Raw genomic sequence first — 71,013 nt, forward strand, 5'->3', positions numbered from 1 at the left:
TTTTCTTGGGATTGAGGTTGTGTCTACACCTCAAGGTATATGGTTATTACAAAAATAGTATGCTCATGATATGTTGCTGAAATATGGCATGATAGAGTGTAAAGCCATGGAAACACCATTGAATCAGAATGTCAAACTTGCAGTTGATGTTGGGACTGAGATCGAGAATGTCACTATGTACAAACAAATGGTGGGTAGCCTGATTTACCTTACTATTACCCATCTTGACTTGAGTTATGCAGTGGGGTTGATTAGCCAGTTTATGCAAAAACCTCGTAAGCCACAGTTAGATGCAGTCATGAGGATTATGCAGTATGTGAAGGGTACTGTTGATTACGGGTTGTTTTATGAGCATGGAAAATCATTCGACTTGATAGGTTATACGGATGCTGATTGGGTTGGTTGTCTCTATGATAGGAGGTCAACCAGTGGTTATGCTTTCAGTTTGGGCAGTAGTATGATCTCTTGGAGTAGTAATAAGAAACTGATCGTTGCTTTATCTAGTACAGAGGTAGAATATAGGGGTGCAGCCTTAGCAGCATGCAAAGCAGTTTGGCTTGTGAAACTACTACATGACTTGGGTATACAGTTGGACAGCAGTCACATTGCATTGTGACCATCTCAGTAGTGTGATGTTGGTTAGCAACCCCGTCTATCATGCTAGATCCAAACACATAGAAGTTCATTACCATTTTATCAGGGAGATGGTACTTGCTAGAAAGATTGATCTACTCCATGTGAAGACAGAAGACTAGGTAGTAGATATCTTTACCAAATCACTTGGTAAAGAGAAGTTTGTGTGTTTCAGGGAGCTACTTGGAGTACAACAGTTAGCTTGAGCTTGAGGGGGAGTGTTGAGAATCAAGCTCGTGATTAGTATCACCAACATGACCGACCTTATCTAGACAATTGTTGTCTTAGTTATCACTCTACATGTGTGTTGTAATAACTGAGTCAGTCAGACTCAACTACAGTTAGTAGTACAATCGGAGTGACCTAGCGTGTTTATCAGTTATGTGTGATTAGACTTTAGTAAACATTATGGAAGAATGAGAAGAAGAGAACAAGAGAGTTCACTACTCTCTATTACAGCTCCATGTCTTTGTCTCTCTCTCCCTCTGAATCTTGAACTTTCATATGTAGTAGCTATCTCTACTAGCATACAAAGGACCAATTTTGAAATAGGATACACTTACCTTGTTGTAGTGATTGGTTATGCTTTGTGATGAGAAAGTGTTTACATTTCAACTATTATTGAGCTCATTCTATCCTAAATGAAGAGGTGATTACCTACTACAGAATATGACTAAAAGTGTTTGGCTTGAGCCACTTACTATCAACCTATCAATGAGAACTTGTTTACAAGCAGCTTGCACGAGTACTTGGAGCTCCATGTGCCATTCCAGCTACACCACATGGTATGGGACAATATGCAATATAGCATGTGTATCATGGAGGCCTATCTCATGAACCTCATAACTATGTACAAGCATAGGACTTCCCTCAGCTTAGATACAATACCACCCTAAATAACGGCTACAAGCTGCAAATTTTTACCACACAATAGTCATGGAATGCATGTAATTTGTTGTTTGGATGACATAACCTATTAAAAGTCCAGTTAGAAGCAACTTGTTCCATATATTTAGCCAAGACATAAGCCACTACAAGGTACAACGTGGACTAGCATTGGCTTTGTGGTCTTGCCCTTTGAATATTGTCTTTTGAGGTATTGCTAGTAACTAACGTAATATCCAAATTGTTCTACCTAGTTTTTAATGGCAATTTTTGTTGTTGAATGGTTAGCACAACCTAGGAATACATCAATTGGATATAAAATCCTGGAATAACTAAGAGGCTTGACTCTACATCTATAGAGCATCCTTTCAAAATCTTTGTAGGATGTTTTTCCCCTAGCTACTATAGCTATATTGCTCGAGATCCCCCATCTCTCTCCCTCTCTCCCAACCTTTTTTTCACTGCTCAAGTTTGCAATTAACGTTCTAGTTGCTAAGTATAGCAAGAGGCCTTGTACTTTCACTACTTGTGGCTTCTTTCAACACTCTTAAACTACTTGGTAGATACAACTAAACTCTCACCATTATTATAGGATGGGAATAAACGCAAGCTATGACTATCTTTCGAGCAACATGGTGCACAGATCGGATGCTATACGCTCGCGTAGTGAATGCCGGAAGGTCCCCAAGAACAAAAGAACTCTACTTTTTGCACAAAACTCAAGGTAAAAAGCATGCACGACATGAACAAGAGACCAATTGGGTGCAATCTCCCCCCATGCCTTGTGTGAGCGCTCCACAAAGCATGTATTTTATGTATTAATCATCTTCAAGCTCAAATAATAGCCCAAATTACAAAATAGCAAGCTTTTAGCTTTTGAGTTTGCTATAGCACAAAATAGAAATAAAGCTAATGGGCGGTGCCCAAAGAGTCAATCATACCCAATACAATGTCCAAGTACAAATAGCATAATCGTGCGCCCATGCACATACAAAATAATAAATAAATATCCAACGCCTCAATAAATAGGCGCAACAAAATATAGGCGCCATGCCTAAGGTATGCGCCCATCAAAATATAAATGATAAATCGAATACTCGCTATCCTCCAATGCTTTCCTCCGCCACTGCTGCTATCTCTACACATCAACTGAAGCATTCACAATCGTTAGTAAAATAATACAATTAAACTGACAAAAGTGAATACCTAGCAGTCTTCAGCTACATAAATAAATCAACTGGTTAGAAATCAATAATAACCTTAATTTATTACGAGTGCGCACTATAAACTCATAAACGTTTATTAATTTAATATGCATTTTGCGGAATCACCTGCTATGGAATCACCCATGTACACACTAAATTAATGAAACACCCGAAAAGGATAGGCGTCCCCATCAACTTCTCACACAAAGAATTTACTTTGTGTATGAGCCCCGGTCAACAAAGTTTACGGAATCTACTGTAAGACCTCACGGAATCCACCATGGCACGGAATCCACCGTGAAATATGCCTCCTGGCATTATATCCCCAGGGTGGGATAGCAATTAACCTCAATTGCTATTAGCTCAATGTGGAGCTAACAGAGTGGGGAAAGCATTTAAGTCTCTAGCATGCATCCATTGGGCTTCCTCTACAGGATGGTTCTTAAATTTGACTAGATATCTAGAATATCTTCGGCTAGTTCTAGTGGTCATAAAGTCAATGTCTATGATAGCTTCAGGTTCAAGTATTTCAGTCTCTTCCTCTAACAAAGGTGGGTTTTCATAAACAGGGTGTACAGGTAATTGGCCTCTAAAGGGTCGTAATAAACTAATGTGTAATGTGTTGTGAATTTTCCAGTGAGGTGGTAATTCTAACTTGAATGCATTGTCATTAATTTTGTGAATGATCTTAAATGGTCCATAGAATCTAGGGGCTAAATTGACAACTGGGTGTCTATCTACACTTTGTAATCTATGTTTTTCTATTCTCAACCAAACATAGTCATCAACTTTGAAATTCATTGCTTGTCTTTTCTTATTGGCTTGTTTGGTATATGATTGCTAGGCTTTGGCAATCATGTTTTTAACCTCATCAAAAATAGTAGCGTGCATACTAGCAATATCATCAGCACTCTGAATTCTATTTGATAAAGATGCAACAGGTGTAGACAATCCATAACCATAAATTACTTCAAACGGTGCTTTCTTTGTAGATGTGTGTGGTGTATTGTTATATGCAAACTGTAATAAATGTAAATGTGTATCCCATGTCTGTGGTTTAGAAATAGTGTAAGCTTGTAAAAGATCTAGAATAGTACTATTAGTGGCTTATGTTTGTCCATTAGTTTCAGGATGAAATGCAGATGAGAAATCAATATTTGTTCCTAGGTTAGCAAACAAAGTAATCCAAAAGTTGTTACAAAATCTAGAATCACAATCAGAAATAATAACTTTTGGTAATCCATGGTTAGTGAAAATAGTTTTCAAAAACAATTGTGCTGCCTATGATGCTGTTAAAGTTTTCTTACATGGAATGAAATATGCTTGTTTACTAAACCTATCTACTACAGTCCAAATCATATCATGGTTAGCTTTAGTATTAGGTAAACCAGTAATAAAATCCATAGAAATTTGTTCCCATGGTCTCGATGGAATAGATAAAGGCATAAGTAATCCATACTGTTTACCATGATGTCTCTTAACTCTTTGACAAATCAAACATTCAGAAACAAAGTTAGATACATCAGTGTCCATATGTGGCCAATAAAAATCTTCAGTTAAAGTAGATATGATACCTCTATGACCTTGATATGGAGGACAATGAATCTCATTTAAAACAAAAGATCTGAATGGAACTGTAACACATAATCTCTTTTCATAAAACATGAATCCATCATTATAAGACAGTGAATCAATAGGAATCCAGTTATTTTCAACTAATTTATTCCAATCAGCATGAAAAGTAATGTCTTGATGATAAGTATCTTTTATAGGAGTTAAAGAATCAAATGATATAACAGAAATATTATGAATGGCAAGTCTTCTACTTAATGCATCAGCCACTACATTTTCTTTACCGGGTTGATATTGAATGATAGGATGAAAACTCTAAATAAAGGCTGCCCATTTGATATGTCGGTTAGATATTTGAGGTTGGCTAAGTAAATGTCTAATACTTTGTTGATCGGTCTTAATCATAAATTCAGAGCCCATTAAGTAGTGTTTCCATTGTCTTAAAGCTTGTACTACAGCTAATAATTCTTTATCATATGTGGAATATTTAAGTTCGGAGGGTTTCAGTTTACCATTAGAATAGGCTATGGGATGATTGTCCTGCATAAGTACGGCTCCTATTCCAGATCCACTAGCATCAATCATTACTAAAAAGAATGATCTATTAAAATTAGGTAGTTGTAATACAGGAGCATGGGTTAATGCATGTTTCAATAATTCAAAGGATTTCTGTTGATTATCGGTCCAATGATAAACAATACCTTTCTTTAAAAGTTTGGTCAAAGGCAAAGCAAGTAATGAAAAATTACGCACAAACTTCCTGTAGAAACTAGCAAGACCTAGGAAATATCGTAACTCATGCACATTTTTAGGTATAGGCTAATTCAATATTGCTTCTATTTTCTTAGGGTCAACCTTAATACCATCTGATGATACAATATGACCTAAATATTCAATTTCTATTTTAAAGAACTCACTCTTTTCTGGATTGGCATACTGTTGATTATCTTTTAATAACTGGAAAACCAATGACAAATGTTCATAATGTTCTTTCTCATTTTGACTAAACACCAAAATATCATCAAAGAAGACAATAACACAATGCTGATATTTAAAAAATATACGATTCATCATTCTACTAAATGTAGCAGGTGCATTAGTCAATCTGAAAGGCATCACTAAAAATTCATAATGACCAAATTGTGTCCTAAATGCAGTCTTGAATATGTCAGACTTATCTAATCTTACCTAATGATAACCAGATTTAAGGTCTATTTTACTAAATATGGTAGAACCTTACAGTTTATCCATAAGGTCATCGACTCTAGGAATTGGATACCTATTCTTTACTGTGATTTTATTTAAAGCACGATAGTCAATGCACATACGATAGGTATTATTTTTCTTCTTTACTAACAGAACAGGTGCACCAAATGGAGAACTACTAGGTCTAATCAATCCTCTATTTAGTAATTCCTCAACTTGATTTTGAATTTCTTTTTGCTCTATCTGGTTATGCCTATATGGTGCTTTACAAGGTGGTTGTGTACCAGGAATTAAATCTATTTTATGGTCTTCAGGATGTGAAGAAGGTAAACCAGGTGGTAGATCTTCTGCAAAACAGTCTTTAAAGTGTGCAAGAAATTCTTTATGCCTAGGGTGCATATGATTTTCTTTAACTTGCAGTTCATTCACCCAAATGAGATAAGATTTACTACTTTTGCATGATGCACATTTAGCTCAAGTATGAGAAAGCAGTGGAAAAGCATTAGATGTATGCATACCATACAATGTAATATGTTTTCCTTGAAATTGAATATTAATTGAATGCGTGGAATAATTTATATCAGGGTTATGCTGATGTCGCCAAGGCATACCTAAAATAATATCACTGGAATGTAATGGTACAACTAGAGAATTTCTTCTTTCAGTGTATTCACCAATTTGAATTTCTAAGTCATGCACTTCCTGTGTTCCATTATACCTAATGCCTAAGAATGTTGCTTTAATGCGATAATGCGTAGGAACAGTTTGTAACTTCAATTCTTTCACTAGCTTTGCAAAAATAAAATCATGAGTACTACCATCATCATGCAAAATAATATTTTCCTTTCCATGCACTAAACATTTCATTGTCAATAAAGAATGTGGAGTTGGCAAACCTGGTAAAGTATCCGAAGGAGTGGTAATGTCGTCTTCATCTTCCGTGAGATCAGGCATTTCTTCATGTTCGTCATCTTCCATTGCTCCAGGGTAGTTGATATGGACAGGTGGCTTCTTCGAATGGCAATTTGCTGCTAGATGTCCAGGTTGGTGGCATTTATAACACACTATAGGTTTGGCTTTGGTTACATTGTTTGCAATGGCGGGAAGTTGAGGAATATTAGGATTTGGCTATGGAATAGGCTTGGGGTTTTGGTTGGTATTGGATAGTAAAGCAGGTGGTTTTGCCCAAGATTTACGGAAAGATGATGAAGGAAAATGACCTTGATTAAATCTTCTAAAATTTGAGTTGAATTGCTTAGATCCATAGTTACCATTGGCTTGGAATTACTGTGGACGCTTGTCTCTCGCAGCTTATCTTCAGTGTCATGAGCTAAAGAAATTGCGTCTTCAAGAGTTGTAGGCTTGAACATATTAACTTCAGCGTAGTAATGCCCAAGTAATCCAGACATATACTTGCACTTGTGTGTCGCTTCAGGTACGTCTTCAAGCATGCGTAACTGGAGTAATGCATTCCAAAAGCGTTCGGTGTACTGAGGAATAGGCTCACGATCCCGTTGCTGAAGAAGGTCCCATTGCTTTATGGTTTTTTCATGAAATTGTGGAGGAAGGAAATTCTGCATAAACTTCTTTTTGAAATTCTCCCAGGTAGTGGAACAATCTATACTTTTACGAACCACGGTCCACCAAAGAGATGCTCTATCCACTAAATGATTAGTGATACACTTGATTTTATCTTTTTCTGCATATGTCTCCTCATGAAAATAATCATCAAACTGACTGACGAATGCAATAACAGTTTTTCCCTCTCGAGTGCCATTGAAAGTACGGAATTTGAAATTTCTTTTACTTATCTTTGTTTCCTTTGCGGATAGATTGAGCTTCGAGAGTCGCATCGATGGTACGTCAAATAAGATCTTCAGATTGAGGTTCCTCTTTGTCAGTAGTCGATCTTTGTAAATTAGCTAATTGAACTTGTAATGCTTGCCTAGCTCATCGTACTTCATCCAACTGCATCATAATTAAATCCAGCTTTTGCTCCATCGTAGGTTCAGGAAGATCGCCTTCAGCCATTAAATCATCCATATGTGATTCCGTCATCCTGCAAAACTCAAAAGACCTCACACTCTCAAAATCAAATTAGCGGGATGAGTGTAGCTCAAGTTCGGGTGTACAAGGCTTATATATTTTTGTGTGTGGCTTTCACAATCTTCATCTTTGGCTATTGCAGGATTTGTAATCTTTGAAAAATCTCTGTTTTATCCTTCTGCATGTGTTGAAAATGGTTCAGCAAAACTGCGGATGTGAATAGTACCTTCCAATGAACAACTTTGCAGTTCGGAGTTTCTGCGCAGGAACAACCCTTCTATGAGTTTTGAACAGAAGTCACAGTTTTGACTTCAGATGACTTGTCTAACTTGCAGAGTTGCAGACTTATGTGACTTGCAGAGTACCAGGACTTGCAGAACTTGGTTGATTTATCAGACTTGCAGAACTTGAACTTTGTAGACTTGCAGAATTGATGAGACTTGTGTAATTGGAGCTTAAGTGATTAAGCTTTAGGCTTGTAGGAAGTAAAACGGCAAATTTTAGGGGGGGGGCATATTTTTCAGTCTGGCGAAAATCTCGTGGCTATATTCTGATATGTCGAATCGAAATTGAGAAGCTTTTAAGCTTCTCTAAGCTTTATAAGCTTTAATTTTTAAGCTTTTAAGTCTATGGAAATTGAGACTTATCTCTATAACTCCACGACTTGTATGTGAGGATGTAGGAGTGGTCCTCCATCTGCAGGCCGGTCCTTCGCGATCTGAGGATGGAAACAGAGGTTCTTGATCGCCAGGAATCCACCCGTATCGACCTTTCGCGACGAGATTGACCGTAGAGCTCAATTGTTCCAGGAGCTCCGCCTTCGCACAAGATGGGTAGCGATTGGAAGCTCTTGATCTCAGCTTCGCTCTGATACCACTAGTGCGCAGATTGGATGCTGTATGCTCTCGTAGTGAATGCCGAAAGGTTCCCAAGAACAAAAGAACTCTACTTTTTGCACAAAACTCAAGGTAAAAAGCATGCACGACATGAACAAGAGACCAGTTGGGTGCAATCTCCCCCCCATGCCTTGTGTGAGCGCTCCACAAAGCATGTATTTTATGTATTAATCATCTTCAAGCTCAAATAATAGCCCAAATTACAAAATAGCAAGCTTTTAGCTTTTGGGTTTGCTTTAGCACAAAATAGAAATAAAGCTAATGGGTGGTGCCCAAAGAGTCAATCATACCCAATACAATGTCCAAGTACAAATAACATAATCGTGTGCCCAAGCGCATACAAAATAATAAATAAATATCCAACGCCTCAATAAATAGGCGCGACAAAATATAGGCGCCATGCCTAAGGTATGCGCCCATCAAAATATAAATGATAAATCGAATACTCGCTATCCTCCAATGCTTTCCTCCGCCACTGCTGCTATCTCTACACATCAACTGAAGCATTCACAATTGTTAGTAAAATAATACAATTAAACCGACAAAAGTGAATATCTAGCAGTCTTCAGCTACATAAATAAATCAACTGGTTAGAAATCAATAATAACCTTAATTTATTACGAGTGTGCACTCTAAACTCATAAACGTTTATTAATTTAATATGCATTTTGCGGAATCACCCGCTATGGAATCACCCATGTACACACTAAATTAATGAAACGCCCGAAAAGGATAGGTGTCCCCATCAACTTCTCGCACAAAGAATCCACTTTGTGTATGAGCCCTGGTCAACAAAGTTTACGGAATCCACCGTAAAACCTCACGGAATCCACCGTGAAATATGCCTCCTGGCATCACAACATGAATAATGTATCTAGTATTTGTTTTGATATTGTGAAAGGGGTGGAAACTAGATTGCTTCAATGACTTGCAATACACGTTTGCTTGCATTAGTCCTCATTAATCATCTACCTTACCAGTTTTGTAGGTGCTAGAAGGAACCTCTCTTTACCTTTGCAATTATCAAATTCCTTATTTTGTGGTTATGTAGACCTTGCATCACTTTGGTCCTTCAATTTTTGGGCCTTGAGCTTACCTATGTAATTTTCAGTATTGATCAAATAACTAATTTTTAATAGACTCACTTAAAATAGTTGAACTTATATTGGATTGCTTCAATAAGTATTTTGGCAAGCATATTCTCTACTTAGTTTTCACACACACACACACACACACACACACACACACACACACACACAAGCCTACAACAATAATAACCTAGTGGTGGGCAACACATATGAAATAATATAGAAAGTTTGTAATAATATGTTAATGATATAATAATACTATTTTTATAATACATACTACAATATGTATTATATGATATATTACAATATACATATCAAAAGTTAACATGATATGTATGTAACAAGAAATTATGCATAATATATATTTAAATATTAATATATCATAACACATACTATTGATATAAAATTTAATACTTTGTACTAGATATATAATAATGTAATATAAATATATAATACATATAGTATATAATATAATATTTTAATAATATCATGCTCATCACTTTGTAATATGTATATAATAATATATCATATATTATACATATACTAATATATAATCAAATTAGACTTATATATATAATATGATAAAATGAGTTGGTAGCATGATTATATATATTATTAATGTAATAATCAATATTGCATTAAATTTATTTATAATACATCATTTATTATATATTATGAAATTTATAATATAAATTTTAGTATTGATATATGTTATATAATCATTTTGATTATTACTTTTTATCATGAAGATTAAAATGCTTTTGTTCTTAAGTGATGTTTATGATCTAAATGATTTTATTCTTAAGTCATGTTTAAAGCAAAAAAAAGATGTTATAAAATTAATAATAAACTTTAAGTGCTAATTTTTTATAAATTCTACCTTTTAATTATAAAATTACATATCATAATGAATATTATAATAAGATGCCACCTTACAAAAAGTTTATTAACAAAATAAAAATATTAACTTCATACTTTATAAATTATTCATTTTAAATGCTATTTTGTTATCTACTTTAGATTACAATATGATGTAAATAAGTTATCATTTCCAATCTATAATATATTAAAATAAACCATAGCATTACAATATTAATGAATGTCATTGATATTATATTAAATACTCACTTTATAAAAAAATTAATATCAATCAATTGTTATGAACTTCATGTTTGTTGAATCATAGATTTTAAATGTTATTCTATTATGTTCTCTAAACTATAATTTAATATAGTCAAATTTGTGTACACGTTTTTTGTTTCTGCATACACATGTATATGTATGTGTATGTGTCCATTTGGTGGGTCTCATAAACTCATCATTTTTCTTTCCTCTCTCTTTTTTCTCTTTGGTCTCTCCTTTCTATTTTGCTACCTTGCCCCCCCCCCCCCCTCACACACACACACACACACACACACACACACACACACACGCATGCACATGTGTATATATGTGTGTCAACATTTTTATATATGTATGCATGTATTTAGTATGCACGTTTCAATTTTTGTGGTCTCATAAGTGTATATATGTGTGTCAACATATGTACATATGTATGTGTGTATTTAATATGTGTGTTTCCATTTTTATCTCATTACAATGCTCTCATTACTCAGTTCACCGTAATAAACAATGTGTGTGTATATTCTCTTAAAAGAAAACAATGTGTAAAAATATTTGCTTTAAAATAAGTTACTTTAGATTAAAAAGTAATTTACTTAATGGAATGTAAAAAGTTATTGCATTTGCATACCTACGCTTCATTAAACCCACGCATGATTTAAAAACATTAAGTCATAACTTTAAATAGAATAAAGGCCACACATTTTTAAACTAGCCCTAAATATGCTTCAATAATGAGGATGATTGTCATTTTTAACAAGGTGTTATGTACCTATTTATAAGTGAAAATACTTGAGAAACTCTCCCAAGTCAAGCTTATTAAAACTATGTTTGTAGTATAAAACAACAACAAGAACTAGCCTCTAGTGGATAGTCACTTGATAGTTAATTGCACTTGAGTGATGACATTGCTAGGATGGGTGACCTTTTGGGAAGTTTTTTCAACAAGTGAGTGGTTGCTTTTCATGCATAGCTAGTGATGTCAATGAAGCCTTCATAGCCCATTGCCAAATAGGTCAAGACTAAGATGCCATGGTCTATGCCCTGGTTGCTACCTTAATTGGTGCGCAGATCGGACGCAGGTAGCTCACGTAGTGAATTCCCAAAGGTCCCCAAGAACAAAGTACTCTACTTTTTAGCACAAAAACCAATGTAAAAGCAAGCACGACATGAGACAAGAGACAAATTGGGTTCAATCTCCCCCATGCCTTGTGTGAGCGCTTCACAAAGCATGTATTTAATGTATATTTCCAATCTTTATGCTCAAAAATAGCCCAATTACAAAAATATGACAAGCTTTTAGCTTTTGAGTTTGCTTTCTACCAAAAAATAGGAAAATAAAGCTAATGGACGGTGCCCATAGTGTCTGGCACGCCCGATCTCAATGTCCAAATAAAAATAACATATCCAGGCGCATAAGCGCATACAAAATAATAATAAATAATCGATGTCTCTATAGACATAATCAAAATATAGGCGTGGCGCCTATCAAAATATAGTCCAAAGATCGAAAATCCGCTAGACTCCAATGCTTTCCTCCGCCACTGCTGCTATCTCTACACATCAACTGAAGCATTCACAATCGTTAGTAAAATAACACAATTAAACCGACAAAAGTGAATACCTAGCAGTCTTCAGCTATATAAATAAATCAACTGGTTAGAAATAAATCCTAACCTTAATTTATTACGAGTGCGCACTCTAAACTCATAAACGTTTATTAATTTAATATGCATTTTGCAGAATCACCCGCTATGGAATCACCCATGTACACACTAAATTAATGAAACGCCCGAAAAGGACAGGCGTCCACATCAACTTCTCGCACAAAGAATCCTCTTTGCGTATGGGCCCCGGTCATCTAAGTTTACGGAATCCACCGTAAAACCTCACGGAATCCACCGTGGAATATGCCTCCTGGCATCATTAATTGTTGCATTATTTGCAAGCCTCAGAGAGATGCCACAATGTGGTGCCCTTACTAGTCCATGATCTCTTTTTTGAATCCCAAAAACTCAAACAATATTTTTCTTTTTTTGAGAGAAAAGAGTGTCATGTTCCAAAAATGAATCCCCCTCTTCCTAGTATCATCATTGATGTCGACTAAAACGCTAAAAGCGAGCTCTCTACCCCTCTCTCCCTCGACTACTATATGAACAATGGTAGAGGTGTTACAAAAGGACACAACTTCTACAAAAGACTCCACTCTACTAGTTGCGATGAAGCTACTCTCTCTATCTCTCTCTTCTACAATCAGCCTAGTTAAAAGTGCTCTTTCATCTCTTCTCCATACGATACAGAAGCTCTATTGGATTTCACCAAGTCTATTTCAGGGTTCCCAAAAAGACAAAGATGCTACAAGGACTTCCATGCATGTTGAAGTGATTACCATTATTGATGAAGCTCAACCTGAAATTGAAGCACGCCTCAAAGTCGTTTCACAACCTATTCAACCCAAAGAATTGGTCATCACATGATAACCTAAAGTTGTAGTCATATCCCTTAACAACAATGGTTGCCCCATAGAAGATAATAAGGTGTGGTGAAGGGAAAAAGAGTTATTTATAAATCTTTACATTTTATCTCAAAATATTATAAATTCTTTAATTAACTTATGTTGCCACTCATATGTACTTCATGTAATTAAACAAAGAGACTTGGGATGTTTAAAAAGTATGCAACATGAGTCTTTTGCTTCATAAACTATATATGGCTAGGATTACTTAAATTTACTATTAGAAATGCTAAAACATATTAGAAAAAATATGAAAACTAATGAAGGGATAGACTCTTTTCATCACATATGTTAAAAAGTGTATTAAAAATAATATTTATAAGGTTATATATGTTTTTGTGTTTGAGAATGATAAATTTTTTATAAAAGTAAGATAAAGATTGATTTATAAAATAAAAGGATTTTTATTAATAAATTGAATTGAAACTTAAATTTTAAATAAAAATAAGAATATTTTTAATTTTAACATAAGTTTTTTTAAAATTTAGATATTCTTTTATTTAATTTTCAATAATAAAAGATAAAATATTATACATCAATCATTTAAACCACTCAAATTTTGACATCATTGGTTACTCGAGGGTCAACTACATTGATGCATTTGCCAGGGGGGCCATCATGGATGGCAAGGATAAAAACAAAAGAGTTTTTTGCATAAGGAGACAACACAAACTATCACTAACTCCTTTGTTGTTGTGCATGGACACAATTTTCGATCAACTACTTGATGACTCCTTTGCGTCTATTGGAGAAGGCATTACATACTTATATTTTTTTTCTCCTCTTAAGTTTCCTATCTCTTATATTTTTCACCTCATATGTGTGTGTATTGCATATGCATGTGTAGATATATATGCACATGCATATATATGTGTATATATACATTTTTTTGTGGATGTATATGTTTGCATATGTGTATATGCATATAAGTAAGTGCATGTTTTATAAGTTTGTATCCATTCTCTCTGCTATTCTTTACTTTCTCTCTTATGTCTTTCATAGTTCTCTCTCTTTCTTTCTCATCTATTTTTCCAATCTCACACCCTCCCACCCTCTCTCTCCCCCCAATTTTTTCTTTCGCTCATATATGTATGTGTCTAGGGACATACATGGATGTGTGCATACATCTATGTATTTATCTGCACGTATGTGTGTGTATGCACATATATGTGGGCATATATCTTATATATGTGTTTTTATAGTATATGTATATTTGTGGGTGTTGTTAAAATTGTACATATCACATTTATAAAATATAATCTTCTCTCTTTAAAAGAAAATTCATATTTGTTTTATAGTGTATAGCGTATTTGTGAGTGTTTTTAGAGTATATATAAATTGCATGAACATATTCAATTGCTAAAATACATAATCTCATCTCATATTCAATTAGAACACACACACACACACACACACACACACACACACACACACACACACACACACACACACACACACACACACACACACACACACACATTGTATGTGTGTGCACGCATGTGTACATTATGTGGCCAAATGGATGAAGCTTAGTTGGTTAAGTTGAATGCATGGTGACTAAAAGGTCTTTAGTTCAACTTTTACAATCTGCATGTTCATCTAGTCTAGTATAGGTACAAAAAGAGGGAGATTTGAACATCAATGAGTGGGTTAATTTAAAAAAAAGTGGCACAGGGTAGCCACTAGATTATTGTGTAAACAAAAGAGAGTACTACAAAGAACTTTTCAAAGACTCATCTTTCTCCTTCTCATCACTATATCTCTCTTCAAAAGAAACCCCCAATTTATTTCTTCAATACCAAACCTCTCTTTCTCTCTCTCTCTCTCTCTCTCTCTCTCTCTCTCTCTCTCGCTTTCCCCTTTTCATTATCATATCACCTTTTAAAAGAAATCCCTCTTGAAAACCAAACCTCTTCTCCTTGTACTACATAGACTGGGTAACCTTCTGATTGGTTTGAGATCCAGATGGCAAAGCTCTAAACAATATTTAGAAAAGATACAAATATCGACTAGCGTGTAAAACTTTCGAAGGATAGCAAATGGTACTTATAGTAGGAACAAAATATACGAGCGTTAGGAAAATTAGAATGCACTTCCTTTCATTAGGGCTTGGGAAATTTCTGTTTGCTTTGGGATGCCAAAGGCAAAGCTCTAAATAATAAATAGATCGAAAGAATACAAACGTCAACTAGCGTCTTAAAATTTCCGAGGAGATGAAACTTGCATTATTAGGAACGGAACATTACTAGTGTAGGAAAATTGAACTCCGTTCCTTTTCGTCTTCTTAACCTGTAGGTGCACAGCTATGGCGACCCTGTGAATGGCGGGTCTCTTGTCGCGTACAGCTAGCGGTCCTCCCCCTCGGGTGATGAAGCCCTCTCAAGAGCTTCTGGATGATCTGTGCAGGTAAGCTCCCTCTTCCTCTCTGTTGTTAATGATGATGACACGGGCCGTAGAAAGAAGAGCTAAGAGGTCGTCAGTTGCAATTTGATGGCCAAAACTGCAGCCGCTTTGTGTTGAATGCGCCTGACGAGGAGTTGGAGTCTTTCGAGAGGATTCTGTTTCTTATCGAGCAAGCTCACTGGTTTTATGAGGACAATGCAAGAGAGCAGAATCCGTGTTTGAAATCTTTGAATCTTAGAGAATTCACATCTTTGAGTATCCTTTTATCCTTTGAACATTAAGTTACAGTATCTATGAATTCACGTTGTAGAGACTCAATGCGGTATTGACAGTGCCTGTTAATATGTGTCTATGATAATGTTGATACGTGTCTGTGATCTCCGTAATAGTGTTTGGGATTTTACATAATGTTAATATGTAAGCGTCCGCTAATATGTCTCTGCGATCTCCATAATGCTAATATGTGCCTGTGATCTCCATAATCTGAATACATGTCTGTGATCTCTGCAACAGTGTTTGTGAATTTACATTTTGTCACTTGGCATACGCACATGTGCATATACTAGGATGTACATGCACATGCTTTGTACTTCTGCAGAAGCATGTTGTGTAAGGGCAGTGGAAAGTTATTCTAGTGTCTGTAGTTGGCAATGTTGCACTTAATCTGAGAAAGTGTTTCAGAGCTGCGCTGCGCTGCGGCCATACATTGCAAATATAGATGGGATCTACAAGGACTTTACTTCATATAAAGTCCGTGTCCCTGTGACAGGTGCTATTATTCTTGATGGTTCATATGAAAAGGTTGGTGTTTCCCTTTGTGTTTTCTTTAGCATTTGCATTGGTTCAAAAGCCTTGCGTGTGTAGAGAAAGAATCCAGCTAAGTTAAGTGTATACAGAAAGAATTCCAGCTAAGTCAGGTCAGTCAATGGAAGATGTCAACGAGTTTTTTAATTTGTCTGGTCAGATTTATTAGTCAAAGGAAAGAAGAAATGAGAATTTGCAGATGCAGTATGGCATAGAGAATGAATGAGTTAGTAGTAAAAATCATCAACTTGCATGGCTCCAAGATCCTCAAGAGCTGAAGTTTAGAGGCAAATTCAAACTGTTCAGTCTAGAAAAGGGTGGTTAATTGGAGCTGTGAGAGTGTGCAATGGAAGAGGAACACAAACACAGAGAGAAAAGGAGAAGAGAGAAGACAGCAGGAGAGAAAGAGAAATCTGCACTGAATCTAGAAAGAATGCCGAATACAATAGTGGTAGTGGACTGATCAGTCCATGCATGCAGCCCAAAGATTCAGTGAGGGCACCAGATCAGGCTGGAAAATGATGACAGACCAGAGACAGAGACAGTTATGGAGACAGAGTGTGCAGCCAGCAGCCCTTGCAAATGCTGAAGAAGAATGGTCAAGTTAGAGTGTGCACCTGCAAGAGGAAGAAGAGAATTATTTTCCCCAAGTGGAGGGCTGGCTATATATACCTAAAAGTCCCTAAAAACTAGCTGATCAGCAGCCTGGGGCCTCAAAAATGCAGTCGGTGAATTAAAAACTGGCAGACTAGCCCTAGATAATGCACAAAATGCTGCCACCCTGTGCAAAATATAATGCATGGCTCCAAATGCACACATATTGATTGTTGGCCACTGTGAAGGCTGAGAACTACCAGCATGCATGCCTCCTCTATCAAAACACATGGTAGAGATGTCAGAGTTCCTAATGTCCTCGTTTGATTCGGACTGAGGCTCATAGATAGGAGATGATAGCGTATGACAAACAGGGCTACTAATAGGAGCATCTCGGCAATGATCAACTGGAATTGCACTATTGTTCCATGCTTGCTTGAGACCCTTACCATCAAGTTTGTATTTCTACATACATTACATTCATCGTGGGCAACCTAAGATGACATTAGTTCAGAGCGCTGGATATTGTGGCTCCCAACTTGTCTTAGGAGCCATAATGTTTGTGTAGAACAACCATAAAATGAAGGGCCTAGATTTGTATGTTGGAAGACTTGGCAAGCTTAGGAGAGCTTTACAAAGAGAAGATTGAGTAAGCTATTTAAAAGTCTATGCTATCTTCAAATCACAAACCCATTTTCATACTCTTTTGTACTCGTTTCCTAGCCTACTAGCCTCATGGCTTATTGAAAATTCCAAGTCTCTTAGAGTAAGATCATGAAAGGAAAGGGTGGGGCTGTCTTTGCATTTCTATCCATTTTTTTTTTGTGTGAAATAAGGCTTGCCCTTCTTCGTGAAGAAAGCTTGATTGGGACCAGCAAAATCTTCATTCATGATTGATCAATAATGTTTCATCGCTTGGGACTTGCTAGTCCCTTTCCTTGAAGAAGCTTGCTTGGGAGTTGCAAAAATGTGTATCATGATTGATCAAGAGTATTAGACATAGTTGTTGTCAGAGATCATAGCCTGTCCAGCTGCAGCAGTCGGACCAGCAGCACTGCTGCACAGTCGGACTGTGCAGTCGGACTGCCACGTGGCAGTCCGACTGCCTGCAGCCACTTTTACCAGGCTGCGCCCCAGTTTTGAGCCCCATTCCAGGCAGTTTTTCGCCTATTTATTGCTGACGTTTTTCAGCAGTCCCCCGATCATTCTCTGTCGCAGATTACAGACCGGTGCCGTGCAGATCTCTGTCTCTGTTCGCAGATTTCAGACAGCAGACAGTGCAGACTGCAGCAGACTTCGAGGTGGACAGCAGGTCGCATCGTCGAGGTGGAGACACGCAGTCCAGCGCACTGCGCCCGTGTATATCTTTGTATTCAGCATTCTTTATACAGCAGATCTTCAGTGTACACTGTCTCTTTCTCTCCCTTCTCTCTCTGCGTTCTCTCTCTCTCAGTCCTACGCTTCCGCACCGCTGCACTCTGACATGGTATCAGAGCAGTGTTTGAGGGCTGACTGAGCGCAGAATCAACCTGAAGAGGAGTTTCCATCGCGACACAAATTTGCGTTTTTTTTGCGTTTAAGGGCAGACAGGAGGGCTGCGCCTTGGAACAAGGCTGAAACGAGTGTGGGCGCACAGGAAAGGAGTACAGGTGGTGGATTTGCTGCTGTTTACTGCTGTTTGACGCGGAGAAAGTTTGAGTTTTCAACCTAAAAGTGCAGGTTTTGCTTTTTCATCGCCTCCGGCGGGTGAAGAAGCTTCGGGACGCAGAAGAGCCTTAGCAGGCTGAGTTTACCCAGTCAGAGGGGGCTGCTTTTGCGTTTGAGAAGGCATTGCAGGTGAAGATGTCTATAGAGATGGACTTGGAGTTCCAGGCGATTATGGACCGGAAGGTGCCTGTCCTACCGGCTCTTCCTATAGATCAGAAGCTCGACGACGACAACTACCGCATTTGGCGCGTTATGATGTTGGCCATTCTGGAGTCCTATGATTTGGCGGAGTTGGTACAGGAAGATATTGACCGGCCTTCGGTAAGAGATGAGTCCAAACTCTCTTCCGATGCTCGTGCGGAGTTGGCCAGGGCCCAGTCTCATTGGGACAAACTGAATGCCAGGATTCGATCCTTTCTCTTTCTATCATGCACTACAGCCGTGATCGCTCACATCGAGCACTTGACGGTGGCTCGTGAGATATGGCTGGAGCTTGATCAAATATACAATCGGATGACCCTGATGAAGAGGGTTTCTTTGGAGGTACAGATGCGGACCTTGTCCGTCAATAAGTCTTCTTCGCTAAGGGAACACATTAACAAGCTAAGGCAGTTACAGATGTAGGTTCAGAATGCGGGGAAGCCGATCTCCTCCGAAGACATGGCGATTACACTCTTGTCCCAGTTGCCGTCACGATTCGGTACATTTTACTCTGCCCTTATTGCTTCAGGGCGAGAGTCTACTCTTCGGTGGGAGGAGTTGGTTCCTATGGTCTTGGACCAAGAGGAACAGTTAAAGGGACAGAATGCTTCCAAGACGGAGGCGTTGACAGGTCAAGCCTCTCAGAAGAAGGGGAAGGACCAAAAGAAGAAGAAGGGGGATAACAAGTCCAAGAAGGACAAGGAGAAGGACAAGGACAAAGACTCCACATGTCATATTTGTGGAAAGACTGGCCATTGGAAGAAGGATTGCCCTGACAAAGACTCGAAGGACACCAAGAAGAAGGAAACCAAGGATTCTGGAGCGGTGGCTGCACCCTCATCAGCTGCATTTCTACATCTAGTTGTCATTGAGGACGCTTCACCGAATGCTTCTGATGCTGCGATGGCGGCTTCCCAATCTCGAGAGTGGATTATTGATAGTAGTGCTCACGGCACATGACTCCTTCATCAGATGGTGTTGCCCAGCTGCGACCTTCGCGTGGGCAGGTTCTCATTGGAGACAGCTCTTCAGTTTCTATTGCAGGTCGGGGTAAGATGCAGCTTATTCCGGATGGACGAGGTGGCACCCATACTTTAGAGGTTTTGCATGTACCAGGATTGGGGTACCATCTCCTTTCAGTCCATAAGATTTGCTCTCTTGGTCTTCTGGTGGAGTTTGACAGTTCTACAGTGCGAGTCCTTGATCGTGAATCGAGGAAGGTTCTATCATCTGGATATGAGGAGAACGGCATTTATAAACTGAAGTCTTCCACTGCCCTCTCTACTCTTCTTCTTACCTCACAGTCACAGTCTGAATTATGGCATGCTAGGTTTGGTCACCTGAACTATGACTATCTTCGGAAGGCGTCACGGGGACAGCTTGTTCGAGGGTTGCCGGATATAGTGGTGAGCCAGCAGCCATGTGTCTCCTGCATAAGGGGGAAGCAGCATAGGGATGCCATTCCCCACACCGCTTCGCGGCGGTCTACTTTACCGATGGAGTTAGTATCTACGGATCTATGTGGCCCTATGAGGAATGAGTCCCTGCGTGGGAGCTCGTACTTCATGCTGATTGTGGATGACTATAGCAGGATGACATGGACCTACTTTTTGGCACTAAAATCAGAAGCTTTCTCGCACTTCAAGGATTTGCTTCTCTTTGAGGAGAACCGATCAGGCCGGAAGTTGAAGACCTTGCGATCCGACAAGGGAGGTGAATTTGTCTCTAATGAATTTGCTCGGTTTTGTGCAGATAGAGGAATTCACCAGGAGTTTGCCAATACGAATACTCCACAAGAAAATGGTATTCTCGAACGGAAGAACCGCAGTGTGATCGAGATGGCGCGCACCATGATGGAGCACCGACAGACCCCCCAGGTTCTGTGGGCCGAGGCTGTGGCTACTGCAGTCCACATTCTTAATCGATCTCCTACTTCGGCCGTGGAAGGGATGACTCCATTTGAGGCGTATTTTGGGTTGAAGCCAGATGTTTCTTACTTTCGGGTCTTTGGGTGTGATGCCTATGTTCACATTCCCAAAGCTCACCGTGACAAATTCGAAGCGGCTTCCCGCAAACAGGTATTTGTTGGCTACAGCTCCCAGTCCCAAGGCTACCGACTGTATGATCCCGTCAAGCGGGATGTATATACTAGCCGTGATGTGCGGTTTGTGGAGGTTCCGGCTTCTTCAACGGGTGAGGAGCATCCCGTTCTTGGAGATCCAGGGGAGAGTTTGGCTCCTTCTATAGTTCCGCTGGAGCCTGTGCCGTTTGATTATGATTCTGTTTCTGACACAGAGTCTACTGTTCCACCGGATCCTTCTGAGGAGTTACCACCGGTGGACATTCTAGAGTCTTCTACTGATGGAGAACGACGAGGGGAGGTTCGGCCTCCTCCTCGCTGGGCCCGTGACACACTCCGTGATTCAGGGATCGAGGGGGTTCCTGAGGAGTGGGGACCGCAGGATGGTCCGCGGCGGTCACGGAGGCACCAGGCGCATTCTTCGGAGCTTGTGTGCTCCAATTATTGTTTGATGTCCTGAGTTATGCAGGATCGAGAGCCCACCTCCGTGAAGGAGGCTTTACAGTCCGCCCCATGGAAGAAAGCTATGGAAGCTGAGTTGGAGGCTATTGAGAGGAATGGCACTTGGTCACTTGTGCCACGCCCCTAGAAGAAGAAGGTGATTGGAGTCAAGTGGGTCTTCAAGACCAAATATCTCAGTGATGGTACTTTGGATAAGCACAAGGCTCGCCTTGTTGCTAAGGGTTTTGCCCAGCGCCCAGGGATTGACTGTCATGACACCTTTGCCCCTACAGCTCGTATGGCAACCATTAGAGCTGTTCTTGCTTTGGCTGGCCATAGGAGATGGCCTGTTTATCAGCTGGATGTGAAGTCGGCCTTCCTGAATGGTGATTTGAAGGAGGAGATCTACGTTGAGCAGCCTCCTGGCTTTGGTTCTTCGGACGGGAAAGTCTGCAGGTTGAAGAAGGCCCTGTATGGTCTCAAGTAGGCCCCGCGAGCTTGGAATGAGAAGATTGATTCGTTCCTCCAGACTCAGTTGGAATATCGGCGGTCCAAGGCCGATCCGCAGCTGTATGTTCACACTTCCGAGGATGGTTGTGTGCTGTTTGTATTATATGTTGATGATTTGATTGTCACAGGTGATGATGCACAGCAGGTCCAGGAGACAAAGTCAGCTTTACATCGGACGTTCGAGATGACGGATTTGGGGCTACTCCATTTCTTTTTAGGACATGAGATTTTTCAGTCTCAGAGGGGGATCTTTCTCTCCTAACAGAGATATGTACAGGAGCTCTTGGTGTCTTTTGAGATGGAAGATTGTCGGGCCCTCTCTACTCCTATGGATCCGAACTGGAAGGCCACTTCCCACTCAGCTTCTCCTTTGGCGGATGCTTCCCGCTATCGACAGTTGATAGGGTCTTTGATTTGGCTTCTCAACACCAGGGTTGATCTATGTTTTGCTGTTGGGCTCTTGGCAGGGTTCATGAGTGAACCTAATACGGTGCATTGGCAGGCTGCTCAGAGGATACTTCGGTATCTGAGGGGGACGTCTGATTTGGGGATTCATTACCCCGCAGGGACAGATGGGTGAGATCTTGTACTTGCAGGTTGGAGCGACTCGGATTGGGCCGGTGACGTGGACCACAGGCGGTCTACAACAGGTTACTGTTTTACTTTGGGTGCAGGTGTTATTTCTTGGAGTAGCAAGAAGCAGCCCACGGTAGCCCTTTCGTCTACTGAGGTGGAGTATCGGGCCGCGTCTTCCACCACATGCGAGGTTGTGTGGCTTCGGAGACTGTTGGAGGAGCTTGGGTGCTCCCAGACTCGTCCTACATTGCTGCGATGTGACAATGAGAGTTGCATTGCCTTGGCAAGGAACCCTGTTTTTCATGCCCGGACGAAGCACATTGAGATCCAGTACCACTTCATCCGAGAAAAGCTTTTGGATGAGACCATCACTGTGGAGTATTGCAAGACGGAGGATAATCTTGCGGATTTGTTTACGAAGGCGCTTCCTCAGGCTCTACTTCGGCAACATTCCAGATCCCTCAGGCTTCTGCCCTGTCCAGGCTCTGAGAGGGGGTGTCAGAGATCATAGCCTGTCCAGCTGCAGCAGTCGGACCAGCAGCACTGCTGCACAGTCGGACTGCCACGTGGCAGTCCGACTGCCTGCAGCCACTTTTACCAGGCTGCGCCCCAGTTTTGAGCCCCATTCCAGGCAGTTTTTCGCCTATTTATTGCTGACGTTTTTCAGCAGTCCCTCGATCATTCTCTGTCGCAGATTACAGACCGGTGCCGTGCAGATCTCTGTCTCTGTTCGCAGATTTCAGACAGCAGACAGTGCAGACTGCAGCAGACTTCGAGGTGGACAGCAGGTCGCATCGTCGAGGTGGAGACACGCAGTCCAGCGCACTGCGCCCGTGTATATCTTTGTATTCAGCATTCTTTATACAGCAGATCTTCAGTGTACACTGTCTCTTTCTCTCCCTTCTCTCTCTGCGTTCTCTCTCTCTCAGTCCTACGCTTCCGCACCGCTGCACTCTGACAGTTGTTAGGTACGAAAGGTACGATATAGTATGGTACAATAAAATATGGCACGAAACGGTACCTTATGATTTTATAAGGTACGGTATGATATTAGTACAAAAAAAAAACTTGATTTAAAAAAAAACTATAAATCATTAAATGATAGAACACATGTTTAAAATGAAAAGAGCAATTTCATGATAAGATGAATACATGAGGGTGGCCCTTGCAGTTGCATGCGTCGTACGCAATATGCGATACAACTAGAGTCTAGTATATACATGGATGATGGATCATAGTGAAATTTGGATACAATGAAGAGAGAGGCCTATGAATCTATGATGCGACATCACCATCATCATCATCATTAGAATCATTTGAGTGCTCATCAAGAGAGTCTAAACATGACTCCTTGACATTAGATGATGAGACACTCTCTTACTCATCCTCATTGATGAGGTTACCATCATCATCAAATGATGGCTCCCTAGGTGTCAGTTGTATAGGTAGGGAAAGATATCATGAGGCACGGGATGGGAGCTACTTAAGGCTTGTCTCACATATATTTGCAAGCCACTCGAACCACCCCTCCTCAATGTTTGCCAAATGACCATGCCCCTATTGCCACCTTCTCGAACTCCTCGTTCACAAGCACATTGATTGCAAGTATTACAAGTATTTGCTCCTATAAGCTCTCTATAGATCTCCAGAAAGATCATCTCTTTCTTCTCATCCACCTCTTGATGTAAACTTGAAAGAGTATTGCCGGTCAACTTGAATGTATCAACGTTTACCTACACAATTCACATAAGATTGTAACTGCTAAAGTCTAAATTGTAAAGTATAAACTTTAAAGTTCAAAACAACAAATTTTAAATATATGGTTAAGTGTTTACGTGCTTTGGACTACCCATGCTTATCATAGCCTTGATCATGCCTAAGTGTGTGTGGAATTAAACTAGCTACTCTAATTGTCGTGTGCTAAGTTGATTGTGAATCTTTGTGTGAATGAGAGAATAGGCACTCCAGTTTCTCTCACATGCACTTGAAGAGCAATCTTGAGCAAGGACTCTCATGGCTAAGGATTGAAGGGTCTCCAACGTGTATTAAAGTTTTGCCACCAAAATAGAGGCTTCACAAGTGACTCTCTCCTCCAACAAGTGGGAGAAGCAAAAGCCACATGCCCTCTTTGATCTGCATAGCATCCTAGCTCCTTTAATATTGCATTGTGGTCATCCACAGGGACTACACGAGTCAAATATGCAAGTTGGTTTGAACGGAGCTCTCTATTGTCCACGATCATTGACGACTTATAGGCTAGATATACCAATGCTGCAAAATCATTGATGGGCTTATGTATCCATGTCCATCTCCTCTTTGCTAGCTCTAGAACACGTGTATGTTGTGTCTTTATGATCACCGTGCAAACACGTATCTCCACCAATGCTGCTTTAAAGAAGTGAATGAGAAGGCCCATGGTGGACCCCTTGCAATCACTCATACGTAACACCTTATAAAAGGAAGTCACGACTGCTTTTAGCTAAAATTGCTCATCGAGACATAAGTGTTGCACGGCTTTGGCCTTCTCTATCTCATGCTCATCCCACTCATTCCATATAGTGGACACCATTGTCTGGCGCAAGGCAGACCGCCCCTCATAAAGGTGCTTGAGCAACAACCATATGTAAGCAAATCGAGTTGAAGAAGGCCTCTTCAACTCAAGTATGCTATGCTCACGGTACATCGCAAGCATCTTTTTACTAAGAAGAAGGTGACAACTCATGTAGCTTTGTGGACCATTCTCTTCACGCAGTTGAGCTTCTCGATGTCCTCCATGAGCAAGTCCAAACAATGACTGGCACATGGAGTCTATACAATCATGGAAACTCGGTCTTAAACAAACAACCTATGTGTCGACAATTTGATGCATTGTTGGTTACACCTCGCATCACATTCGAGGGGTCCACCTACAACGACAGATTACAATACTTAGAGATAGAAAGAGAGTTTTGAGGCTCAAAAGATTCAGCTTTCAAGAATCAAGAGAGGTAAAGGCATGGGGGGAAGAGAAGTCCCACCCCCCGTCCCCGTTCCTTGCTTTTAGCTGTCCCCGTCCCCGTCCCTGTTCCTGTTTCCCGTTCCATGTTCCTATGTACATAGTGTATAGTTTGTACTATGACATACAATGACAACTATGGTATTAGATAAGTGGAGGTGAAGGGGGAATAAAAATGAAGGTGATGAAGAAGGGTGAAGAGACAAATGAGGGAGATTGAAAATGACTTGAATTGAATACCAAGGTCAATGCATTGGGAGATATAGGGTGGTTGTAGGGGATTTTAATTCAAGGCTACAACTATCATTATTGTATGAAGGAGATTTGGGCTAGACAACCAAAAGATGACCAAGTGTTCAAGTGGCTGAGAGTGCCAAACAATTTTTTTTAGTCCAAGGCACTTTGATTTTGCATGGACTAAGGTGGACTTATATATAGAGATGCTTGGGAATCTCGTAGAGTTTTCATACCTCTCCTTGTAGTTCAACTAGGAGCCACAAGAAGACAAAGAGAACAAAAATATCGAGTCTTGGTAAGTTTGTGGCTTTTGAATAATAAATCAGAGATGCTTTATAAAGCAATAGAAACTTCCATTCAATGTGGGTTGTGAATTGGTTTTCATTAAATTGGAGGTTGGTGATGAAAACTTATAAAGATTCAGAAGTGCAAGAATGAATGAATTTCTTAAAGAAGTTTTGAGGATTTCTTTGCATACTCTTGTCGGGGTTGTCATCGTAGAGAGTAGGTTAAAAATTGATCTTATACTTTGAAAGCTTTATCTCACCAAGCATTTGAGCCATCTTCTCACAACAATAGGAGAATTTAAACAAGTGATTGATATGCCGAAGAATTGGCTGCATGAAAATAGGATGTATCTTTTCTTATATATGTGGCTAGTTACTTTAATAGATGAACATGTGAAGAAATGTTCTAAACATAGAAAACACAAAACCAATCGTAGCACATATTGATAAACACAAAACATAGTTAGGGTTAGGGGTTAGGGTAACTGAGAGTGTACACAATGAATAATGAATATACAATGCTCATGCAGCAAATACACAATGTAGCGAATACTGAATCTCGAACTCTTGTATCTTTGGGATCAAGGCAAAGGTTATGAGCTGGAGAGTGTGTCGTACTCCAAATGGATTCCGAATTGCAGCAAAGGCAATCTCAGCGTGTTGAACACTAGCAAATGCAGCCAAGAAAGGTTGGATCTAATGCAGACGATAGTACAGGAGAAAGACTAAAAACACAAGTACTTGAGGAGAGAGAAACTGGGCGACAATTGCTAGATGTAAACGTAGTAGATAGAGAATATATAAAGTCAGGGTAGCAGCCAAAAACAATAAATGCAGTTTGGGGAGGAGAGAGAATGTCAAGGCGATAGCTCTAGACTGATGGCGATAGCACCGGACATTATCGTCAGCTACAAACTTAGCAATCTATATGTAGGTGACAGCTCCCTAGGGTACCAGATGACAAGTATGGGTAGGTGGAGATAACAAGAGAATGAAGGCGAAGGTTGGAATTAGGTGCAAGATGGTAGCAGAAGGCTGGGGGAAGCTCTGACCATGATGCTTCGCGAATGGGGTGTGGGCAGCAGAGATACGGCTCGTGAAACTTGCAAAAATGAGATTAAGAGAATGGTGGGCTGCATGCATATTTATAAAAAGTTTGGGGCACCCAAATAAGGGTTTAGCAGATAGAGGATAGAGAAAGTCAGGGACCAGGGTAGCAGCCAAAAATAGTAAATGTAGCCTCGGGAGGAGAGAGAAGGTTAGGGCAATAGCTCCAGACTGATGGCGATAGCACTAGATGCTAGTGTCAGCTAGAAATGTAGCAATCTATCTGTAGGTGACAGCTCCAAGGTACCAGGTGACAGCTATGTGCAGGTGGAGACAACAACAAAATGAAGGCAAAGGTTGGAATCAGGCACCAGATGGTAGGAGATGGTTGGGGGAAGCTCTGACCACGATGTCCTTTGCAAACGGGGTGTGGGCAGTAGAGATATGATTCGTGAAACTTGCAAAAACGAGATTAAGAGAGTGCTGGGCTGCATGCATGTTTATAAAAAGTTCAAGGCACCCAAATTAGGATTTTGCATGTGGGACACAATAACTCTCTATGATTGTGTTTCTTTTTAAAATAAGAAGGTTATTCATTAATTAAGCTTGATTTGGGGTTCTTTAAGTTAGGCTAATGCATTTTTAGTTCAACATCCCCTCTCAGGCCCAAAATTGAGATGTGAGAAATAAGCCCTTGAAGTTTATTTTTGGTTACCCCAAGGTGTCCCACCCCAAAGCAGCACTAGGGCATTAGGCAAAGGGAATATGTGGAGAGAAAAGCACTGCAATGGGTAAGCAAGCAAGACAAGCAAAGCTAGCATGCAAATATAGGAAAAAATTAACTTTGGATATTGCCATGTACAGTGCCACGAGTATGGTGGATCCGGAGTCGACCACTCCAAGGGTGACCGAAAAGGGATAAATGCGCATCGATGCATGTTTACATGAATGGAATGCTAATGTATGGGGTAATGCAAAGGAAGATGCAAACTTTTATACTCATGTAGAATGCGATGCAACGGTGTCACTTGGAAGTGTCCTTGCAAGGGGATTGTTCACTTGCCCGTGAAGTGGTAGTGAACCGCCACATGCCTTCTCCGAGGGGTGATGATAGGATTTTCCGCAAGGGCAATGGCACTCTGGTTGTTGTAGTAGACAAGGGTAGGCGACTTGCAAGGAAACTGTAGTGCAACCAACAAGTTTCTCCTCAGATAGATTGCCTTTGTAGTACTATCAAAGAGAGTCCGATTGTGACCTTAATGTCACATTAAATATCACTTTAATGAAGGAAAAAGTTTTAATTGGGGAACAGACCAAAATAAAAGTTTTCAAAAACTTAAGGTAGCTATTGCTACAGCTCCAGTATTATTAATAGTGGATCCCAATAAACCATTTGTGGTTGAAGCTGATGCCAGTGATAAGGCGATAGGCGCGGTCTTATTACAAGAAAGTCGACCAGTTGCTTTTGAAAGCAAGAAATTAGACCGTGCAAAACAGAATTATTCTGTTTATGAGAGGGAGCTGTATGCAATAGTACATGCAATGAAGAAATGGAGGCACTATTTGTACGGTGCCAACTTTTGATTTTATCGGATCATGAAAGCATTAAGTGGCTTAATGATCAACCGGATTTACACGGGCATAAAGCCAGATGGGCTGAACTCCTCCAAGAGTTCGACTATGAGATAAGATATAGAAAAGGAAAGTATAATATAGTAGCTGATGCACTCAGCAGAATGCCCATCATTAATGAATTGAGTTTTACTCAGTTCACTTCCAACTTGCTTGAATCTTTAAAAGGGAAATGCCAGGTTGATCCGGCATATTCCAACATATGGGAAGCAATAAAAAATGGGGATCCAAATGAAAGTGCTTCTACTGAGGAAGGAATATCTAACAATGTTCAACAAGGAAATGGAGCATTAGGGGTTGCTCAAACTGGATTCAAGTGGAAGAATTTTACCATTGATAATGGTTATTTACTCTACAAGGGTAGGGTATGTGTCCCGAAAGATATAGAAATAAGGCGCCAGATACTCTTTGAGTGTCATGATACCCCTAGCGCGGGACATCCAGGAGTTAATAAGACTTATAGTCTTATTAAAAGGTAGTTCTATTGGCTTGGAATGAATAAGGACGTCCTTGACTATGTGGTCAAATGTAATAAATGCCAGGTCAATAAAGCTGAAAGATTGAAAATGGGAGGACTTCTCCATCCACTAGAGATTCCTTCGAGAAAATGGGAGAGTATCTCCATGGACTTTATTGTTGCTTTACCCAGAACATAGAGGGGGGCATGACTCTGTGTGGGTGATTGTGGATAGGTTAACCAAAATGGCTAGGTTCATTCCAACTTCAACTGATGTTAAAACACTAGAATTGGCTAGATTGTTCGTAGAGAACATATACCGATTGTATGGCCTTCCGGCAAATATAGTTTCTGATCGGGATAGAAAATTTGATAGCCAATTTTGGCGTGCGGTATTTAGGAAATTGGATACTAAACTTAGCATGAGTACGGCGGATCATCCGCAAACAGATGGGCAAACTGAAAGGGTTAACCAAATCCTTGAAGATATGCTTAGGGCATATGTAAGTAAAAGGCAAACTAATTGGGAAGAGTATTTACCGATAGCAGAGTTTGCATATAACAGTGCCAAGCACTCTTCCACTGGATATAGTCCATTTATGTTAATGTATGGGTTTCAGCCCAGAGCTCCTTTTGCAGTAGGACTGCATAAGGAAAAGGTTCGGGCAGCTAAAGACTTTTTGGAGGATATGAATAGTATGTTAAAATTTGCTCAAGAAAATATTAAAAAGGCTCAAAATCGAGCTAGAGTATATGCAGATCCTCACCGAAGAGACATCTCCTTTGAAGAAGGAGAATTGGTCTATCTTAAGGTGCCTGAATAAACTAAAACTATGAAAAAGGGACAATGTCCAAAGCTTTCACCGAGGTATTGTGGTCCTTTCATAATACTTAAAAAGGTGGGAGAATTGGCTTACCAGCTCCAACTACTTGCTGGTAGTAAAATACATCCAGTTTTTCATGTAAGTAAATTAAGGAAGAAACTGGGCGATTTAGATAATTTAATCTTAAATGATGACATTGAGGAGCTATTAAATGACCAATCTAATCCACATGAACCAGAAAGAATATTAAACGTTCGTAATAGGCGAACAAGGAATACTATTTATCGAGAATGTTTGGTTAAGTGGAAAGATTGTTCAGAAGAAAGCTTAACATGGGAGCGAGTAAGTACTTTAAAGAAAAGGTTTCCCAATTTACAGTTAGACCTTCCAAGTATCGTTTTCGAGGACGAAACCGATTCTTAAGGGGAAGGAAATATGACATTAATGTGACATTAAAGTGATATTTAATGTGACATTAAGGTCACAAACATTGAATGTGACATTTAATGTGACATTAAGGTAAATCAAGGGGAACACGCACGAGGATGACCGTCCGGGCTCTTGGGCGCCCGAACGGGGTTAAGGGGAGCCTAGAATTAAAGAGAGTCCAAGAATAGTAGGACTCACCAAGGTTTGACGGGCTGGCAATTGGATCACAATGGTCTGGCCAGCAATATACTAGGCAAGGCTGGGAGGTGAAAGGAATGACTCGTGCTCATTCATCCCGACTGCTTTCTTTGGCTTTTATGGTCTTCTTAAGGTGCCATCTGTCATTTGGGAGGTGAAAGGAATGACTCGTGCTCATTCATCTCGACTGCTTTCTCTGGCTTTTATGGTCTTCTTCAGAGTCATCTGTCATCAATACTTGGCCTCGACCGTAGAAGTCGCCATCGTCTCTTGCTTATGGCTAGCCCAAGAGATGGGTGCTGTGCCTAAGGTGTAGAGGTAACCGCCATGGGATCATCGGGTATGAGGATCTCGCACCTAGTTAGAATTAGTGTACCCCTGTAAACATAAACCATGACCATGAGTCAGTCTATATAAAACCAACCTTTCTTCTCAAATAGGGTGGCAAATAATCTAATTAAGCACTTAATTACATCAATTAACAAATTTACAAAATTGAAGTGCACACTTCACCATACAATCATAGATATTGGATACCCTGTTGGCTCCAAAACTAGCTTCCTTTTGGTATTTTAAATCTTATATTGCAAATGGAAGGAGTACAACTGAGATCCTCAGACCTCCTCTACTAATCCAAGTGTCTCTTGTTGTCTAAAGTGACGAGCAAGCCTCCAAATCAATTCGACCCTTGGTTTGCTTGGGGATTGGCCTTTACGTTTCTCCTTGAAAGACAAATTTAGCTCCAAATATGATATTGGTTGGCTAGTCTCTTGAATCTCCCCAAGACTCCTCAATTTCAGCTATTGGAATTCAAGTCTTAGGACCTCAGTTTTGAGCACGTATCTCGAGGTGGTTGTCAAATCCTAATTTCTGCTGTAAACTAGGGTTTATAGCGGAGATTGACAGAAATCTCTTCCTTTGATGGCTCAAACTACTGGAAAATGCTGAGATAACTCGAAAGATGGTTGAGGGTTGAGAGAGAATGCTGTAGAGAGAGAAATTTCAAAGTTTCATTGCGAGAAATGCTATAAAGCTATTGCTGCCCTGCTCAAACAGCCATGGAAGATGTCACCTACAACTTAGGACTACTAGAAAGACTGTTGCCCCCTCTTGTATGCAATCATCTGCACTAGAAGGACCTTGGGTTGCTGTCACCTGTTCCTAGATGGCTTCAAATTGTTGTCACTTGCTGTCGGATTGATCCCTGGTGGTTGCAAATCACATCAACAGCTTCTCCTTGTTCTCTAATAGTCTCCTCCTCTCTCCATAGTTACCAGGAACGGTGAATGGGAATGGGGGAACGCCCAAAGTTAGGGAACGGGAAGTTGGAACGGAGGGAACGACGTGCGCGCGCGCACACATACACACCCCCCCCCCCCCCCCCCCATATAATAGAGAGAGAGAGAGAGAGAGAGAGAGAGAGTCAATACTTAAGTCTTAGAATCTAGAGAGATCAACCATAATTTGTGAAATTAGAGACATAATAATCAAGTTTTGACAACAATAAAGATTTAAAACATTGTAATCAGCAATGGATTGTCACATTCAACATTGTAATCAACAATATTGCATAAGTCTAATAAGTGTGCATTGCAAAGACACAAAATATGCACTAAACTTTAAAGTCTAAAGATCCAAGTTACAAGAGCTCCAATTTTCAAGTCAATACTCTAAAGTTCCAAGAGACTAGCTGCTAAGTGCTCTCATTCATGGAAGATGGCTCCATTGTGCCTGAATGCTCATCCTATTGAACAGCATCCTAGCCATCACCATCACCATCACCATCATTTTAATTTTTTCCAACATATAAAAGAAGCAGCCTTTGCAATTGATGTACGAGCTAGGAAGCGAAACTTAGAGTTCACATAAACTAGGTTATTCGTCTTCATTGTACCAAGACGATTTCTCTTCTTTGGGTGAATATGATTGAATGAGCTTCATAGTTGCTCTAAACAAGAAGAGCTAATTGTTTGGCTAAGAATATGAATAGCCAAACTTTGCAACTTTGGAGCTTCTGCCCCGTAGTGCTTCCACCATAAAGTAGCCCCAATATTTGTCCTATCCTCTAGTGCATCCTCTGTACCTAACATCCCTAATGTTTACCGATACAGAGAGAGCTGATATTTAATTTTGCATTGCGTTTTACGGCCAAGATAAAGCCTTGCAAGCAATGTGTTCCAAGCCTTGACCACCTCAAGGTCTCTTTCTTGCATCTTTCCTTGAAACTCAGGATCAAACACATATTGTGCAACATGTATAGGAGAGTCATACTCATTCCATCTGTTGATGCATAACTCCTTGATCTGCTCATACCTGTATGCATTTGGTTCCGAACTCTCCAACTTCTCAATCATCTGCTCCATACCTTCATAGATCTTTCCAATGCATGGATCCATGCCATTTGCAAGCCTCAACATGTGCATAATAGGATCAACCATTTGGTTGGTGCAATTCACCTCATCCCAAAAATCTCTATTAGAGACATATGCATTACATAACATAGCAGTAGCAATGGCAGCCCCAGTTGAATTTTCATACTCATCACCAGCAAAGAGCTCCCTAATTGCACCTTTGTAATAGTGCAATCGATCAAGCATAAGAAAGTTATATGCAAATCGTATATTTGAGTATTTGCTTCCTAGATCTTTCCAATGCAGGGATTCATGCCGTTTGCAAGCCTCAACATGTGCATAATAGGATCAACCATTTGGTTGGTGTGATTCACCTCATCCCAAAAATCTCTATTAGAGACATATGCATTACATAACATAGTAGTAGCAGTGGCAGCCCCAATCCAATTTTCATACTCATCGCTAGCAAAGAGCTCCCTAACTGCAGGTTTGTAATAGTGCAATCGATCAAGTATAAGAAAGTTATATGCAAATGTGTATTTGAGTATTTGAGAAGTTCTTTGTCACTTCTCTTGCAAAACTCAGCATGTAACTACTGATGATTACATATAAATGTGATAATCTTATTGCCTTTTGCAACAAGAGATGCAATCCATGGCAAGTCCCCAATATCCTTCAATAGGGTATTCAAGCAATGCACCATGCATGGACTAAAGGTGATATGTGGATACATTGCCATTAAAATGTTTCCTACTTCCCTATTTGTAGGCTTACCATATGCCACAAATTGTACTGCATTTTTTGCCCCAACAGCTTGCATTGCCTCGCACCACTCGGATGCCAATACATCTACACTCTTTCCAATCTTTGAAGCATCATGACTACCAATGAAGTATACATCCCCACGAGAATATGCGGCAACACCATGTATGGACCTATGGCGTGTGCCACTCCATCCATCTGCTATCAATATCACTCCATTTCTTGCCCATTGATTGCGAATATTTACTGTTGCAATCTCTATGGCTGCTTTCTCCTTCTGAAGCAATGTAGTCTTGATAGTTTCTAATGAAGGGGGCTTGTATGTGGATCCATACTCTGCAATCTTTGTCACCATATTTAAAAAGTAAGGTGACCTAGCTGATTTGAATGCAATATGGTCATGGTAAAAAAAGCGTGTCACTGCTGCATTTGTTTCCTCTTTTTTCTTTGGTTTCCATGAAGTGTGCAATGAACTCTATCTAACACCATGACTTGCTGCCACTGATGGCCCACGAGAAGGCTGCCTAGCCACTAATCCTGGTGGTCTTTTGCATGAAGCAACATGCCCTGTTGGCCTTGGAGTCCATGTTGTTGGATCCATTGCTATATTTGGCGTCCTCTTGTCATGTGAACTCCCCATAGAAGTGGCTATGCAGTCAAGTAACTCCTACCTTTTCTCAATTGATACATTTGTGTAAAAACACATCTCTTTTCCCTCCTCATGTAGAAGATGGGCTCTCACTTTATCAGCCCCACTAGTGCGAGTAAAGAGCAAAGTTTGCATTTACAAGGGTGAGCCCCTCCACCTCTCAATGGCACCCTTGCATCTACCTCATCCCACCATGACCAAGTAGTGCTTCGACTTCGTCCAGTTGTTGACGAAGTACCTACTGAGGATGATGAAGATCCCATAGATGTCAATTCTGCCATCTATATAAAAGTGACAAATAATTAGTAAAGTTCAATGAAATTGCAGAAATTTGCAGCCAAAATTTCAACATGCATGTGCTAAATGTTTGCTAGAAATGCCCAAACTTTGGTGCTACTTTAGCCTGTATTCTGTTTATTGAAAATGCCACAAATTCGGGGCATTCCAACCTGCATTACCTTGCTGAAAATGCCCCAAAATTTGGTGCATTTTCAGCTCCCAAATTTGGGGCAATGACTGATTCTAAATGCCCTAAACTTGGGGACATTGCAGCCAAATTTGGACCTCAATCCTTGTTGAGAAAGCCCCAAATTTCGAGGCAAGTGCCAACAACTGATTCAAAATGCCCCAAATTTGGGGGAGATTGCAGCCTGAATCGTAGATGCTTTAAATTGGGGCAAAATTGCAAATCCCTGTTGAATCTTCAATCACCCCTAAATTTGGGGTAAGCCTCAAGGAGTGAAGAGTCGAGTGATTTGGATTTTGGAATCTGAAGTGTGCTTGAGAGAGAGAGAGAGAGAGAGAGAGAGAGAGAGAGATGAAATGAAATGATATATTAACGTCTACAAAATTCCAAAATGACCTATGAGACCATGAGTTACAAGCATGTGTATGATGGTACAACTGTCTGGGCAAAATAAGAAAGGAAACTAACTATGGCTATGTGTAAAACATAGAGCTCTATCTAGTAACAATGAGCTCCAAATGGTACAATCTCATGAGGGTATGGAGGGCCTAGCTCTAGCCCGGGCAATACTCCCCTGTATTTGCCTATGAAGGTGTTGTCGGTGTTTGTGTCGAGGCTTATGACGTCTGGATCGGCTAAGCAGAACAACTCGATCAATTAGTACTCCTTGTCTGTGTGTGGACTGTGGCGGTGAGAGAGGCTCTCGTGTGGACTATGGCTGTAACTATATTGAAGTCTTTTGAGTCTCCTTTGCAAAGAAGTCAGTGAGCACCTTTGTGAAGGGCCTCAATGTCTTGGAGCAGCTGTACTCCTGAGGTGCATGTCACGAAGCTGCCGTATCTCAAGAAGAAAGAGGCCAAGGCATCGCTGATCGGTAAAATCTAAGACTTTGGATAGTGGTCCAAATCCGTCTCTAAAGAGACAGTGGAAACAACCACGGACCTCATAATACGCTGGGTAGCGGCAGATATAATACTCCTCTGTCTCTGGCTCTAATTGGCATATCTGGTATATGCGCTCCTTTGGTGGGATGGATCTATATCTGCCAGTCTCAATCTCTAGCTGATGTGAGGAGGTGCGCAACTGGCTAATAGTATATCTGATCCCATGGGAAAGGTGGGTGCCCATGTATCTCGGGTGAACAATAAATCCATCATCTATAGTATGAAGGAAATGCTCGCGGTAGAAAGCCATCTTTGTTCGTAGCTCCTGCCCTGGCATCAACTATGTCTGCCTGATATCCAACTGGGTAAGATCCATCCTGATGATCTTGCGGATCTCTAACTTGCATCAAGGGAGTACTAGAAGGGGGGTAACTTGTCCATGCTAAAGCCATGCAACTCAAACTAGGCTGATATCTGTGCATACCAACACGAAGTATCACCCTCTTTGGCAAGTTGCTTGGAGGACTCAAGGGCCAACCATGCATATCTATGTCTGGGTAAGTCCCATAGGCTATGTATGTATGCGACCGATCGAGTGAGGGCCTCTACCACAATCGATGTAGCTGCTAGCTCAGCTCTGATGATCTCACGTGGCACTGAGGCCTTACATCTAATCATCTTGGATATCATGGACACTAGGGGTTTCTCCATCGACCTCCATCCGTCATAAGTGCGCCTTGATATGCTACGGTGGTCAAGACTGGGTCCTTGTATTTGTACTCCATAAAGTAGAGAGAGAGAGAGAGAGAGAGAGAGAGAGAGAGAGAGAGAGAGAGAGAGAGAGAGAGAGAGAGAGAGAGAGAGAGAGTCCTCACTTGATCGCGGGCAGGAGTCAGGGACCAGGCAGGTGGGAGTCCAAGTTGCACGGGGCGAGACTCGCGAGGCGACAATTGGGATGAGTCACGACGAGGCAGTTGAGCAGACAGGAGTCACAATAGGCGATAGTGGGGCAAGTAGAGTCGAGTCAAACAAGAACGACGTAATAAAAAAATGCCCCATTGCTAGAACGGTTGTTTCAAATAGGGAACGACCAGGGAATGGCCAGGGAACGGGGCAGGGAATGGGCTAGAATGTTCCACCAACCTTTCTTGGGCTGAGACCTCCCGGAACGGGTTAATCCGTTCCTAAGCACCAAAACGAGCGTTCCCTGTCTTTATGTCTCTCTCACAATGGCTAGAATAGACTTCCATCAGCCCCTAAAAATATTTTTCCCACTTGCATGGGCAAGTGTTGCCATGTGGCAGCCCTCTAATTTCATTTTTCAGTATTATCCAGCTTTTTAATTTAATTTTTAGAATATTAGTTCTAAAAATTAATTTAGTAATTATTTAAGCACTAATTACAATAAGCATAAAATTCATATAAATAAAAAATTCACACTTTACTACTTTAATCTTGGACATTGGACACCCGGTTGGCCCCAAAATTAGCGCCCCTTGCAGTATTTCTTTATCTTATATTGCAAATGGAAGGAGTACAACTAAGAGTCTTTGATCTCCTCCACGAATCCAAGTGCATCTTCTTGTCAAAATTGACCAATAAGCCTCCAACCAATTTGCTCCTTGGTTTGTTTGGGAATTGGCCTTCACCATGCTCCTTGAAAGACAAATTCAGCCCCAAATTTGATATTGGTTGGCCGGCCTCTTAAATCTCCTTGAAATTCCTTAATTTCAATTGTTGGAATCCAAGTGCTAGGTCCTCAATTCTGAGTACGCATCGTGAGCGGTTGTCAAAAGTCTACTTTCTGTTGTAAATTAGGGTTTACAACAAAGATGAACTTAAATCTCTTCCTTTGATGGCTCAAATTGTTGAAAAATGCTGAGATAACTTGAGAGATGGTTGGGGGATGAGAGGAAATGTTGTAGAGAGAGAAATTTCAGAGTTTCATCACAAGAAACATCGAAAAGCTAGTGTTGTCTTGCTCAAACAGCCATGAAAGCTGCCATCTACAGCTTAGGATCACCACAAGGACTGCTGCCCCCCTCCTGTATGTTGTCATCTGCACTAGAAGGACCTTGGGCTGCTGTCACTTGCTCCTAGAGGGCTTCAAACTGTTGTCACATGCTGTAGGACTGATCCTTGGTGGTTGCAAATCATATCAACAACCTCTCTTACTCTCTAACAGTCTCCTTCTCTCTCACAATGGTTGGAATAGACTTCCACTAACCCCTAAAAACGTTTTTTCCACTTGCATGGGCAAGTGTTGCCAAGTGGTAGTCTTCTCATCCCATTTTATAGCATTATCGAGCTTGTTACATTAATTTTCAAAATTCTAAAAATTAATTTAATAATTATTTGAGTGCTCAAAAAATCAATTTTACCAACCAATAACTAAATTTGCTAGGCCAATTTGTCTTTCAAGTATATCTGAGCAGTTATTAGCCCTTAGACCCACATTAATTAATTAATTAATGCGTAGTCTTTGATGTCACCACTGACATTAGTGGTGAATAAATTGGTCTAGGCTCAGATTTAAGAGTGGATACCACCTAGTATTTGTTAGGCATAACTTATTACAACTTTTGCCTTTGATACCCATTGCATCCTTGGAGCCCTTGGCTTATTACTATCAAATAACTACCATGTGCATCACGCCTGCATACCATAGCATATCTGGAAGTATACATAACAACTGAAGTAGTGGTACATCCATTAAGTATCCCATAAAGCGTCAATGAGCATTAGGCATAAGCTTTTATTGATAAATGCTTGTTGCTCTATTACTATAGCATTGAAATGACACTAAAATCTTAGCTATTTCAAGCTCAAATCAGTTCCAAAGGCATAACCATACCATCTAGGCACCAAAAAAGTATCCCCAAAGCATCAAACATGTATTATGGAATTTACTGCTATCCAAACCAAAATCGTCATGTTCTGTGTGAAATAGAGAATAGAAAAGTTATGACCAAAATACAACAATGCTGTCAAGTTATCATAGCTGTTCATGACTTTTACAGCATGCTTTGTATCCACTTAAAATGGATAAAATGGCTGCTGCTCAGCTCAATAAGCACTCAACAAGGCTCAACTAAGTCTTGAGCAGCTCCTCAATAAGCGTAGAGCAAACTAGAACAAGTTGGAAGAAGGAAAGACTCAATGCATACCTCAGAAGGAAGAAACAATGGCTGCCATAAAACCTTGAGTTGAAGCTTTGAATCCGAGCTGAAACAAAGGATGAAGAAGCACTTCGAATGGTTGGCTCTTATGCCAATTGAAAGGTAAGAGCCCGAGTGGAAGCATACAAGCGAAAGCAAGAGCTATGGCGGATGGAGCAAGAGAGCAAGAGAGAGAGACATCGTATGTGAGAACTCCAAGAGTCACAATATGTGACTGGCCTTTCCTTATTCAAATATCACTAACAGTGATGGGCGTTTGTCACCTCCAGTGTATAGATGTGTGGGTATTATTAGTGTAATGAATACACAGGCAATTAGGCATAGGGGCCTTTACACCAACAAACAGTTGGTCACGCCTTTGTTGAAAGTAATTGTAAAACACAAAAAATCTACGTTTCCTGCAGTAAATAGTAGGCTGAAAATTTGCACTTTTAGCAATAGGTGGTCTTCTTTGAAGGAAACCTCCTTGTCCTCATTTAGGCGATGATACCATGTGAGTGCACAATGGAAGAGGAACACAAACATGAAGAGAAAAGGAGAAGAGAGAAGTGCAAGAATTTGCCAATTCTATGGGCAGTGCTCAATGTTTTAGTCTTTAGTTCTTTTTCAGTTCTTAGTGTGAACACAACCAAAGTTATAAATTGTGTCACCATTCTACAAGTTAGAGTCAATTAACTCTAGTAGAGTTAGAGCTAGGTCTATCTTAGACCTATCTTGTACGTTTCATTCTCATTCTTTCTGTTCAGCAAGTATACTCTACTCTTTTGCTTCAGTGCACTCTCATTGTCCCTCTTTTCTCTCCTCCATAGTTGGTTGTCATTTTCCAACATTTGGTATTGGAGCAAGTTCTATGCGCGGATTCAGTTCAGCCACTATCAGCCGGTGTCACCTCGCCTAAGGTCTTGTTGCTGTCAGCCGGCTCTCTGCTTGAGGAAGAGAAGGACAAGCTCTTGTTGTTTTCAGCTTGCACGCAGCCCTATGCACAATCCTATATGCAGTCTTATACGCAGCCTGCATGCAGGCTGCACACAGCCCGAGGAGCTACTGTTTTGGATGAGTTGCTGCAGTTTTCAGCTCTTCCCCTTGTTTTCTCACATCTGCCTACCATGTTCTCAGCCTTGCTTGCGATATTCTGCAAACCCTAAAAAGTGCAGAAGCCCTAATTTTTATATATGGGTTTTTTTTTTCAAAATTTCTGCAATTTCCCATTCATTTTGGCCATCTCTTTTCGAATCTTAGCTCATGTTGCCCAAAATTTGGGGCTTTTGTTAATTTTTGCTCCTAGAGTTCAAATTGATAACCAATTTTAAAAAATTTTACAATTTCTTTGACATTCCGAGCAAAAATTTTGGGGCTTTTGCCCGATTTGCAAACCCTCATGTGAATCTTCATTGGAAACACCAACATTGCATAATTTCATGGACATTTGTTCAAGAAATTTGGGGCTTTTTGTCCTAGAGGCTTTGACATGCATCAAGAGGTAGATTCTAGCTGTTGTTTACTGTTGGCACACCTTGAGGTGACATTATCGCAGAAATTCAAGCTGTAAGGTACAAATTTCTTCAATTTCTTTGAAATTTTGGGAAGAAATTTGGGGCTTTTGCCTGACGCACATTCCAAGGCAGCAAACAAGCGGTACAATAGCATTTAGTTGCTGTTACAATCTAATTGAGCAAATTTTTTTGGGGAAATTCAATAATTTTTGGTAAGAATCGGGATTAAGTTGCTGTAATTTGTACTTTTAAGGGCAACATTATGAGACAGGTGTGGTACAGTAGTGCATTGCGGTTATTTCTTGGCTGAGTGCTGATTTGGGTCAATTTGGGCACACTTTGGCGTTTGTGTGATAGTTTGGTACTTGTTGCATAATCCCAAGGGGATTTTTTGGTACTTTGAGGAGTACAATCTATACTTCAGTACAGAAGTATTTGGCTACAGATTTTTATCCATTAGTGATAGCATGGCACGTCAGGGGACTAATGATCAGAGCAACATCCTTGGTGTTCTCACTCAGGGGGACAAACTTGATGGATCAAACTACCCGTTGTGGAGTTTTATGGTCTGCAACCTTATTGTAGAGGAGGACTTGTGGGACTATGTTACAGGTGATTTGTAGCGACTAGGAGGTCTTGCACCTTTAATATCTCAAGGTAACACTAGAGGATAGGCTGTTGGTGCTCCTTCCCCTCCTATCGAGGATCACAGGAGATGGGACTCAAAAGATGCATACACATTTTCTTCGATTGCCTTGTCAATGAAAAGATTGATTATTTCACACATCTAGTCTTGTAAGACCTCAAAATCAGCATGGGATGTACTTGAGCGTATGCTTGCAGCATGTAACGAGGCCAAAATAGCTTATCTCTGTAGAGGGTTGGCCAATTTGAACATGGATAAGGGTGATAGCTGTGACAAATGCGGGATCTAGAGCATGGCAAAACCGGAAGCTATGGAGGATGAAATGAGAAGTGTGGACTCATGATGGAGAAGACAAAGACACTGTTTGTTACACAAGTGAATTAGGTTCCAAGATTGAGACTTGGACTCATAAACACAATCTTGTGTATGTGGACAATGACATTGACACTTCACTGAAAAGAAAAGAGTACTATCATTGCATTAAGAAAGGAAGCAAGTACAATGCTTTATAGGAAAGTAGGAAACTGCAGTAGGCACCATTGTGCATATGGGATAAGTTAGCTTGCATGTCCTTGACCCTGAAGCTCCATACAAAGAGGCTGTTTAGTGAGTGTGATTGCTGATTCTCAACACCCCTCCTCAATCACAACTAGAAAGGCACAAAGTGTGTAGAGACTATAATGAGAACCACCTGCAAAGTGTGGGCATACCACAAACATGGCAAAACACCAGAGGCTATTGCAGAAAAGGCTAAGTGTGGGTACCATAAACATGGTGGACATCCAGAGGTTGTAACAGGGGCCTCACAAAGTGTACAGGGACTGTAATGCCAAGTTACATAAGGAGTTTACAAAGCTTATGGCAGGAAGCATTAGGGCAAGGAAAATACAAGGCTATTAAAACAGTCTATCAGAATTATGAGAGTACAAGGACTGATGAGTCTTGTCCTTCCGATCCTGGTGGTCTTCATCTTCATCTTCTTCTTCCTTTGCTCCATTTTCTTCTTCTTCTTTGACTGCGACTAGATAGGCCTTTTGGGATCTCTTTCTTGCGTGGCAGAACTTCTCGGTGTGTCCGGTCCTTTTGCAGAAGTCGCAGAAGAGCTGATCCTTCTTGCCTTTGTACCTGTTGCCAACATATAATGCATGCTCATCTCTAGAGGTACTTGGTTCTTCCTTAGTTTTTAGCTTCTTTTCTTCTTCTAACAGTGATGCCTGGATATCAACAAGTTCAGGATTTGGCATGTTGATTAAAGTTGTTGATACATTATTATATTCAGGAGGCAAGCTCTTAAGTAGAACACCGACGCAAACATCTTCATCCATTTTAATGTTGATTCCTGCAAGTTGGGTTAGGAGTCCTTCCATGTAATTAAGATGTGTGGCAAGTGATGTGCTGGACTTCATTTCAAGCCTGAAGAACTCAATCAGGAGACCATACTTTGATGATTTAGATTGTGCACCGAACAGGGTGTCAAGTCTTTTCCATGTATCCTGTGAGGTCTCACACTTATCCACATGATGGATATAACTGTCGTCTAGCTCCAGTTTGATAATGGCCTGGGCTCTGTCATCATTCTTTTACCAAGTAGTTGCAAGGTCCGCGTCCCGAGGTTTCTTCTCTTTGCCATTTGTGATGGCCCAGAGACCCTTTTTCATCAAGATGAGCTTGATGCGGGTTTGCCAGGTGTGAAACCCGACTCCTTTGAATCGAGCATTTGGAGAGTCTTTTCCCATGTTAGACTTACGAGAACAGTAGCAAATCAACTTCAGTCTTATTAGATTTGAGCAGCAGAAGAGTTGGTTGAGAGACACAAGTGCTAAAAAACACTAACTGAGTGTCAATGAATACCAAATCTGTAAAGTCCTTTACTCTTTTTAAATCCAAGTGTAATCTTTCCCTTCTTGATTTGATGCTGATACCTTCAATTCTGAGTGACAGTACTTTAATGAACTTCAGAGAGTATTGCTCAGTGATTAAAATCACTGTTGATAACTTCAATGAGAGAAACAGTAAAAAATGTCAGAATTTTGAAGCTTTGGCTATGGCTTTTGCATTAGGGTTTCTGGGGGCAGCCTGGTTTTTTGCTGATTGTAGGAGCTACAATGGATCATTTTCAAAAATTTTTATATGCCTAGGAAGCTGACTTCATGGGCTATCAAAGCCCCATGATAATCGTCAACGTCGTGGACTGTATGCAGCACGCAGGCAGCTCGAACGTAAGCAGGCGCAATTCTGACAGATTTCCGCGATTTCCGCAATGCTGGAGTCGGGGCGCAGTAATGCAGTCGATTTTTGTGCCAGGATGAATCGCCTTGAGTAGAGGAACAACTCCCTAGAAGAAATTGTGGGCTGAAATGGCCTGGTTGAGGAGTTATTGAAGCTCCAAGTAAGGTAGGTCCTGTCTGGCTATGGCAGACACAGAGCAGAGATTGAGGATTTTCACAATGCTGAGCTCCAGATGGTCCAATGTCCTGGATTGATGTGATACAGGGAAGCTTTGTGAGTTGGGGAATACTTTTCCAGAAGGAAGCTCCAAGAGATTTGACCTGTGGAGTGAGATATAAGCAACTCAATCTGACAGGGTGCTGCTGGCTATGGCTGCCATGGAAGCTTCAGTGAGAGTAGAGTTGGGAGATGAAGTCATGAGCTGACATTGAGGTAGACTGAGGTTGAGAGGAATCAAGAGAGGCTAGAGAAGCAATGCCATGCCCAACTGGGCTCTGATACCATGTGACAAATGCGGGATCTAGAGCATGGCAAAACCGGAAGCTATGGAGGATGAAATGAGAAGTGTGGACTCATGATGGAGAAGACAAAGACACTGTTTGTTACACAAGTGAATTAGGTTCCAAGATTGAGACTTGGACTCATAAACACAATCTTGTGTATGTGGACAATGACATTGACACTTCACTGAAAAGAAAAGAGTACTATCATTGCATTAAGAAAGGAAGCAAGTACAATGCTTTATAGGAAAGTAGGAAACTGCAGTAGGCACCATTGTGCATATGGGATAAGTTAGCCTGCATGTCCTTGACCCTGAAGCTCCATACAAAGAGGCTGTTTAGTGAGTGTGATTGCTGATTCTCAACAATAGCATGACAGATTATCTTACTCACATACAGGATTTACGCAAGCAACTGCTCAATGTGGACGAAATCATTCAGGATGATGAATTGGTGAACATCACATTGAACTCTCTTCTAGAGTCATATCTTGGTTTCCACAACTCTTTGATGTTGTCTTTGAGAGGGGAGCAGCAACCCCTTACATTTGTGGAGTTGGAAGGCCTCGTTGCAAGAGGAATAAACTCAGAAGAATGTTGCATTGCGTTCAAGAGATGTGGCTATGCTTTCCAAGTTCAAAGGCAAAGGAAAAGTCAAGCAAAATGCAAAAAATCAGTAAAAGGGTGATGCTGAACAACCATAAAATAAGGCTATCCAAGACATAAAAAAGTCTAAAAAGAAGGGAAAATGCCATTATTGCAAGAAGCTAGATCACTATATTGATGAATGCCATAAGAGATTAGCCAAAGAGAAGAAAAAGGACTCCGGTTTGGCTATCCAAGAGACATCAACGAGAGCAAATCTACTGATGGTGATGCTTCAGCCAACTTTGTGGAGGACTATGCATTTTTGACTTGCAATTATGATTCTTCAATGGTTGATTCAGCATTTAATGCTGCTGAAACGCAGCAAACATGGTATTTTGACAGTGGAGCTTCAAAGCACATCACTTCTAGAAAGTGTTTATTTTCCTTTTTGCATTCAGCCCCTGTTGGAAAGCGTGTTATATGTGCAAACAACAACAATTATGATACTTGTGGTGATGGGACAATCACTATTATTTTTGTAGATGGTTTTGACTTCATGCTTCTAGATGTCTTGTTTGTGTCTGGCATTACAAAGAACTAGTTGTCTATCTCAACTTTTAACAAGTATGGCTTTCAAGTTATCTTTGAGGATGACAGATGCATTGTCAGAGATAGGGAGATGGATTGTAAACTCAGGTTGTTTGGGACCTTGTATAAGAGTTTGTTTTTGTTGGATGCCTATGGTGCATAGTCTCATGATACTCTGGCAGTCACTACTCTATTGCCCGCTATGCTGAATGTGGAGCTATGGCATGCCCACTATGGACGTATGAGTTTTGGGAGTTTCATGACCCTTCAGAGGTTTCATATGGTAGATACATTGCCTCTAGTGGAGACTCCACCTCCTCATGCATGCGAGGGATGTGTGCTAGGCAAGATGCACAGATTTGCCTTAAAAAAGGATAGTGTAGTGCGTGCTGCCTAGAAATTGGAGCTATTCACTTTGATGTTTGTGGTCCCAGGAGGACACATGCACTTGGAGGTTATCTTTATTTTGTTACATTTATTGATGATTACTCTCGGTATACATGGGTGTATGGGTTGAAAGCAAAATCTGATGTGTTTATGCATTTTAAACATCTTGTTGCAAAGCTTGAGAGTGAAACTGGCTTGAAAGTGTAGACACTTTGCACGGATAGAGGAGGGGAGTACATATCTCGTGCTTTTGAGACATATTTACTTGACCATGGCATTACACATCAAGCCATTGTTAGAATGACTCGTCAATAGAATGGTGTTGCTGAAAGGAAGAATCGCACTCTTATGGAGATGACTTGTTGTATGCTCAAAAGCAAGGGTCCGCCTCATAAATTGTGGTTAGAAGGCCTTCAGTGTGCAAATCATGTGTTGAATCGTGTACCAACTAAGGCACTAAAGACGGTTACCCTGTTTGAAGCTTGGCATGGCAAGAAACCCAAGGTTGACTACTTTCAGGTGTTTAAATGCATAGCCTATGCACATGTTTCGAAAGAGCTTTGTGCGAAGCTTGATGACAAGGTTGTAAAATACATATTTATTGGCTACAATTCGGAAAGCAAGGGCTATCGCCTGTATGACCTAGGCAAAGAAAGTTTTTGTCAATAGGGATGTCATATTTGTTGAAAATGTTGCATTTTCACATGATTAGTTTCAAATGCCAGCCACCATGACATTGGTGATATCTTTGAGGGTCTCTTGCCACTTTCTTTGGAGCTCGTGCCTGCTGTGTAAATGGCCGGATAGACATAATACAACAAGCTGTTGCTGCACTATATGTGCTTGAACAGCAGGGTATTGATGGTGGTTTGCCACATGCAGTGGAAGATGCAGTACAACATGAAAGGGTTGCTGTAAATGTAGGAAAAACAGTCCCAAGATGGTTGTTACAAGCTCTTCAGCACATGAGGCAAGGGGAGCCCATTTGGTTGATTTTACGGAGTAGATGATGGTGATGAGCATGTGTTTATGAGCTCATTGTTGGATGATGATGAGCCGACTTCCTTGGATGAAGCTTAGCAAGATGTACATTGGATGTAGGCCATGCATGATGAGTCGGACTTTATTGCCATTAACTCTACATGGGATCTTGTGGATTTACCACTTGGCAAGAAGGCCATTTGCAGAAAATGGTTTTTAAACTCAAACGCAAGGGTGATGGTATCATTGATAGGTACAAAGTACGGTTGGAAGAAAAAGGCTATCCACAGAAGAAGGGCATAGATTATGAAGAGGCTTTTGCTCCTACATCCCGTATGAGTACGATGAGATGTGTAATTGCTATGGCTGCAAATTATGGTTGAAAGGTACATTAGTTGGACATTAAGACGACATTCTTGAATGGGGATTTGCACGAGGATGTTTATAGATCACAACCTCTAGAGTTTGTGGTTAAGGGGAAAGAGCACATGGTATGCAAGCTAAATAAAACTCTTTATGGTCTCAAACAAGCTCCTTGTGCATGGTACTCTAAAATTGAAGCATATTTGGCGAGCAAAGGGTTCAGAAACAGTCAAACTGCTCCCACTCTATACATTAAGAATGAAGGGGGGGAACTTGCTGATTATCATTCTTTATGTAGATGAAATACTGCTCATTGGACCTTCAGAAGCAAAAATTGCAGATTTCAAGGCTGAATTAAAACATGCTTTTGCTATGTTGGATATGAGCTGTCTACACTATTATTTGGGGATTCAGTTCACCCAAAATCAGCATGGTATCATCATGTCATTGTCACAGTATGTGGATAAGCTGTTACATAGGTTTAGCCCTACCACCACCAACCACTTGAAAAGAGTTCCTCCTTTTAGAATTTGAAATTACACAACATCAAGCTTTTTTGAAGCATCAGCTTTCAATTGTGGTTATCATCAAGTTTGAGTGCTAAAAAAAGATTGTGACCCCATTATTCAGTGCCCTTGCAAAACCCTTTTTCTTTCTTTAATATGCAAGATTGCAAACCTATGGAGTCATGTTTAAAGTTGTCTATGCATGATGGTGAAGAGATGTCTGATGTTGCAATTTATAGCCACTGTTGGCTGTCTTATTTATCTTTGCGATACACACGCTGACATTTAGTGTGCAGTGTCTCAGATGAGTAGGTATATACATAGACCACAGACTATACATTGGCAAACTATTAAGCGGATCTTCAGATACTTGCAAGGTACTCAGTCACATGCATTATTATTTCCTGGGGGGGGGGAGACTTGTAATTACAGGCTTATAATGATTCAGGTTGGGTTGGTGATGTAGATACTAGGCAATCTACTAGTGGACATTGTTTCTTTCTAGGCCATTTATGCATTTCATGGCCAAGCAAGAAACAACACAGAGTGGCTACCTTGTCTTGTGAGGTTGAGTACAAGGCAACCTTCACGGAAAGAGTGAAATGTGTATGGTTATGCAAATTGTTGGCCGATCTACGTTTACCATTGGAGGGTCCTACACCCCTTCTTTTTGACAATTAGAGTGCTATTGCAGTGGCGTGAAATCGTGTGTTTCATGCTTGCATGAAACATATTGAGGTATATTACCATTATGTCAAAAAGAGATGACATGCAGCAGACATCAGCTTGATGTATGTTTCTACACATGAAAATGTTGCATACATTTTCACCAAGGCACTACCTCATGAGAAAATTGAGGCTTTTTGCAAGTCCTTAAACTTGCTACCCATTAGTGATTGATCCTTCTTGTACTTTACCGCATTGGCGCTGCAGGGGGGTGTTGGAATTTGCCAATTCTATGGGTAGTGCCCAATGTTTTAGTCTAGTTCTTTTTCAGTTCTTAATGTGAACACAACTAAAGTTATAAGTTGTGTTACCACTCTTAGAGTTAGAGTTCAAGTTAGTTAGCTCTAGTTGAGTTAGAGCTAGGTCTATCTTAGACCTATCTTGTACCTTTCATTCTCATTCTTTTGGTTCAGCAAGTACACTCTACTCTTTTGCTTCAGCACGCTCATTGTCTCTCTTTTCTCCCTCCATAGCTGGCTGTCATTTTCCAACAAGAAGATAGTAGGAGAGAAAGTGAAATCTGCACTGAATATGGAAAGACTGCTGAATACAATGATCGACTGATCACTCCCTGCATGCAGCCCAAAGCATTAGTGAGGGCACTGGATCAAGTTGGAAAATGATGACAACACGGGAGATGGTGACGGAGACGGAGTGTGCAGCCCTTGCAAATGATGAAGAAGAATGGCCAAGTCGGAGTGTGCACCTGCAAGAGGAAGAAAAGAATGATCTGGCTATATAGAGCCAAAAATCCCTAAGACTCGCTGAACGACCAGCAGCTTGGGGCCTAAAAAATGCAGTCAGCCAGCTAACAACTGGCTGACCAGCCCCAAATAATGCACAAAATGCTGCTACCCTCTGTTAAATAAAATGCTTGGCTCTACCTGATTGCTGGACACTCTAGCTTGCATAGTGTGAATACTCCTAAACTGACTTAAAAAGAAATGCATGCTGTAGAAAGAGTTGCCTCCTCAGTCCAAACACACAGACTGAATGTCAGAGCTCCTAATGTTCCCGTTTGACTCCAGATTGAGGCTGACAGGCAAGAGATACAATGCATGACAAACATGACTGCTAACAAGAACGATCTTCTAATGGACTCCACATGAACAAGCTTTAACATGAGCAAAACAAACAGTGGGCAGGCAGCATAGTTAAGGCTCAAACACAAAATCATTCATACAACAATGCAGCCATGTAATCACCTTGGAACATGTAGGACAAGTTGATGCAGTCAATGCACATGTCAACATGTGATGGCAACAAGTGACAAGTCAACACACAGCAAAAAATGCAGCCATGTGGAAACGAAGTTGGAACAGATTGTGACACAAGGAGAAACAATGATGACAGCCTCCAACCAATGTGTGGCACGCAAGCAACAGACACAAGATGCATCGTCTTGCTGCCACAGCAATGTGTAGAAAAACACCACAATAATATTAATCAATCTCATGAAAATGCAACTGTCTCTTGCCCTGAACATTTGTTACCATGTTGGAAGAGCATTACAATTAAAGAGGCAATGCAGAAAATGTAAACATGAAATATAAAGTAAATGAGAACAGAATTCATATGAGAATTGAAGAATACGAGGAATCCCAGCCCACGCTCCATCTGTTCAGACCAAAAATCTGCAAGTATAATAACATTGTGGTAACACTCCTGCCTTTAATAGACAAAAAGATGGGAGGTTGGCCAACTTGAGAAAAGACTCATGTGAACCTTTGAAATGAAACTCTCAACAAATGGGTCTTATGACTACTGTAGATGGGCCTAGTAAGATGACTTATTGTATGCTGGTGATGAAGGCCATTAAAACTGGCACATGTTGATACTTCTTTATGGCACAAGTTTTTAAGCAATGCGGACTGTCAAAATTTGATACTTGGAGATTGAATTCCAAGGAGAACCACTGTGTCATTCAAGAGAATCTTATCTGATCAGCTTGGTCTCATCCTTTTTATGCATCAAGCTGCCTAGATGTGTAAGTACTGTTTTCAGAGTTTGCACTCTATTTGCTCATTTTTGATACTGTTTTTCCTCTGCTACAGTGTCTTCTGGTAAAAGGTTGGAAAGCTGGAGCAAGTTGGAGTTTCCCAAGAGGCAAGAAATACAAAGATGAAGAAGATCACAAATGTGCTATTAGGGAGGTAGTTTGCTCATCTCCAGCAGTGGTGCCATTTGATGAAATTGCTAGACAATAGTTCTTGTTTAATATCTTTTGATCAAATTGGCATATAATCAAGTGAACAGCTGTTTGAGATAGAGAATGAGGAGTGCCAGGGGAAAAGAGATCAGTGCCTCATTTATCAATGCTTCAAACAGTTGTTTTGTAACAGTATTTTAGTGCGGGCACTCCTGTTTTCCAGCACTTGGTCTGGATGTTGAATGTAGTGCTGCCTCCTTTTTCTCTTCTTTCTCCCTCTTTTTCTCTACTTAAATAGCAGAGTAACATTTTATTCCTATAATGCTGGTACTCTTGTTTTCAAGCAATTGGTGATGGTCTGAATGTTTAATGTAGCGCTGCTTCATTTCTACCGATTCTACTGATTCTGTACTTGGAAATAAGTTCAAGTTCTGAAGTTTGTGCAACCTTCATTCGTTTTGCATTTAGAGAACACCTATGGTTTGATGCAGTCTTCTTACACACTGACTTCTTAATTCTCCTAAGGCATTTCATTTTTCACAAGGAAAAAAGGTCGGATCTCTAACTGATGATTTGTGAGAATGATAATGTTGCAAATTTTCAGTACACAATATTTGTAGGTTGGTGTAGCAATTTTGGGCCTTCAAATAAAAGCCAAATTTTCAAATTGCTGTGTGTTGTCTGATTTGTGATAGCAAATAAAGAGAGCGGGTGAGGTCTGATGTTAATAAAATGGCTTTGCAGTAACACTCCATATTTGCAACTTACGTTATAAAATCAAGTAAAGAGAATATGTAATGTAAACAAAGAGAATATAAGGCTTGCAAAGTCGGTTGCTTCCAGCTATTTTTGGAAGCACAACTAGCTAGATGTAATCTCACCTAGTTTTCGTTATGCTGGCTAGTGTAAGGTGCTATGTGCAATACTTAGGTTCCACATGAAAAGACTAGAAAGTGACCATCAGGCCAACAAGTTTCCATAAGCTGGCCAGTTTATTTGTGTAAAGTTTTCTCGTGTTCTTAATTTTGAAGTTATTCAGGGTGTTCTTGTGTTGAGACAAGCTTTATACTGTGCTCTTTTAGCATATCAGGCAAGTCAATTGATGCAGTGTCTTGTGCCTACAGGTTTGGGAAGAGACGGGATTTGATGTGTCAGGCCTGCTTAAAGTTGAAGATAACCTTGAAGTGACACTAGGAGAGCAACGGATACGACTTTACATTGTTGGAGGTGTTAGCGAGGACACTATGTTTACGCCACAAACGAAAAATGAAATTGGTGTATGTCTATATGTCCATGCACTTTTTCTTAAATCCCAATCCCCTTGTATTAAATGAGTAGCACTCCTTTTTGTGTTCTTATGTGCTTATATGCAAGGCCTGGTTCACAGGGTGGTTGTTATTAACTACCCAAGGCTTTTTTGAATCTCTACAAGTGTAAATAAACTGTTCCATGATAGAAAGAGAGAACTTACAAGCTTGTCATACACTTCACTTGAAAATAAGTAGGGGCCTTACTTTTATTCAGCCACATTTCTAGTGGTCCTTGTTCACAAAATGCTCTCTGTTAATGTGAAGCTCTTACAGAAGATCCTGAAACTGCAATATAATGGCATCTAGTGAACATTTGTTGTCTCAGAGTGGTCACTGATTATAAAAATCGGTCTAGAAAATCCTCCAATATTACCAAAGAAGTATAAGTTGGTGTCTTTTTTATCAATTTGGACTTTGGACCTTGAATCAGTGTATGAATGTTGGAGGTCTTACTTTTGTCTTTCTGATAAAGGTTTTCTTCTCAGTTCACAACAGACTCCCTTAGGCAGGTACAAAAGAAAATTGCCCTAGATGGTTAAAACTGAAAAGAAAGGGGTGGCTGCATTAGCTCATTGTAGCCTGCGAATCTCTCCTCCTCTCATGAGAAAGAAAGGGCAAATACAGACGGAGAAGAAAGAGAACTATTGGGTTCGTACAATCCGTTCTTGTGTGAGTCTGAGTTTGTCTATATTGCTCCTTTTGTTATATAGGAATCAATTGTAAGTCACCATGGAGACCCAAGTTGGTACTGGTATGGTTTTAAAGAAAACTCTATAATTAGAGATGTTCCATAAGGTACTGCTTCATTTGAGTATGAGTTTGGTGCTTCCCATTCGCCTTTACATTTCTCGCCTTCCCCTCCTATATTTATTTCATATTTAGATTCCTCTTCTTTCAATCTAGATCCTCACTTTAGACCTACAATAGGTTATCTAGTCTTAGCGCACATTGTCTTTGATACACATTAAGGTTTTAGGCCATCACTAGACACTCAAAAGTATGCAGCTTTGTACCTTGGTACATTGTTAGCAGGAATGCTATCCTTGAATCCCCATCTTGTGTTGATGAGTCACATCCTTCTTTGAAGAAAACAAGGAGTGGAAAGGAACTACCTTCACATTTAGACCCAATTCCGTTTTCCTTGATTAATCCTAAACATGGATCACGTTTTGATGCCGATAGTTAGTCTCTTTCTTTGAAGGAAAAAGGAAGCGGTACACTCACACCTTGACAAAGACCCTCTTGACACTTCTTGCCTAAAAAGAATATATATTTTTAACATTCAAAACTTGGCCATGTAGATAACAATTGTTACTCAAAGGCCAAGGGTCTTAGACTCACACCCAAAATTACCTCATCCCCAACTAAGGGTATTTTACCCACACCAAAGTTAAATCCAATCTCCATTCCTCAACCAACTTCAAGGGTCTTTCCTAGGGAGGTAGCACAGTTTCCCCAATCCTTGGTGTCCGTGGTCATCAGTGGTTGGTCATTGATGTGGTGGATCCTGAATCTCTCTCTTAGTTAGTGCCTTGTAGTATCTCTGACTAGTTTGGCTCTTACCTTCCCCTAGGCTAGTCTCTTAGGAGTCCTGGTTTATCCTTAGGCACATTAGGTTAGTTAGGCTATATTTTCTTTAGGTTCAATCATTTTTTTTCAGGTCTTCCGTTGCATTCTACTCTCACTTAAGCTTTCTTTTAGCACAACATCCAAAGCATCTCAATATGAAACATGTGGTATGTAGGTTTCTTTCTTGATTCTTTCATGTTGGATTTTGTGGTTCCATTTAGGACTAACATTGTAGGTTCTACATGGGCTGAAGGTTTGTTTTTTTAATCTTTGCCTTGGCGAATATTGCCTCTATCAGCATGGAGACAAAGATAGTATCTTCTCTTCTACACTTCTTTATTTTTTCATGATAAGTGAACCACTACCTTGGTGGTTGTATGTTCGCATTCTTGAGTGGCATAGGAGCCATCTCCCGAGGTTGAATTTCAAGTATGTCTATAGTACTTGGTTAGCATTGGAGTCCTCTCCCGAGATGAAGTATGGGCCCATTTTGATTGCCTTGGTAAGACTTCTTCCGGTTGTTCCAATTGAGAGGGTTAGTGCTTCCTTTTTCATCCATAAGATCTATTTGCATGGTAGATTGCTCTCTTGGTGCTTCTCGATGAGTATGGAGCTCTCTCTCGAGCTTGAGATTTAGGCTTGCCTATGCTACTTAATCAACATTGAAGCCCTCTCTTGAGATTGAGTACATGCATATTTTGCATACCAAGAAGGTTGATTCTCCTTTGGCCATTTCGGCTAAGGGGTGTCAAGTCTACCTTCATCATCACATTCATCATGGTTCTCAACGCCATAGAAGATGAACATCAGGTATTTCTTTCTCCTCAAGCATTGACATCCATGGTTGAGAGGGCGTTCCTACCCTTCATTTTGTCTTCGACATGGCAAGTGAACAATTTTCCCAAAAGGGGCACTGTCCAAGTGGCACTTGTTGCATGTGCATTCTCATCATATCCCCTTCACATCACACCTTCTATACTTATTGTTTTGTGATGTGGTGAATCTAATCATCCCTTTTCATTCTCCCCACGGGGCATAGTTATTTGACAGGCCACAAACCTTCTCTACTCACTTCCACAAAAAAAAAAGTTCATTGTGGTTCTATTTGCCTTTGTAGGTCCTAGAAAGCCAGCACCCTTGGTCCAATGAATTGGCCTCTCTAGGGTGATTACTTGGGCTCCCTTGATAAGATAACGATCACCTCGGTAGTCTTGGTAGGCCATTGGGTAGTTGATGTGCACCCTTTGTCCAATGCCTTGCAGCTTTGGGGTGGGACGCCTTGGGTAAAAATGGGTTTGAACTTTTCATTCACTCTCTTCTTTGTTCCAGTTATTGGCTTGAGAGGGGGTGTTGAGGTAAAAATGCATTACAAGCTAATTAGCTCTTTAAAACATCCCCAAAACATGTAAGTAATTAAAAGTTTCATTGAACAAGGCGTGGTCCTAGAGAGTTTTTGTGTCCCATAAGGAAAACCCTAATTTGGGAGGATCCTTTTATGTCTCTAAATAGACAAGCTGCCCACCATTCAGTCGATCCTTGTCTTGCAGGTTTCGGCAATCAGCTGTCTTCCACTAGTTGTCCAGCCCCCGACAGCTGCTATGAGGTCTACAGTTGTCACCCAGCCTCCCATTGTTACCGGTGATCAGCAATCATCATCTTTAGGCGGTTACATTGCTGCATTTAGCAATTCCAGACCTAGAGATTGTTGCGCTTTGGCTTCCAGCCTGCTGCCCTTCCATTTCCAACATTGGCCTGATTTGCTCTTGCATCTACAACATGTTTTTATGTTTTCAGCACTTTTCTTCATTAGCCTCTACTTCAACTGGTGGTTACTGCACCCAAGATTTGTCTTTGGGGGACGACACACATTGACCCCTCCCTCAGCTCTCTCCCATGAGAGCCATCGGCTATTGGACAGCTCTGCCCTTGAGCATTTTGTACATTTTCTCATTCGTCTACAGCATTGATTCATTCACTTCAGAGTTCTCTTTCTAATCCAATTCTGTTTGTGTTTTTGCATTTTGCATTTTGCGTTCAGAGTTTGTGTTTATTGTGTTATCATCTTAGTTATTGTGTCTGAGTCATGTTTGTACATTCTATGTTTTCTCTATGCAAAACCTAGCATATCTTCACATTATTGCTCGTATTAAGCTATTCAAGGTTAGGCTGAAGTTTAGATCTTATAGTATTGGCTAAATTCTTTTGGCTCTTGTACAGTCCCAAAATCCACTTTAAATTAAATTAAATATAGATTTTTCAGTAGGGAAAATGGCTTAAAAAGTTCTGTAGAAGGGTGCCAATACATGATCATTATTTCCATTATCCATCATTATCATGCCCAGCAACCTTGCATTTGTTTGGCATCAGCTTTCATTGTTGCCTCATCCTACTGCCCTGCTGACCCTGACCGTGCCTATCAGCACCAGGCTGGCTACATCAACATCATCCACTGCCTGGTGACCTGTTGCTTGTGCTGGCAACATCATCATCATCCTGGCAATCTTCTGCTCTCGTCTGACACCTTCTTGACAGCCTTGAGACATCTGCTTTTTGCTGTTTTGCACCTCCTGCCACTGTACAACTGCATTTGGGTTGTTGCCTCAGCTATTTCAGTCATCCGTCATCCAGCAGATTGCTGCTTTTTGCTGATCTCCTGCTGTCCTCAGACTTGGAGACATCATCCTCTCATTTGGCATCGAATGATGATGGTGGTTGTATTCAAGATCCGTTTTGGAGGACAATGTTCCTTGAACATCTCTCAGCCCGTTCTCAAAGAGAGAGAGTGGCTGTTGGACAGCCTTCTGCTCCTTGAGCACTCCAAAGGAATTCACGCCTAGATGGCATTGGTTTGTTCATTGAGTTCTCTTCTTTATTCACTCTCTTCCCTATTGTCTGAGTGCAGTTCTTAGTCTTGTGTTGTTATAGATTGTCTTTGAGAACTGTAGTGTTTCCTCACAGCCTGCAACTCTACCTACAAAAAAATTGGAGTTGACTGATAGTGTTATGGGGCATCTGGTGCCTTCGATGGCCTAAAAACCTAGAAAGTCCTTGTAACGTAAAGTTGGATATGAAGTGGTACTTCATGCTGGTGTTCCTTGAGAGACTATTGTCTAACCATCTACACCTAAGCTTGAGCCCACTGCTGGAGCTTTATAGGTCATTTGCTATTGAAGAGGGTTACCTTCCTACTACCTAGGCCTAAAGAATGAATCTTGAGCTCCTAGTCCTTACGTCTCCCCCTTGTAGCAAAGAATTGTGTCCTTAAAGCCAATGCAAGAGAAGATCTCTACAAGCTGTACTTATGGAAAAATGTCTCAACTGACTTGTTGGAATCAAGCTGCCTAAACTTGGTAGACAAAAATCATTTGGCACTCACCCAGCCTCCTATAGCACAGAATGAAATTGGACGATGTACCATTTGGCCATTGCAAGGTTTGAACAACGCTTAACAAGAGGTTATGTACCACACAGTTCATGTGCTAGTCAAAGCTTGGTTTGCTACTGCAATGCCACCTTCAGAGAAAGCTTTCCTGTGTTTAGTATAGGGTCTGTTTTCTAATGCTAAATTAAAAGGTTTTTTTTTTTCCTGTAGGGGGGCCGCGGGGGGGGGGGGGGGGGGGGTGTGTGTGGACATGGGATCTACTGCTTCATTGAAACATCTATTCCTCATGGCAGCTTACTTCTACAGGCCTCTAGGCATTGGCATGCAGTTCAGGGTGGGAGAGGAGCTGACCCAAACTCCACTAGACTGGTGCCATTTGATAAAAGCTCCTGATTTCTGACAAAAAAGCATGTTAACAATCATGAAACTATGAGCTAGACAGGATTGCACTGCGTTACACTTGTGCTTGCAAAATTTACATGAAATAAATCCTTCAAATAGATGGGTAGTCTGATGCCAATGTCTTGGCTGCTTAGAGCTGCTCATGTCTCAGTCACAAATACGTGAAGGTGCTAAGACAAGCTGAATTTCTTTCATAGGATCTACACCTAGCTATGAACTGCTGGATAGAGCCTTGCCAAGTCCATTTCGATCCTCTCAATCAAATGGGCTTCTCAATTGGAGCAGCAGCCTTGCAAGATCCTCATTCTGGAGTCTCATCAGACTGGCATACTTCCAGATGCTAGGATACTTGCCTTAATACTTCATTCTTGAATGAAGCCTCTCATTGAGTGCAAATAAGATGCAGTAAATGAGGTTGAAAGCTCAAGCTGATGGCTTTGGCTAGGATTTTTGAACTGTCCCTAGAAGAGTGATGGGCATTTATGTCTGATGTCCAACCTGACTTTACTGTCCTTAGGGATGAAGGAGAAAAATGAGATGTCCTCTGTAAGTATTGGCTGCCAGAGTTGAGCTGCAGTAGGATTTGATGCCTTTGCGAGGATTTGTTTCTACCAGCTTTACGAGACTTTGAAGTGTGGATTTGATATGCATTGGCCCGGGAATTGTGTGTGTGTGAAGTTTGCTGGTGAAACTTAAGGCAACTGTCAACAAAACAGTTGAGCTGTTTGGGCTGCAAAGTGTGTTTGAAGAACTTATTAAATGACTTAAGCTAAGAGTCGATATTGAGAGAGGATCAAAGCCAAGGAGGAGAGAAGTGCAATCAAGAAATTTGCTGTACTTTGTGTTGGTACAAGGTTTCTCAAAGAGATTAGGTGATAGACCAATTAAAGTTACTGTGTGCCAAATAATTTAAGGATAAATTTTTTGATCATTCAAAACGTAATGTAGAACATCGCCAACATTGTGACGTGCACTTTCTTAACTGTTTGGAGATGTCCATTATTATTGATAGTGCCAATTTGGGTCTTTAGGCTTCATAAAGGTAACTAAGACATCAGGCAGAATGATTGCTTGCCCAAGTAATTGCTTAGTATGAAGTAGTGTTCAATGTGGTGAGCATAAAAATCTTGAGAGTTGTATTACATTACTGCTGCAACTAATTGTTACAGGAAATCTGGTACTGACACAGATGACAATGTGTGCAGGACATAGCCTGGCACAGGGTGGACGAACTTCCTACAGGAGGCAATGAGCCACCTCATTCACGTGGTGCAACAGGACTGAAGTACTACATGGTTTCACCATTTGTTGGGTAAGCAGCATGTAGGTATTATTAAGTGTATGGTATGGTGGCAGGCTGTGTTAATTGGTTGATTGGTTGTGCAGGCCACTGCAAAGATGGATTGCTGCACGAAAGCCCTCAACTGCTTCTAAACTGGAGGCATCTGCCAAAGGTACTGCAATTAGATAATTATTCAGATTAACAATCTGTTTCTAATCATGGTCCATGAGCTACTTCATTTTTTTTGGAAACAAAGCCATAGATGCTTGTGATAGTGATGCTATGTTGCTTGTCCCAAAGAAATTGCTTTATTGAAAATATCTGCAACATTTGCATTCGATTGCTGGTCATGTTTGACAGTCTTAAGCAAGAATTATATTGCAACTGAAAGGTTTTGTTGTGGTAGCATGGTAAATCTTGCACTTAAAGACTAGTGTGAACTGGAGGATTGAAAAACAGTAGCAGCTCTGTTCCGATGCATTTAATGTGAGGGCCAGTGTTAAGAAGCATGGAGGACAGCACCGACCCCTTTCCTACAAAGAAACAAGTCCATGTACCTCACCCTTTAAAAGAAAAGGTTGATGCCAGAGCTGAAGTGGTATTTGGACAAAACAGAATTGACATCCAAGCTGGGGCGACTCTGAGTTGTTTCACACCAATAAGTGCATGCTGGCCAGCACTTCACAGTGCCATGTAAGAACAGCATTGGATCTGCAATTTCTGCCCCCTTGATACCAACGAGTTGGCTGTCCAACTTCAAATTGAGCACCTTATTTAGAAAAGTTGTTTTTGTCATACGTGACAGCAAACAGTTCTGAATCCCTGATCTTTTGAATTTCAGGCCCCACTGCTACCACTAGACCAATCACATATTTTTAATATTTGGCTCGCATCCAGACATATCTGTCAAAGCTCTTCCTGGCTTACAAGCACCGTATTATGGATGGTGAGAGGGCCAGTACCTGGGCCTTGTAAGCATCCTGAGCTAGAAAATTACCAGCCTCAAGATAATCAGTTATAAGCCAAGGCCTGATTGAGCTAAACCTGGATAAGAATAAGACCCTCAGCTCAATGTCTGCCCACTTCCTGCATGGACTGGTTAAAAATCGTCACACTTAAGGTTAATTGAGCTTGACGAATTTCTTGTGTCACATTCCTTTTGGTATGTGAAGGCAACAAATCACGGTTCACCCCTGCCATTCCATCAAAAGCTCACCTTGCTCCTGATGAGTTCAACGGTCAACCTCTCTCGGCTGCCCTTGAGAGTTCACACATTTCAAAAGGGATGCCCACACTTTGTCTTTACAACACGGTTCATCTATTGCTTCATTTTTGGCTCTACACTGCATCAAAGTTAAGAAAAACCGCTTTTGAAGGCCCAGCTTGTTATTTAGAAGTAACTGACAAATTGCTTGTAAGAGTTTTCTAGTGGTCTAATTTGATTAGCTGCTCAGAGCTGGCAGGCCAATTCTAAACAGAGAAATACACAGTTGTTCTCTTGTGTGGGGATGCAAGCTTGCCAGCACTTGGAAGAATTTTCTTTGGCAAGTTTCAACTTTCCCTTGTGTTAAGGGATCTCTTGTGGTTGGGTATCTCCTCCTATTCTTCCACCTTTGGCGGATCTTCAAGATTTTAGAATGCTCCAAATAGCTGCCAATATTTCTCAATGTGAAAGCTTTGGTTAGCTTTCCTTTCTTTTCTGTTTCTTCAAGAGGGCTTTCTCAAAATTGAACAAACTAAATCAAGTGATGTGTAGCATCAACTTCCTTTGCGGTAGTTCTCACTTGTGCAAAGGTAGACATACATATTAATTTGCAGCAAGATTGTTCTTGTCCTTTATGGGTACACGGCCGCCCCCCCCCCCCCCCCCCCCCAACCACCACACACACACACACACACACACACACACACAGAGAGAGAGAGAGAGAGAGAGAGAGAGAGAGAGAGAGAGTCGTGACCAGAAGATCTTCAACTCTTGTATTTGGCATGGTCATTTAGTTTAGGTGTAGAAAAAGGGAGATCGTTTAAGATGTTTCAAGGGCATGTAGGACAAATAGATACACATCAAGAGCTGAGGTACTATCCATTTCAGGGTGCAATTGGCAAAGAAAGGATATCCAACTGGTAAAGCCATAAAAGTTGATACTTCTTGATCCTAAAAAAACTCAATGCTAAGCTTTCTGAACTCCTTTATGATGGCTTTGTTGCCTTAATAATTGCCTATTTGCCCACTTTGTGTGTGTGTGTGTGTGTGTGCGTGTGTGTGCGAGAGAGAGAGAGAGAGAGAGAGAGAGAGAGAGAGAGAGAGAGAGAGAGAGAGAGAGAGAGAGAGATGATACAGGTTTGATTTGTAGGAGGTGGCGGCCCACCAAAACTCAAAGCATGCAGTATCCCAACTCTCACATCTGCTGCAGGAATCCTTGGGTCTCCAGCAACTGAAACTGTTCCTCTTTTACCTCTACCTGTCCCAGAACCAGCCGAGGGACCAGGGAAAACTTTTCGCAACTTCAGATTTGACTATACGTTTATATTGCAACGGCTTAATGATTTGTAAGTGGCAACCTATTGTAAAAATTCCTGTAAAGCACATCTTGAAGATACCTAGAAATGATTAGGCTAAGTTTGCACACTGTTCAGGTCAGAAGAGTACGATCCTGTGAATGCATTTGTACAAATCCAATGCCACTATTGTACACTGAAAATAAAGTAATAGAATTACTAATGCCTTAAAATCGATCTTATTCTAATGGGACAAAAAATACGAATTTTTCGGCTGAAACTGAGCTACTTGTCGTGAATACAGGTTATTATACTAGATTCATGTATGTGGCATGCTTGGATGTCTTGTGTTGTTTCTACTTTTAGAAGAAAATTTCTGTACTATAATTGTATGTAGCAGTGCTATGCATTACTTAGGATGGGTGCTGTTGAATACTAAAAGCCAAGAATCTGCACTTAAATGTGTTTATAACAGTTACGATCTAACATTTAAGTGCAGATTTTCTACCATTGCCTTTACTAGAAGTCTGGATGATCGGCTGGTAATGATCTAACATCAGTTTGTGCATCATAAGATATGGGTCTCAAAAATCTTATAATTGGCAATGAGTTGTGTTATCTGTAGCAGCTGCTGACACAATATAGATTATGTGATCTTGTATATCTTTGCGTTTTGATGATTTCAACATATGGTTAGGGCAAAGAGCAAGAATTACTTGAATGCTGCTCGACCTCTTTGGTCTTAACCGTAGGTTGAACTCATGCTTTTAGAAACTTAGAAATGGCAAATGTTTAATGGCTCACGTGATCTGTGAAACATCCAGTCTTTTTTGCAATCAAATCATGTAAGTAAATGATCGTATATGGGATAGAATCTATTACCCTTAGCAAACCAACCTTTGCCTTCTCATTTCCTTGGTGTGATAGTTTTATGCTCAACTTTAAGGCAACTGGTTGTGATTGGCATGCTCTAATGGTGCTTTGTTCAGTTCCACTTTTGCTTGATGCTCTAATGGTGCATGGAAGGAGATAAACACTGTGAACATAGTATGTATTAAATGTTTGCTATTATTTTTAGACGCGAAAAGGTTTTGAATATATTAAAATAATCAGATTTTACATCTCCCTTGACACTTCGCAATTTGCAATTACATTAAGGCAAAACCACATGTGCCAAGTCCTAACGTTCTAGACTTAGTTGATAGTTGAGAACAAGAGACATCTTAGACTTTTAAAAGAAATCTCCAACCACTCCAGCTGTTCTTCCATAACTTTGCAATATTTGATGAAGTGATGCTAGATAGAATGGGAGAAGCACTCGCCCCGAAATAGGTGCTTGGGTAATTGTGTTCTTTGCATCTATAGTTGGTTACATTCGTATCACTCTTGTTGAGTTTCTCACCCATCAACAAGAACACCATAGGAAGGCCTTGTCCTTGAGTGGGAGTTTGATGTTCTAGTTGCTCAAGTCAACATCCACCAATTTAGGTGTTTCAATAAGATCTCCATGTATTCTCCCAAGCTATTTTGGGGGGCTTTTAGCTTCCGAATTTGTAGCTTAGGTCTCAAGGATTTGTTCCTTTTAACTAGCTTCAAGTTTCTCAAATTGTATTAAACCACATCCCAACTAGTTCTATTTGCCTAGGATAGATAATTCCTTTCTATCTATTAACTTGGCAATAAGAGTAAAAGTTCATGACCAAAATACATCATTCTCTTTTTCTAGTTCTTTGTGTCTTTTTTGTAGGGCATGCTAGTTGAAAGTTGTGTGCAAAGGCTACCATATTTAAGATGATATCTTGGCTTGTAAGATTATGTATTGCTTGAGTGGCTTTTTGTTTTGAAGTTCCAAAATGCCCAAAAGCAAGTGAGCCCAAGCCATATATATGTATCTTATTGCAAGCACCTTGAAAGTAGCTTGGTCTCAAGTTCATGCCTTGTATATGTCTAGAAGGTGAAGGCCAACTTCTACTTCCTTTATGAGAATCCCCATTCCAAGTGGGGCAATGCATTTGATTTTTTTGGCTTTTCCTCATAAGGACTTCCCCACAAGTGAATCCCATTGCTTGTAGATGCTGCCATTCCATTGAGTGAGGGACAAGTAGAAGTGCATTGCACGATAGATGAATAACTGTAATATCTTCAGCTTGATGTGTATGGGCCAAGTCATAGAGCTCAAATTTTCCAAAGTCAATTAACCCTAGCACTTTCTTTGACATCAGTGCCAATTGGATGATGAGTTATTGCCATTAACCATTCTTTAGTACTTGGCTTGAACATCCCTTTGTCTCGTAGCTCCATAGCCATGCAGATTTTTGCATCCATTCTAGGATATTCATTTCCAAGTTCCTCCAATGGGATTGTGTTGAGCTAGGTGAAGAGTTTGCATGGGTGCAATTATAGCATAGAATCTTGGTCGTATTCTAAAAATTTCTAATTTGTGTGACCCCATTCCCTTCTTGTTTGGAGGAGTAGCATTCTATTTTCTTGCCATATTTCTTCCCTTTGTGGACTTTGACCTCTTGCCACCCTTTGTTCTTATCATTAAGAGCATGGTTCGTCTCTTTAGGACCTTCCATCTTTTTTATGGTTGTAGCCATCTCAGCCTAGGATGGCTTCTTGGGATTCTAATGGGTTCATGGGATTCTACTCATTCTTTTCTTCTCTTTCATTGTTGCATGGACATTCTTTATGAAAATGGCCCCATTGGCTGCAAGAAAAACATGCCCTTGCAAATTTTCTCCAAGAAAGGTGGAGGTTTAATTGCCCCATCGAAGGGATGTTGATTTCCGATACTTTTGGCTTCTCCTTCATATTCCACAAAAGACAAACCCTATTCCTAAAGCAGATAGCCATGAGTGGTGGGACATATATTTTTCCCAAGCGTCTGGTGATATTTGGTAGGAGGTTCCAGAGGTAAGCGGGGAGATCTCAATGCAGATGGGACATTGTTTTTTGAGCAAATCTCTTGCAATGTTGAGGGGTTGCCATGGCATAATATATACCAAGTCCAATCCCTAGAAGTAGATACCTTGGAAAAGGAGTTTGTGCATAACTTCTTCCTTGTAGAACACCACCTCAAAAAATCCCCAATCATTGTAGTGTATTTGTTTCACTGCCCTTAACAAAGGATTAAATCGTTAACATTTGTGAAAAGTAGTTTTAGTGCATGGGTAAGTCCTTGGTCACAAGTTCTTTATCACTCGCCAGTTTTCTCATTCAATGAAAGAATGCGTTGCTATGAGAATGTGCATATTTTCTACGTTTTGGTTCTACACCTAAAAGTTTATGGATTGGAGATCTTAGTTTGAAATGGTTCCAAAATAATGGTGGGGACAAATCAATTGATCTACTTGAGTTGGCTAACCTAATTATATGAATTATAAGTTTGTGTGAAATCTAGCACATTTTTGCCCATGCTAGTGAAACTGGTTTTACATTATTTTTCCATGGAATAATCCAAACATTCTAGAATGGACTAGTTGCATATGGTTATTGAGCTCTTATTGTTTCAAGAGCTTCAATGTTCAATCTGCTCACAATCTAATCTCATATCTATCTAATCTCTCACTATCCCAAGCAAGAAAGAAAGCAAATAGTAAAGAGTTTGTAGCACGCTCACCTTCTTGCCCTAAGGTGTTGTAGTTCAAATGCATTTAAGGGCTTGACAATGGCCTCATGATCCAAGCATGGCTCCCTCGATATGCTCTGCCTTTGTTGCAATTGGTCCATTGCTTGAGTACTTTAGCAAAGAGATGAAATGTGGAGAAGAAGAAGAGATATCCCAACCTTGCTTGAACTCCCCCTCTCACTATCCAAACTATGAAGCATGGGAAGAAGAGAGGGATGTGAGACAATAGAGAAGCTTCACTCTCTTGGTCCCTTGTTCACCCTCTCACTCTCAACGAAACGCACAAGAAGATAGAATACAAGCAAAGAGAAGAGTGCTCTCAAGTAAGAATGAGCTTATCCATTAACTTTATGGCCTTTATACATAGGGCTTTGAGTTTGGTCTTTCACTCAAATTAGACTCTTGTTCCTTTTTTTTGGTTCACCTTTCAATAGGATCATTGAAGTAGGGGGCCACATTCCTCCACGCATCCTCTCAACAATCTGAAAGGTGAGAAGGATCGAAGCTTGCTTGGAAGTGAGCTATGGTGGAGAGCAAGAGCAAAAAGAGAGAGACACACACAAATGGAAACTCCAACAATCACAATGTGTGATCGGGCCTTCCTTTATTCAAATTGTCACTAAAATAATAAAGAATAAAGTGATGGTGACGGGCGCTCGCTACCTGCAATGTGCAATGGCAGGTACTATCAATGTAGTAATACACGAGCGGCTAGGCAGAGGCGCCTTTATCCCCAACAGAATCTCTGCTTGTAGACAGGTTCCTTCAAGAAAGAGGTATTCAAGTGGAAAAGGGGGCCGGGAGAGGGGGTGGGGTTTCCTTTGTTCAACTAGAACCTCGAAAGAGAAGACAAGAGGCACATGGTTAGAAAGCATTGCATCACCCCAAAAGAGAAGCCACGAGGTACATGGTTAGAAAGCATTATATCACCCAACACATTAAGGTGATCCACCAACCATCAATGGGAAGTATAGATGCACTCTAGTCATGCAGTATATTGGTGCAATCCTCATGTCGATTGTGCCAAGTGAACCCATGTATTCACAAGCTCTAGCCAAAGGAAGTATGGACTAGGAGCCTTGAAGTAGCTTGGTGAAAAACTCAAAAGAGAAGGTAGAAAAATTTAGAGCAAAACAAGAACTATATGATCGCTTGGATGAAACCAAGAAGCTTATAAGAACTTCATTGTATAATCATAATAGCACATGAAGAACCTTTAAACACAACTCAAAGAGTGCGACTTAGCAATTGAAGCTAAGGGGAAAGAGGTGGAAATGTTACATAAACAATGGGAACGGATAAGGGTCAACTAGGCGAGAAAGAGAAGTAAGAGCATCAACAACACCCTCCATCTCCTAGGTCATGTTGCAGACCCCAAACATGATTGCATTGCCAATAACAATCGACACCCTAGTCATCTATCTCCATTTCTCTACCCTACAGTCTGATGACTTAGGTGCATAAACTAAGACCAAGGTCCAAGCCTCTCGTGCCAGCTTAACTGGGACATAAATCAAACACCCTCCATCATCACGCCATAACAAAGATGGTTTCAAAGCATTATGAACTAAGAGAAGGGACCCCCTTCACTCTTTGACTTTCAAGCCTCCAAGTAGTTGATACTCCTCGGGGCTCTCCACCATCTTGCCTTCTTGGTCCTAATCACATTTTCCCTACTCCTCCTCCTCAAACTCTAGCAGCATGCTTCATACTTTCTTTGCAAGCCTCTCTCCTAAATGTATGTTCCAGGTGAGAATCCTTCCTTAGATTTTGTGAAGTATGTGCACTACTCATCAACAATGATCTCATATTGTAAGGGGGCATGCACATTGCGTTCCATTAGCGGTTTTCAGGCAAGTTTCTTTAGGCAAGTCTTCTACCCCATTGCCTTGATGTGAACCTTGGTTTTACCTTTGTTTGCATGCACGATATCCTTATTGAGAGCAGTTTCTTTCAAGATGGATGACTTAGTGTGTGTGGTTTGCTTTTGCATTTTTCTATTTGTGTGCACCCAAACATGGTTTTTTTTTTTGCATGCCCTAGGAAGAAAAAAATTACAAACCATGGGTCAGTGTCACGGGGGGTTCACTCATAGTAAAGAAGACATGTCACCTGCGTAAAAAAAACCCCTATTTATGAAGCTTGTAAGACTAATATATCCCCCTATTAAGCTTATAAGATATATACATGTATGACTTTTTATATATCCCCTTTCTTAAATGTAAGTCTTCATAAAACATATACTAACTTTCTTTTTAAAAGTTGGAATTATCCTAAGCAATTAAAAGTATCAAAATGGTTATATCACAAAGTGATTTATGTAGTGGCACTTGGATACCATCGAAGTATGTGTCGCAATGTTTTTGAGTGCCTGTGCCCCCTTACCACATGAGGAGAGAGAGTAGGGGAGTTGAACCCCTTTATACTTAAAGTGACTACACCAAGTGGACACCAAGCTCTCTTTGGAAGAAGGGGAGTTGAATCTCTCTACCAAAACCATGGAAGAGTGCCAACTCCCCCCCTCCCACACTATGATTAATTCAATAACCCTACTATGTAAGGGTTTAGGGTTTTAACCTTACTTGTCAAGATCTCTTGTATGCCATGGAGAAACCAATCTATGGAGAGAGGTGATCAAATGCATCCCCCCCCCCCCCCCCCCCCCCCCCCCCTTCTTTTTTCCCTCTATCCCCTCCTTAAATTTAAGTTCAATATAGAAAATTAAGAGGGGTCTACCTCTAATGTATACGTTTAAGTGTCCCCTTCCAAAAAACCCCCTCCCTTACACTCACATGATACCATACAACATCTATAGTGAACCCCCCGAGGTCAGTGTATACCAACTTTCCCTTGTGTGTGACCACCCTACCTAAAATCCATTCACATTCTTGCTCTAAGCTAACCAAAGCGAGGAAGAAGCCATGCTAAACAAACCTAAAGGATTGTATAGTGTCGTGCCTTGATATCTAGTGTCACATCAACACTTGCATTCATATTTCACTAGGGGGTTTCCCAAGGAAGAAAAAGAATAACCTAGCTAGAGAATAATTGGCATACCTAGAGCAAACCTTAGGTAGAGAAAAGACCATAGAGGTGTGGAGGACCCTCTTTTGCTTACCGCCCACTAGTTTCTTCTTGCTCTCGTCATTGTAGGCTCGAAGATCTTCTAGCATAGATTTCTTCCCCACTTCATGGTCAAAGGTGTCTCCTTGCACCACCTCAGAATAGTCCACTTCCATGCCATCATTGGACTCAACCTTGCTCACCTTTTGATTTCTCTGCCCATTCTCAAAGGTCATAGCAAGTTGCTTGGGAGTGTTGCCCTCACGCATGCATGCACTAGGAGGCACTTCCATGTGTTGAGGTTTTAAGTGCACTTATGTGCCCTCTACTGATACACTAACTACATGTTAGAACCCCTGTCTATTTCTCCTCCTCGCTTTGCTCCTAGATGTAGGAATGAATATCAACACCCATTCTCATGCATGTTCAAAATTTGTATTGAATAAAGATATGCATAAAAACTTATAATGATTTTTAAAAAAAGTTCAAGAAGAACTAGGCTAACCAATCACCTTTATGATCTTGGCTGGATCATTTTGACTGACCTTCCTAAACCAAGAGACTTTATAAGAAACTTTTTCCCAAGATATTGAGACCCTTACATAATAAAAAATTAGATGAATATGTGCCTCCCATATGACATGTGAAGTGTAAAGTCCAATAGAATGAAAAGCTAGCTATTTGGATTTGCTTCTACCATTCTTCATACCAAAGGTTCCAAGCTTGAAACTTTCACTAGCTTCTGCTTTTACATGCCTCAAGACTTGATGCCAAGCAACCCTAACCAGACACCCATCCCGAATGAGATTATAAAGATTCTATAAATTACAACATCGTCACATGTCCTAAAGACCTATTTTTTACAATTTTTTGCCTATAAAGATTGCTCAAACTAAGCATACTATGGACTCTTTCCGGAATAGTCTTATTCATGCGCACTAATTTTGGGGTGGGGTGATCAACTTACACTTAATATCCCTCTCATCACATAGTTGATCAAACTCCTTGGAGACATATTCACCCCCATTGTCAAACTGTAGGCATTTCAGCCTATACCTAGACTTGTTCTCAACCGTGGCAAGAAAGTACTGAAATGTAGGCAAAACATTCGATTTTTGCTTAATGGGATAGATACAAACCTTATGTGAATAATTATCTATGAATGTAACAAAGTACTTTGCGCCACCTAAGGACTATGGGGCCACAAACATGTGAATGCACAAGAGCTAAAGGCTTATCTACAAGTGTAGAACCAAAATTTTTATGCGAATTACGAGTCTGCATGGTATACAACCAATGATCACATGAATGAAAACAAGAAGGATTTAATACTGTAAGCGAGTCAATACTTTCATTCCTTTCAAAGACATGTACACAAGGCAATGATGCCATAAAGATATATATGGAAGATTGATGACAACCAAAACATGGTCAATGGACCCAAAAACAAGCAAAGGATAGAGATTGTCAACCTTGGCACCTCTAATAGAAATAAGATTGCCACAATTGATCTTCCACGAAGGATTACTAAAAGATACATAGTATCTATCATCATCTAACTATCCAACTAAAGTAACGTTTTTAGTCAAAGTCAAGACATGACGTACATCATGACGAAGCACAAAAGGAGCATCAATATCAAACTGCAGTGTAGCATCACCTATTCTAATGATATCCCCAATGCAGTGTCATTTCCCAGTCTAACAAAACCCGTAACAATATGGTAGCTATGAAACCAATGGTGATGCGGAATAACATGCAACGAAGCCCCCTTAATCAAGAAGCCAACATTGAGAGTAAGAGGATGGCACATTGGTCAATTAAGTGGCATCAAGAGATGAAGCAACAAGAATGTAATCATTGAAACTATACTCTAAGGCATTTATCTTCTCTATCTTCACATTCTACTTAGGCACAATCTCAAGGAACTTTCCATTTTCTTGTACTTTTTCCTTGCCTTTCTCATTGCACCTATGATTGCGCATTTTATGGCACTACGACCTAATGTTATCTTGCTACCCATAATAATGACATGTCAAAGAGGATTTACGACTATGGGACATACTATGGGATTGCTTACCAAATTGAGACTTTCCCTTGTTGAATTGTGAGCCTCTACCATGGTTATTATTATCATTTCTATCATTTCTACCTCTAACTACATGTATATGAGAAGTGTGGGCTGCATCAATATTCTTCAAGTTTACCTCTTCTACAAGTAAAGCACTCTCTATATCATTATATTTAAAACTATCCTCAAGAGGATTAGCACTCATAGTAGTACAAAGTATATCCCGTGACTCTAATAGTGTGACAAGCAAGAACAAAGACTTTATGTTATTCTCAAACTTGATGCCCCGTGAGATAGCTTTTTAAATTTATTCTATAATAAAGTTAGCCCTTTATATGACATCCTTCTATATATTAAAAAATGTATTAAAATTTTATTTTTAAAACCTCTTATTTTGAACTCACATGATAAATGCATATAATAATTAGTGACCCCTCAAGTTAGCATCCAACTTTTCAATGTTGAAAATCAAACTATTAACAATGGTTGATGAATTGGAATTATCTGCCATTATGTATGCAAATGACTGCAAAGTGCAAAAGTATAGGCTACTATAATTATAGCAAAACAACCCAAAACTGAGACAAAAGGGAGGGCAATAAGGAAGTGGAGAACAAGAGTATATAGCTATCCACAAACAGTAGGTACTAGAGTGCTCAAACAAATCCCATGTTTTGAAAGAAACTGCTCAAAGAAAAATTTTGGCATTGATATCCATAAAACTACATTAAATCAATATACATCTATAGTCAAATGACTAAAAATAATATGCTCCCACTGCCAAGGAAATCTGAGTAACAACCGAGATGTAAATGCAACTAGCAATGTAGTAACCAAGTACCAAGAACTATCAAAATATCAAAGTATCAGATATGATGAATACAACAATGCATATCAAGCATGTCTCCACCACCACTGACAATAATAGGTACAAGACGTCCAAGAGCTTAAAATTAAATGATCCCATAGTCATAAAGCTCTACAAAGACATGATGCATAGGCCAATCGAGAATGTACATAGACAAGAGACTTCCACTATCTCTAATGAACCAAGCCCCGTAATGTAAATACAAATATCTCCTACTAAAAGCAAACCCAGAATGTTCAAGATCATAACAAGGCTTAACACATCAAGCATGGAACTTTTGGGAAGCCCAAGCACATCAATGATACATTTGAGAGTATATACATCTAATATATCTTCAATTTGCAAGTGAAGAATCATTGAAGCAAAAAAGTGGAGCATCAAAATAAGCATATGGAAGACCTGAATAGCATGTAGGCATGTAATACATAAAGCTCTATAGCTTGTAAGCTTGTCATCCAAACCAAAATTATTATATTTTGTGTAAAATAGATAATTGAAATATATACATAATTAACTCTATGAGTGCTCAAATTTGGAGTTCTCATCATGCTTTTTGTTTTTAGCTGTAGAACACCCCAATTCGATATCTTATGCAAAAGTTGTGGCCAAAATATGAAAGTATTGTCAAGTTGCCATAATTGTCCATGACTTCGACAACGTGGTCTATATCCACACAAAATGGATCTAATGGCTACTCCTCAACTCAATAAGTTCTCGACAAGGCTTAATGAAGCCCTAAGAAGCTCCTCAACCAGCCTAGAACATGTATTAAAGGTAGGGAAGCCAATGAATACCTCAAATGGATTGAAATGGGATTGCCATGAAAGTTATGAGTCAAGCTCTCTTCCTCGGTTGTATGCAATCTCACTGAAGCTCCTCAGATACTTGCTTTGATACTAG

The 71,013-nt window shown here is 40.3% G+C and overlaps 1 protein-coding gene across 2 annotated transcripts; it reads left to right on the forward strand.

Moving 5' to 3' along the window:
• Positions 1-15,334: 15,334 nt before the first annotated feature.
• Positions 15,335-60,714, forward strand: DCP2 (decapping 2). Of its 2 annotated transcripts, none has more exons than XM_087694677.1 (8): positions 15,335-15,574; positions 15,675-15,826; positions 16,245-16,372; positions 49,942-50,040; positions 51,161-51,313; positions 57,905-58,011; positions 58,086-58,153; positions 60,396-60,714. In XM_087694677.1, exons 1-8 carry the CDS (start codon positions 15,489-15,491, stop codon positions 60,533-60,535), a joined length of 933 nt encoding a protein of 310 aa, XP_087550803.1. In that variant the 5' UTR covers positions 15,335-15,488; the 3' UTR covers positions 60,536-60,714. The 2 variants fall into 2 exon arrangements, with proteins under 2 accessions (XP_087550803.1, XP_087550802.1); XM_087694676.1 differs by having other exon boundaries at positions 15,339-15,574; positions 60,336-60,714.
• The last annotated feature ends 10,299 nt before the right edge of the window (positions 60,715-71,013 follow it).

The sequence above is a fragment of the Lygodium microphyllum genome, chromosome 15 (assembly GCF_053477565.2).
Source record: "Lygodium microphyllum isolate KBCC chromosome 15, Lygodium_microphyllum_v1.1.10, whole genome shotgun sequence".
NCBI classification, from domain to species: Eukaryota; Viridiplantae; Streptophyta; class Polypodiopsida; order Schizaeales; family Lygodiaceae; genus Lygodium; species Lygodium microphyllum.

Coding starts and splice junctions, on each gene's coding strand:
- DCP2 (XM_087694676.1), top strand. CDS start 15,489: ATGGCGGGTCTCTTGTCGCGTACAGCTAGCGGTCCTCCCCCTCGGGTG. Junction 50,041..51,160: donor ACAAATGTGCTATTAGGGAG/GTAGTTTGCTCA, acceptor TTGTGCCTACAG/GTTTGGGAAGAGACGGGATT. Junction 58,012..58,085: donor ATGGTTTCACCATTTGTTGG/GTAAGCAGCATG, acceptor TTGGTTGTGCAG/GCCACTGCAAAGATGGATTG.